General features: G+C 38.0%; 2 protein-coding genes across 4 annotated transcripts; one reads left to right on the top strand and one right to left on the bottom strand.

Moving 5' to 3' along the window:
• The first annotated feature begins 13,560 nt into the window (after nt 1–13,560).
• RBM12B (RNA binding motif protein 12B) lies at nt 13,561–23,769 on the top strand. 2 transcript variants are annotated; one of them, XM_068525845.1, is made up of 3 exons: nt 13,561–13,594; nt 16,975–17,021; nt 17,600–23,769. In XM_068525845.1, exon 3 carries the CDS (start codon nt 17,628–17,630, stop codon nt 20,610–20,612), a length of 2,985 nt encoding a protein of 994 aa, XP_068381946.1. In that variant the 5' UTR covers nt 13,561–13,594; nt 16,975–17,021; nt 17,600–17,627; the 3' UTR covers nt 20,613–23,769. The 2 variants fall into 2 exon arrangements, with proteins under 2 accessions (XP_068381946.1, XP_068381945.1); XM_068525844.1 differs by lacking the exon at nt 13,561–13,594 and adding an exon at nt 13,646–13,826.
• Nucleotides 23,770–24,183: 414 nt separating this feature from the next.
• CIBAR1 (CBY1 interacting BAR domain containing 1) lies at nt 24,184–56,752 on the bottom strand. Of its 2 annotated transcripts, XM_068525857.1 has the most exons (9): nt 56,610–56,722; nt 55,838–56,072; nt 53,528–53,596; nt 45,349–45,450; nt 42,450–42,455; nt 41,131–41,235; nt 32,206–32,319; nt 26,982–27,101; nt 24,184–25,286 (listed from the first exon to the last, which is right to left on the bottom strand). In XM_068525857.1, exons 1-9 carry the CDS (start codon nt 56,633–56,635, stop codon nt 25,197–25,199), a joined length of 867 nt encoding a protein of 288 aa, XP_068381958.1. In that variant the 5' UTR covers nt 56,636–56,722; the 3' UTR covers nt 24,184–25,196. The 2 variants fall into 2 exon arrangements, with proteins under 2 accessions (XP_068381958.1, XP_068381957.1); XM_068525856.1 differs by lacking the exons at nt 42,450–42,455; nt 45,349–45,450 and having other exon boundaries at nt 56,610–56,752.
• Nucleotides 56,753–62,738: the final 5,986 nt, after the last annotated feature.

The raw sequence follows: 62,738 nt of genomic DNA, 5'->3' as shown, positions 1-62,738 counted from the left end.
TACACAGACTAGGTCATTTTCGTGTTAAAGGAGACATTCCAACAATGTATTTGTCAAAATACATTGGTCAAAAAAGTAGGAAAAACACTGATTTGAAATATGCAATGTTGGAAGACTGGCTCAAGCACTAAAAACAGATCTTTCCTGACAGACCTTTCTTTGTGTTTTCATGTTCTGTGTTTTAAGCATAGACATCATGTTTATAAAATGAGATCTTTAGTCCAGTTGTGAATAAAAAAGGAACTTATTTTTTAAAATCAAATATACACATACATGATTGTTGTCTTTCAAAATGGGCACTCTTGGAAGCTGTTAGCCCCGAAACATTTCAGAATTACCTTCAAAGCCAGTTTCTGGGTCATAAAAGAAAAAGTTATTTCTTAATATTTAAATTTCACTTCTGCTTTTGTTGTATTTTGTTCTCCCCCCCAATAAAATCTGGCATATTTTGAAGCCACCTTATTCATCAGTGATATCTTGAAATGACTTTTGGCTTTCCCCAAAAAACCACAAACTTCATAATAAAAATGATGATTTATCACTATTAAGGAAAATACACACGTATAATGTTCTCAATATGTGTGGGAAAATGCATCTAAGGAAGTTAGATAACTTTAACTATTAGCCACCATTAGGCCTAGTATTTGTCATGTGACCTTCCCCAAAAGACCAGCATTCACTCTGTCGCTAATATCTATGACACAGAAGGTGTATGTTATGAAAACTGTTCCTTAAAGAGGCATTAAAAAAATGTTTTTTGAGTAATTACCATGTTGTTGGAGTGTCTAATTTGAAGTAGAAATCACTTATCTGAATATAATTTTTGAAAAACATATGACTCCATAAATGTTAATGGGGCCTCAGAAAGAGTATGGTCAGAATAGTTGAGATTAATCTGCAAAAGCTTCCTGTGGGTGAATTTTATAGTTTTTTTTTTTTGTTAAAGATTTATTGATTGATTGATTACTATGTTTGGTCTTCATTTCTGTGCTAGGGCTTTCTCTAGTTGCAGCAAGCAGGGGCCACTCTTCATCGCGGTGCGCGGGCCTCTCACTCTCGTGGCCTCTCTTGTTGCGGAGCACAGGCTCCAGACGCGCAGGCTCAGTAGTTGTGGCTCACGGGCCCAGTTGCTCCACGGCATGTGGGATCTTCCCAGACCAGGGCTCGAACCCGTGTCCCCTGCATTAGCAGGCAGATTCTCAACCACTGCGCCACCAGGGAAGCCCCCTGTGGGTGAATTTTAACTCTAGTCTTACTTAATGCTCTGTGGGAGTGGTCAGGGCAGTAAAATTTACTCACTGTCTACTGTATAATTGGAGCAATAAAAGAGCAGATTCTTTGTATTCCACACTGTGCACTATGCTAGGCACTTGACAGCATTAACCTTAACTCCTCATAATAACCCTTTGCAGGAATGCTATCCCCTTTTTTGGCTACTTTTACAATTAAAGAAACTGAGGATCAAAAAAGTTACATTTTAGGAAGTGGTGAAACTAGACTCTGTCTCCATCTGGCCAACTCCAAAATTGTTGTTATCTTTTCATACTCGTTATGTTGAACGAGTTGCTTTACTCAATTGTTATCTTCTCAATCTATTTAGTGGCTTCTTTGCAGAATAGGTAGAGAAAAAAAGGCATATTCTATATGTAGGACAAACCTATTGTCTTCAGTTAACAAGATGATACTGCCATTTTATACCACAGACAGTGGAACTATGTGGTTGTCTAAGACCTTTGGGCACTGCACCTAAAAAACTTCCCCAAAGAGCTAAATAGTTTATTTGTAGCACAAGGATTCAAAATAGATGTAGTTAAGTTGGAAATAACTGTAGATACTCTCGGTTCATCTTTATAAACTGCCTAGAAGGATAACAGAAAGACTGTTAGCTAAAACTGTTAAGCATAAATTGGGACTGTATCATTAGGAATATTTTCATTGCAAGTAATAGAAGATCAGGTAGTTTAAGCCAGTTCACAGTGGCTTAAACAAAAACAAACATGGGAATTCTGGAGGTAGGGGCTGCTGGTGTTCATTCAATGATATCAGATAATCATCTCTGCCGTTTTCTTGGCTTTTCCCTCCTACCTGCAATGTGATTGCCTTACACCAGATACCAACATTCAGATTTAAGACAGGAAGAAGAAAAGTTACTGAACCAGAGATGTTTCCTCTGTCTCTTTAGTCAGAAAAGCAAATGTTTTTTGTATGCCAGATATTGTGCTAAACTTAAACTTCTTACATGTATCTTTTCAATCTTTTTAAGAATAGGTAGTAATCTCCACTTATCAGGCTTAAAGACATGCCCAATATCACCCAGCAAAGAAGTGAAAGAGTTCTACATAGAAGTGGATGAGAAGAAGAACATGTTTTAATGTCAGCTTAGGAAGAACTTTACCCCCCAAAAGTGAAAGGATGGGTTCAAACACTATCGCAAATGCTTATTGAACACCTAGAATGAGATAGGCACTGCAACATGCCTTACCAAAATTATCATCCACTCAACAACCTTATGAAACCTATACTGCTATTATCATCTCTTTTTTTATAGATGATAAATGGAGACAGAGGATTTTTAAAACTTACCAAAATTCAAGGCTTGCAATTCACAGAAGCAACTTTAAATTATGGCAGTTTAACTTTTGGGGCTGCTTAACCACAATGCTGTGTATCCTAACAATATAAGTGCTACAAAAAGTCAAGGAGGCTGAGGATGGAGAAAATGTCTTTGGATTTGGAAATTAGGGGATCATTAGTTATCTTTTAGAGTGCAGTTTTGTTACAGTGATAGGGGTAGAAGCAAGTCATAGAACAGTACTGAGAAAGAGCAACCACCAGATGTAGACTATTTTGGCATTGAAAGGAAGGCAAAAGAAGGGACTGAGCTAAAAGAATTTTAATTTTTTCTTTAGGATAAAGAGAATATGTCTATAAGTGGAGAGTAAAGGAAAGGAGTAGTAAAAGAGAGATTTAAAATAAAGAGAGGAATAATTGACTCTCTCTTGAGCTCCCGGGAAGGGGTCAAGGACTTAAAGTAAGAGTGGGAGGAGGACCATCTAAGGGGAAGAAAGTCATTCTCGGATTAGAAGGAAAAAAGAAAGATGAATGAAGCCATCAATAAATCTTGGGCTAGGGATCAGAGAAATTGAGCAAGGTCAGTTTTCTAAGTAAAGAACATAGGTAAAAGTAAGAAATATTTTGAAAAGGTAGAGTGGATAATTGGAAGGGAAATCATTTAGAGTTGAAAATTGGCAGCAAGTCTAGATCTTACCTGCAAAAAGGCTAGATCACGTTGGAGTGGGAGCATCTAGAGGATAGGCTAGGAAAGTCCTAGGGTCAAAGTGAACAGTTTATGGAGAGGACAAGTATAGTTTGGTTATGTTGAATGAGTCGCTTACTCAGGTAGAGAGGTATAACAGAAATGGATGTGGAGGTCTAGGGCTTGATGAAGAGTTTGGAGCTGGAAATGGGAATCATCTTGAGTGTTCCAAAGACTATTGTGTTTTTGAATCCCTAAACTGAGTTAAGAGAGGCATAATCGCCAGGAAAGAGAGCCCTATGGGAAGTCAGAGGGTATCTCATCTTTGGTGGGGAGTTCAATCATTTTTCAAACATATATTGAGCACTTCTATGAGTAGACACTTGTTAGGGACAAGAGCTATCCCTGGCGCTTTCCCTCAGGGGCTTCATAGAAAGAAATACATAGAAACAAATCATTAAAATATTTTGAGATAACTGCTCTAATTGAGACAGTGCAACTTGAAGATGGGATTACCCCTGCCTTGGTGGGTAGGAGGGAGATCAATGAAGAAGTCACAGAGGAGACATTGTAGGACAGGACAGGTAGTGGGACCAGCAGAACAGACCCAGAAGCATGAGTGAGCAGGCACACCAGTGAATGACACATACTTCAGTATCCCTGAGGTGTGTGGTGTGTATGGTCAGTGGCAGGAAATGAGGCTGGAAAAGTAGGAAGAAATACAAATGAATGTTCTTGAATGCCTGTTATTTGCCTACCATTGTGAATCAGATTTGCATTTTAGAAAATATTCTAGAAAAGAGGTATATGGAAACCTCTAGAGGTAGAGACCACTTGGGAAGCTAAAGCAGAAATCTAGTGTCTAAATAGGGCAGGGGAAGAAGGGAGAGGCAGGAGAAGATAAATGAAAGAGCTGTTTAGGAGGAAGAATTGTGAGAATTTTATGACTTGGATAGAGGAAGTAAACAGGAATAAGGATCATTCCCAGGTTTTCTGATTTGGGTGGCTGGGTGGACTGTGACATTTAAGGAACATAGAAAATACTTGGGGCAGATAAAGGCTTCTTACTGAATAAAGAAAAACATTTAAAGGTAGAAATTCAACTTACAGGAATTATCTAATATGTTGGTGGGAGTTAAGACCATGGATAATAATTGAAATAATTGATATTAATTTCTTGCTTTCAATGTGTCAGGCACTGAAATATCTCATTTGATCCTAAATTGGGACCATTATCATCACCTTTACTTTACAGATGAGAAAACCAAGGCTCAGAAAGCATCTATGAATTCCTAGGGTCACACTTAGATCATGATTCTAACCCTGGCAATTTGAGAGGATTGTTGATTGTTTACTGGTGCTCTTGAATCCCTGGATGTGCTTTCCTGGGCATTAACAAATAAAAGGGAAAGGTAAGTGAGTCCATGAGGGGATTAATGAATTAAAATACTACAAAGAACATGAAGGCTAAATTCAAAGTGCAGAAATGGAGGTTGTGGTCAAAAGGGGAATTAGGTCAAAATCCTACAATTGGGGACTTTTGTGTGGTGAGTCTTGCACTCTTTCCCAATCTCCAGATTCTTAGATATAAACAACTAGATATAAACAACTGCTGCATTGTATTCAGTATGTTCCAAACTGAACTTGGCTTCCATGATGGAACACTCTCCTGGTTTTCCTCCAGGTTATTCCTAGAATAAACTTTCTAGTTATTCCTGTTCTCCGCCCTTTGTAGGCCCAGACTCCTTTACTTGGCTATTAAATGTGGAATCCCCGAGGGCTCACTCCTAGACTTTTGACTCTTCTCATTCTTTGGTTTTCCTCCTAGGGAAAGTCGTGTCCATGACTTCAATGACCACTTTTTGTAGATGACTCACATATATATGTATATCCAGGCCAAATAATTTTTCTGAGCTCTGAATCAGTATTTCCACTGTTTTCTTGAAAAACTCCATTTGGGTGGAATGGAGTATCTTTAAATCCAGGTGTCCAAAAACAGCTCATGATCTCCATCCCTTCTCCCACCCCCAAACTTGCTCTCTTCTAGTGTCCTCTATCTCAGTTAATGGCAACATCATCCAAACTGTAATAAAGGCCAAAACTCGAGGAGTAACTTTTGATGCTTTCCTTCCCTTCAACTTCCCATTTCAGTCCATTAGCAAGACTTCTTGATTTTTATCTTCTAAATATCTCTTTATTGCCCAAATATCCCTTGAATTCTTTTACTTTTCTTAATCTCTGCCATCACTGACACCCTAAATACAACCTCCCCCCCCCACCCCCTTAATTACTGCAATGGCCTGTTTTAAACTTAATTTTTCAGCTGTAGGCATTATCAGTTGTCTGCCTGCTATGGAAGATGAAGATTTGCTTTTTATCACATTTTCTGAACCTCTCCATCTTTTTAACATATTTATTTTAAATTTTCAGTTAGAGTAGTAATCACTTTTACTTTACTATGACTACTTAAATGCTGTTCACATTTGAGTCATGTCCTGTACCACAATTTTTATCTTTCTCTTATTTGAGTAAGTGTCTTCTTTGCTTCTTTAGTTATCATGTGCTATCATTAAAAAAAAATCCTCAATTCTTCCTCAGAACTATGACTCTCCTTTCAATATATATAACACATTTACTATGGGCCAGGTTCTCCTCCAAGTGGTTTTAATCCTCACAGTAGCCCTTTGAAGTAGATACTGTTATCCCCCATTTATAGATGAGGAAATTTAGGAACAGAGAGAGCCAATAAGAACTTGTATTAGGATCCAGGCATCTATGTTCTTTTTCTTTTCTTATTTTTTTAGGAAAATATTTTATTTTATCTATTTATTTTTATTGAGGCACAACCGACATGTAACATTAGTTTCAGGTGTACAACATAATGATTCAATATTTGTATATATTGCCAAATGATCACCACAATAAGTCTGGTCAACATCTGTCACCACACATAGTTAAAAATTCTTTTTCTTGTGATGAGAACTTTTAAGATCTGCTCTCTTAGCAACTTTCAAATATACAATACAGTATTATTAACTATATTCACAATGCTGTACATTACATCCCCATGAGTTATTTATTTTATAACTGGAAGTTTGTACCTTTTGACACCCTCCACCCATTTTGCTCACCCCCTGCCTCTGGCAACCACCAATCTGTTCTCTGTATCTATGAGTTTGGCTTTTTTTGTTTTTAAAGATTCCACACATAAGTGAGATCATATGATCATATGGTATTTGTCTTTCTCTGTCTGACTTATCACTTACTATAACGCCCTCAAGTTCCATCCATGTTATTGCAAATGGCAAGATTTCATTCTTTTTTGTGGCTGAATAATATTCCACTGTGTGTGAGTGTGTGTGTGTGTGTGTGTGTGTGTGTGTATCTTGCAACTTCTTTATCCATTCATCCATTGATGGATGCTTAGGTTGTTTTCATATCTTGGCTATTATAAATAATGCTACAGTGAACATGGGGGTGCATATATCTTTTTGAGTTAGTATTTTCATTTTCTTCAGATAAAACCCAGAAGTGGAATTGCTAGATCATATGATAGTTCTATTTTTAATTTTTTAGGAACCTTCATACTGTTTCCCATAATGGCTCACCAATTTACATTTCCACCAAGAGTGCACAAGGGTTCCCTTTTCTCTATATGCTGGCCAATACTTATTTCTTGTCTTTTTGATAATAACCATTCTAACAGGTGTGAGGTGTTATCCCATTGTGGTTTTGATTTGGATTTCCTGAGTGGTTAGTGATGTTGAGCTCCATTTCACATGCCTGTTGGCCATCTGTATGTCTTCTTTGGATAAATGTCTATTCAGATCTTATGCCCCTTTTAAAATTGGATTTTTGGGGGTTTTTGCTACTGAATTGTATGAGTGATTTATATATTTCAGATAGTTACTCTTATTAGATATATGATTTGCAAATATTTTCTCCTATTTGGTAGGTTGCCATTTTATTTTATTGATAGTTTCCTTTGCTGTGCAGAAGACTCTTTAGTTTGATGTAGTCCCACTGGTTTATTTTTGTTTTTGTTGCCTCAGGCATCCATGTTCTTAACCACTATATTATCTCTCCTCAAGGGAGTAAACCAAGATTGAAGAGAATATGCACTCTGTTAAGCTGGAAGAGGAAAAGAGAGATCTCAGGCTTAGTGGATTGTATATCCTCTTATTTCCTGGTTTACTTCTTTCTTTGGGCAGAGCACATACTTCAGCAGCTTCCTGAGAGGGTTCATAAGATGGAAATTTTAGAGACCTTGCATATCTGAAAATGTCTTTAGTCTTCCCCCACACTTACTTAGTAGTTTCCCCCCTGTTGTGCTGATCGAATTCCCCAGAAATAATCTTCTCCCTGAAGATTTAAGCTTGGTTACCAGTTTTAGTGGGGAAAGAGAGTGTGAGTTTCGTCATTCAATTTCATCATTCACATGATGCCCTTCTTTTCTATATAGAGCCTCTGATCTCATCTGTACCCATTGTCCCTAAGTCGTACTCTCTCCAGAGAATAAACCTTCAATCTTCTGCTATAGTGGGGGAGAGACAGGTTTCTTGTACTGGAAGGAAAGAGCCTTAAGTGCATGTCTTCAGTGCTTTATAAATTGATGTTCAATCAACTCTGTTTTCACTTCCTTCCCCAGCAGAAGATATTGAGGTCTCTTAAGCCTTTGAGGACTTATTTGGTGCATATCAGGTTTCTTAGCTTTTTCCACTGTCAATTCAGAATCCTCTTGGATTCACAAAATAAACGATCACCTATCCATCTGATTGCTGCTTGCAAAGTTTTATTGCTGTTGTCTCCTACCCTATCATCTTCATTCTTGTCAGAACTCCTTTGAAAGTTCCCTTTCTGATATTTTATTTGGATTTCTGAAAGGAGTGAAAATAACTACAGTTCAAACTGTCACCTTAAACTGGAAGTCAAAATAACCTGTTGACCTGTCTTCATGTGCATACTCTTGCCACAGTCTAATCCATTCTCCAGACCTCAGCTGGAGTAATCTTTTGAAATGCAAGTCTAGTATGTCACCTCTCTGCTGAAAATAGTTCATTGGTTTTCCACTAGAAAGCTCAAAGTCTTTAACGTGAACCGTAACCCCCAGCAGGGTCTGACTTCTTCCTGCAGCCTTTCATTGTCCTGTGCACTCTGCCCACACTGGTCTTCTTTCAGTTCTCTGATTGCCACTGAGCCTGTGCACTTCTCTGCCTGCACCACCTCTCCTCCCTTTCCCTTCCCAGCAATTTCCCTTTACCTTGTTAATTCTTCCTTTCCTTCCACCTCATCTGTCACTTCTCTTCCTGACTTCCATGAGCAGGCCAGGCCCTCCTATGAAATACTCTCAGAGGAACATGTATTTCACTTTTACAGCTCTTATCCCTGTCGTAAATTTACATTTAGTTGAATAATTCTTTCACTAGTTTTCTCTCTTCTCCTGAACTATAGTCTCCACGAGAGTAAATACCATGTCCATTTTTGTTCACCATTGTCTCCTGGAGTTGTGTGTAATACATTATAAGCATTTAATACACATTTGTTGAAATGGAAAAGATCAAAACTTGCTTCATTCCCTCATTCTCTAGTTTATTGTCATCTTCCAAACTCTAAGGGGAGCTCAATGCTCTCTTCCCTCATTTCATCCCTGGGAAGGGAGCAGAGGACCAATGTGGGTTAGACCTAGACCACGAGGCCTCTGGACATAGTCCTTACGGACAGAATGTTTTGGTGTCCACATGGCATGGTGTCAAGCAGAGTACAATGCACCAATTATCGATCCTGGGGAAAACTCCAAACACTTCTGCCCATTGCATCTTGGTATTGATTGGAGTTTCAAAAAAAAAAAAAAAATACAATGCAGTCAAGCCCTGGATGGGACAGCACTTTACTTACATAGAGAAGAGGCACAGCAAGCTCAGCTTCAATAGTGGGCATTGGCACCCCATAGCTAGCTGGTCTCTCCCTGCTGCTGACGCAGGGTAATTAGCCTAGGGGCTGCACCCATTCATGCTGCAGTGAAAGGAATCCTGTTCCCTCCCCTTAGAGGACAGTCATAAGAGTGGGGTTGGTCAGGTACCATATGATGCACATGCTTTAAGCAGAGACAAAAGAGTACTCATTGAGATTGAAACAAGGAAACATATTCCCACACAAGGTAATAAACCAGGCACAGTCTGTGTGGGCTCCTTAACCCTTGGTAAGGAAGTGTTCCAGACCCAAGGTCCATTCTTATGCAGCTGAGTTGGGGCTCCATGAGACTACCTTTTCCAATGCAAGGTCTTCTGGATTCTCTCTCTCTTTTTTTTTTTTTTTTCTCCGTTTGTTCTCTCTTCAGAATTTCTCTGTAGATTCTTAGGTCTTCCTCTTGCTTCTTCCTTTTGTTTTATGTTCCTGGGACTGGACGGAACACAGGGAAAGGAAGCCTAAGCAGAAGGAGACATCCTGTTTCACACATGGTCCTGCCTGTTCACTAGAAATAGGTTCTACAGTGAGATTTGGGGGTCAGAGCTTCATCACTGAAACCCAGAGATGTTATCCAGTACCCTTCCTGCATGCCTCCTTTTTGTTAACTATAGCATCCATAGAATATTCAGGATCTCAGTCTCCTCCATATTTCTACCATGGAGACAAGACTCTCATTTACATCAGGCAAGAAGTTATCCAAGTTAGAATGCTGGGGTCCTGTTCAATTCTAATTGACCACACATCATTCATTTGTTGATTCTGTTAAGTCTTTCGGATCTGACTTCTGTTACACACAACTGAGCAACTTCCTTTATTTAATTAGTAGTATCCATACAGTGCTCCAGTGATTCCTGGAGGTTTTGTAGATGAGCCCCTGAGAGCCACTGCAGGGGACAAACTGGAAAGGAGCATACAGGCCACCAGAGAGACATGTAGGATTTTCATGTTATATGCTTTTCCTGGTGCTTTACTATGGGTCTTTAATGTTTATATATATAAGACCATTTTATCTACACAACAACTCTACTATTGTCATCTTCATTTGATGGGTGAAGAAACTGAAGTTCAGCAACTAAAATGATACAGCTAGCAAGTGGCAGAATTAGGCTTGGAACTATGGTATTCTGATTTCTGAGCCTACCTTCTTGATTTCTAAGTTATACAGTTGGCCCTTCATATCCATGGGTTTCACATTTGTGGATTCAACCAACTGCAGTTTGAAAATATTTGGGAAAAAATTCCAGAAATTTCCAAAAAGCAAAACTTTAATTTGCCACATACTGGCAACTATTTACATAGCATTTATACTGTACGAGGTATTATAAGTAATCTAGAGATGATTTAAAGTATACAGAAGCATAGGTTATATGCAAAAACTATGACATTTTATATAAGGGACTTGAATATCCCTGTATTTTGGTATCTGAAGGGGTCCTGGAACTAATCCCCTGAGGATACCTAGGGACAACTGTAATGGAGTTTACTGTGTGCTAGGGACTGTTCTAAATGCTTTACAAGCATTATTTCATTTAGTCCTCATAATGGCCCTGCATGGTGGGTACTGTTAACTTCCTCTACAAATGGAGAAGTTTAAGGATAAGGAATTTGTCCATAGTCACGAAGTGGAAGAGCTGGGATTTATACTTGAATCTGGCTGATCCAAGAGCCCACGGTCTTAATCCCTATGCTCTACATGTCCTCCTGTATGTGATGACTGGCTGCACATGTGGGCTTGTCTCTTCTGCTACAGTATGAGCTTCTTGAGGAAAGAGGACCGTGATTTTTTCAGCTTTGTCTTTCAGGAGCCTTAGCAAGGTTCTGGACACACAGTCCATGCTCAATAAATACCAGTTGAATTGAATGGAAGTCAGGGTTTGCAAGAGGGTCCTTGGAGTTTAGAAGATGGAGGAACTCTGAGACCAAGTGATGAAAGGCTGTTCTTGTGGATGTTGAAGAGCTAGGAAGGACAGCTGAAAACTGTCTGATACCAAAATCATGCAGGAGGGTAAGTAGTGCTGTAGTTGTGGTAACATGCTTAGTAAAGTTGACTAATTGCCCAGGCAGAGCCAAAGAATGCTCATGGCTCAGTGTGGTTACCATGTTTCAGGGTATAGTCTTCTGTTTTGCTGATCCAGAAACTTTCTTTCTGTTTTCTAAAATGATTACATTTTCATGTTGACACACTAAAGGCTCAAGAAACTGTTCAATAACCAGAATACCATATAGGTAAACTCAATTACCTTGACTGGAATTTTCTTCTTTTGATTGTAATGGTGAACTCATCAGAGAAAGGCAGAAGGCAGACTAGAAAAAAACAGCCATTCACTATATTGCTCTGTTTGGAGAAAATCTATGTGAATAGAAGGGGGATGGTCATCTTCGAAAAACAAGGGCAGCTGGCAATATCTGTCTAAGCCTCTCCAAGGGAAGGAGTCTGATCTAAGCACACTTGTTCAGATGAGCCTTATAGTAAGTGCTCATTACATGACAGCTGTATTTTTGTTAAGATGGGTTAGATGGGTTTCTTAGGTACCCTTAACTGAAAAACAGTTTTTGACATTAGATAACTCATGTTCTATTTTCATGCTTAGCAAACAACCCTCTCATCATTTGACTTCATATAGAGAGTGTTTACAGCCAGTAAGGTGCTGGTCAGCCTGAGTTGACCTCAGTTTCACTTTACCGGTGTTTCTTCTTGTGAATTAATATTGACAATATTGACATTTTGGAGCATTGTTTCTGTGTGCTTGTTTAAAGGGAGTCTGCCTCAGAAGACAGCATACTCTCCCTGTATAATTCAGAGCAGTGTTCTCTGGAAGCAAACCACTAGGGTTCAATTCCTGGTTAATACTATCTCTGTAACCTTGGGCAAGCTATGCAATGGCTTTATGCCTCAGTTTCTCTTATTTGTAAAATAGGAAAAATAATAGTAACTACCTCTAAAAGTAGTTGTAAGAATAAAATGAGATAATACACAGGGGCTGGCACATAATAAACTCTCAATAGATGTTAGTTTTTAAGTTCAGGTTCTTGAGCTTGCTAGGCTAGGACCAAACCCTGGAGTTTTGGAAATAATCAAGGTAAATGCTGCCTAGTCATTGAGCCTAGCTCCCTGAGGTGACAATTTCTGCTTGTCTATGGGATCACCTTGACATTTGAAACAAGTCACTAATACTTATGTAGTCTCAGATATTTACATATATTTGCTCATTCAACATTTCTGGCAACCTTAAGAGGCAGGTACTAATATTATCCCCATTTTACAGATGAGGAAACTGAGGCATAGAGAGGCTAAGTAATTTGCCCAAGTGAGTAAATGGTGGCTCACTCAGAGAACCACCTTTTATTCACTTGTTAAACTACCTCTTCTTTCTCAAAGAGAATGGGTATTTTGCAGTGAGAGAGATATTGAAAACTCATTTTTTTCTCTCATATGTAACAATGCTTTAAAGTAATAGTTTCTTAGTGAGCTTTGAATCCACCCATAAATGTATCCTGTAATTATAAAACGTGGTGGGCTGCTTTGTTACTTGCAAATAATAAAATAAAACACAAGGTTGTTCACCAGTTCTTACAAAGCAGGCACCACAGAACGTGCCTGTAACTGTGCTTTTCGCTTCCCAATTTTCAAAATTGGCTTATGTGTTCCGTTTCAAAAAACCCAAAAGTAGGAAGAACTGTATAAAGACATTTACAGACTTCATAAATGTCTCTAAAGTTGAATATGCATGCACTTATTAAGCCCCTTGGGTGTTGGCACTGTACCTGGAACATCTAAGGCTGCAACACTAACATTTTTCTGGTCTTTTAAAAGTATTTACACAGAGGCTTTCGTTAGATGCTTAGAACACATAACTGCAGCGCTGAAAAGATGAAGAAATCGCAAAATTTTCTCCGCTTTTGCGTCTCTTTTCTTAACTCCTGGGAATCACGAACGTTTGTCCAGTGTATTTCGGCTGTTATTTACTGAAGTCTCTCACCGCAGCAACGGGTTAACTCCGAACTTTGTCTCAGAAGCTCTCTCCTACCCCTTGTTGAGGTTCCCGGCTTGGTTGGAATCTGAGCATGCGCAGGAGCTCAGCAACTTCAGGGCGAGCGAGCGCACTTGTGGGCGCCACCTCCCTTCCCTGGACGACGGGAAGTAGGTGAGCGTCTGGGCGCGTGCGCAAACGTGGCCGGGGCGCCGGGGTGGTGGGTTACGCCTGGAGAGCGCATGGGCAGACAAACTGTACGTCCGTTTGTCCGGACCAGAGGGGAGAGTGGGCGCCATCTTTTTCTGGGCTCACTGAGGGGTCTGCCTGTTTGGGGGAGGCTGCTGCGACGAGGAGTGCACCCCGCCCCCAGCCTTGTGGTTCCGACTCGGCAGCAGCGGTGTGTGTTTATTGCCAAGAGCGAAGCAGTTACCCCTGGGGCGCCGGGGGCTGGGAGGGGTTGGCGGCCGGGACGGAAGCACAGGGAAAGGCGGGGCCGCGCCAGGAACTAGCGTAGCTTCTGTCGTTAGGGCACCCTCTTTCCTTGCTAAATACCGACTGCCCCATCCATGTGGTGGTGTGTGTGCACTTGCCAGTCTGCTTGAGAGTGAAGATCTCGAAGGATTGCATAGGTATTTTTTTTCTTTGCTATGTCATCGTAGTCAGCGGTAGCAGAAAAGCGATGAAGGCCCGGCTCATTAGGCTTGAGGGGAGCTAAAGTGTTTCAGTTAGATTTGGGGACAGTTCACGCTTTGGCGAGTTAGGGCGGAATGTTTGCCCTTGGGACGGTGTAACGGAAAGGCACGGAGGTTGGGCGGTCCAGGTTAATATGAAGGCTGATTTTTGGCTGAAGGTCTGGCTACAGCATCGGATACCACGTAGCAACTTTGGCCTGGTGCGAAAGAAGGAAGCTCTGACCCCTGGGAGTATGGACAAAGGCTTTGGGCTATAGAAGCAATGCCTTCGGATGATCCGTTTGAGGATGATGGATGTTATGGGAATTCCTGTGCCGTGTGGATTCATCTTCATTTACGGTTCCTACTGGGGACTTGGCTCTGTGTCGTCATGCCTTTAGTGTTTTATTTTAACCATCTACATTTTAAAAGGATAAAAGGCAGATCGTCATAAAGAATCATTGTGGACTGGGGTAGATTATTTTCTGCAGGGGAAACTCTTGCGTTTGTGCTTCATCGTAACTTTAGGTTTTAAGAAATAGTGGCAGTGTTCTCTCTCTCACCATGTCTGGAAAATGACTTGCTATTCTCTAGTTAAAATAAATGGATCTGAAATAATACCATTTAAATTTAGCCTTCCTCCCTTTTCCCTTTCAGTCTTGATGAGAAGATGCACATATCGTGGGGTTTTTTTGTGATAATGATGATTAAGTGGGATGAATCGTTGGATAAAATTAGCAAAATTATTTAAAATGAGCTTGTTAATTTCAGCGGCTTGCCCTTAAATGAGCTCTTAAGGACCCACTTCCTTCTTTTCATAGGTTAGAAGTTCTAACAGATCACTGTCTTTAAACCAACACAGCCACAAAAATACTTTTGTTGCATTCATAAGTAGAAAAATTTTAAGTGTAGAGTATTTTAGGGTATTTTTGTGTTTTACTTTTTTGTGTAATGTTCTAAGAATAGAATTTCTGGGGAATTTGCTTAAGGAAATAACATGGGAACCACAGGAAAGATGCTCATTTTCAGAGCTGGTTTCTTATAGGTGGTCTCCTAGATGTGTTTTTTAGAGGGATAAATGATACATTACCTTTGTATCTCAAGGGCAGAAAAGTTTAAGCAATAGTTACATTTGTGGCAAATTAGAAGAAACATTTTATATATTCTACTTGAATTGCAATTCACGAATTTGTACTTGTGGAACTACTTAGAATATTGTTTACAAATTAGGGAGGATAAATTATAAGACATTTTTTGTATTTGGCATTATTCCGTGAAATGTTCTCAGCTTTTTCTGTAGATATATTTCTGTTCCCTTTTGAATTTTTAAAAAAGTTCAGAAGGGACAAAATGATGTTTATTACACTGCTTTCTAAAATATTTTAAAAGCAAAAAAGGAGCTAAGTCATTTTGCATAGGAAGGAGTCTTGGAACAGTAATGTGGACAACTATTCCAGAAGCCATTTGTAGTTTTTGTTAAATTGGTGTGGATGTTGGTTTGTTGAAGAAACTAAGCTTATACACATTTTTTGGTGGGGGAGGTGGGGGTGGGGTTGGGGAGACAGTGCAGATATTTTCTAATAGACTATTTTTTAGAACGGTTTTTTAGTTTCACAGTAATATTTAGTGGAAGGTACAAAGATTTCCCATATGTCCTCTGCCCTTCCCCCCACATACCATGCATATATTTTATAGTAAAACTCATTAATATTTTTAATATCAGTTTGGCATTGATAATTCAGATGTGTAAAATGTGCCAGTTAATTTCTTGCTATCCTTGTTAGTTTAGCTTGTAGTTTAAAAAGTAATCTATGGACATTTTTCAAAGGAAAATAAGCCTTGCAGACCTCAAAGAACATGTTTTCAGACACCACTTTTGTGGATGAGTGGTACTTAGGTGTAAGTACTGAATTAAAACAACCTTTATTTGCACACTAAAAACATAAACTTATAATCATTAATTTAATAGGTGTTAAAAACTTACTTGGTTAAGACTACTTTGTTTGGGTACCTCTGAAAGTATTAGATGTAATTTCCTTAAGCAATATTAAATTGAGATTTTTCAGTTGTTAATACTGATATCCCCAAACATTCCAAATTAATATATTCTTACTAATATAGTAAGAATACCTTTCTTACCTTTCTACATTGTCATTTGGGTTTCCTCGATAGAATGCAGGATAGATGTTTGAAATGGAATAAACTTATTAGCATAATAAGATTCTGTGTTTATCTGAACATTTTCTTTCTGGCTTAAGATGAATTTTAATAGTAGTTTTTTAGGAGTTTAAGATAAGGAGTAGCAATAGTTGAGTATAAGAGTAGTAGTAATTGAGACTTTAGATTTTAGGGATATTTTATTATTTGTCTTAATTATAGTGGAATCAGGAAATTTGGTTCCATGTTTAGAAATGTGAGGTGTATATGTAGAACGTAAAATTGTGTCCAAATGGTAGCCATTGGTTTTAGATTTATTGCTTTAAAAATTGGTTTTTGAATTTGAAACATTAGTGTTCATTGTATCATTTATTAATTTGATTTGGTCTTATGTTTTGAAAGGGAGGAGATTTGCAGGGGAGTTGGACATAATGAATTAGATGTTGGTCTTTTCATGGGTGGAAGTGAATAGAAGGTGTTTTAGGAATTTTGGGTGTTAAATTGTCATTTTACTTGTAGAACAGTTTTGTTTTTTTTTTTAAAGTGGATATAAAATTCATATACAGTGAAATGCACAGACCTTAAGGATAGAATTCATTTAGCCTTGATAAATTTATACAACCATATAACCAACACTGCAATCAAAATATATAACATGTCCATCACCTTTCCTTGTGTCACTTCCAATCAAGGACCGATTGTTAAATTTTCAGGTTTTTTGTTTCTAAATAATTTGCCGATGTCTACTTGGAATCTGTACCTTCTTTTTGTTGAAGGATGATTAATTTCCCCTCGGAACAAAGATAACCATTTTGTAATGCCCTTAGTTGTGCTTCCTTATATTGCTTCACTTTTAATAGGTAATTCTGAAGTGAATATCCTAATCTGGCGTTGTTTAAGATCAATTGCAGGGTCCAAGGATTAATTATATTTCATTTTCTTTCCACAGTTAAGTTGCTTTTACAGAATTAACAGGTCTCCAAGAAATAAAAAAAGGTAAGATATCCAGAGCTTAAGGCATTTCACAGAAGCTTGACAAAAAAAAAATGCAAAGTAGAATAGTGCATTAGGTACATATGGCTTCTGTACTTTATGTCTGGTCAGTGATGCACTAGTGGTAAGCAGTTTATTATCATGAGCAGCAATTATATACTGACCATAGATGTCTTTTCTAAGTATGTAAAATTCGTTGTGGTTGGTAAAATTCTTTAATCACCAAAGCTCTCTCCCATGTTTCAGTAGAAGATATGTCTGAAAATAGTTTGGTCTTGTTGTGAAGTAGCACTTGGCAGACTTACAAAGAAGATGTGATATTTTTGATGCTCATACTGTATAGGATAGGTGATAGGAAATGTTTCTTCAAAGTATCTGGTTTATTGTATGTTTAGTTGGGAGAAAGTTTATTCCTTTTTTTTTTTTTAAGAATTAGACACAGTCAATATCTTTGTGAACTCATGTCTTATTTTCATTTATAAATGCTGAAGAAGGTAGGAACCAAGTAACTATTAAGCTTAGTTTGGGATAAGGTACTTCAAAAATAAGACTTGCTATTATGTGTACCTTTCTGTCTGCAGGTCATTATTGCTGTGGTTTGAGCTCAGCATGGCTGTAGTCATCCGTTTACTGGGGCTTCCTTTTATTGCGGGGCCTGTGGATATTCGTCACTTCTTCACGGGATTGACTATTCCTGATGGAGGAGTGCATATAATTGGAGGGGAAGTTGGGGAGGCTTTTATTATTTTTGCAACAGATGAAGATGCAAGACGTGCCATAAGTCGTTCAGGAGGGTTTATCAAGGATTCATCTGTAGAGCTTTTTCTTAGTAGTAAGGCAGAAATGCAGAAGACTATAGAAATGAAAAGAACTGATCGCATGGGAAGAGAGAGACCAGGATCTGGGGCACCAGGGGTTGGCAGCTTATCTAATTTTGTTGAGGCTATTAAAGAAGAAGCAAGTAATTCTGGATATGGCTCTCCGATTAATCAAGATGCTGGGTTTCATACTAATGGTACAGGACAAGGTGATTTAAGGCCAAGAAAGACACGGCCATTGAAGGCAGAGAATCCTTACTTGTTTCTGCGAGGCTTGCCTTACTTAGTAAATGAAGATGATGTACGTGTCTTTTTCTCTGGTTTGTGTGTGGATGGAGTAATTTTCTTAAAGCATCATGATGGCCGAAATAATGGTGATGCCATAGTAAAATTTGCTTCATGTATCGATGCTTCAGGAGGTCTTAAATGTCATAGAAGTTTTATGGGCTCAAGATTTATTGAAGTAATGCAAGGCTCGGAACAACAGTGGATTGAGTTTGGAGGTAATGCAGTTAAGGAGGGTGACATTTCTATGAGGACTGAAGAACATTCTCCACCAAGAGGAATTAATGATAGACATTTTTGGAAACGATCTCATTCAAAATCTCCCAGAAGAACACGTTCTCGTTCTCCTCTTGGATTTTATGTTCACTTAAAAAACCTGTCCCTAAGTATTAACAAAAGAGATTTAAGAAATTTCTTTAGAGATACTGATCTGACTAATGAACAGATTAGATTTTTATATAAGGATGAAAGAAGAACAAGATATGCCTTTGTGATGTTCAAGACTCTGAAAGACTACAACACTGCTCTGGGTTTACATAAGACTGTTTTACAGTATCGTCCAGTTCATATTGATCCAGTTTCTAGAAAACAGATGCTGAAGTTCATTGAATGTTATGAAAAGAAAAGACCAGCGTCAACAGAGAAAGAGAGGCTTGGACACGTTTCACAAAAATACTCTCAAGAAGGCTATTCTGGCCAGAAACTGTGCATATATATAAGAAATTTTCCATTTGATGTTACAAAAGTTGAAGTGCAGAAGTTCTTTGCAGACTTTTCTCTTGCTGAGGATGACATTTACTTGCTTTATGATGACAAAGGAGTTGGTCTAGGAGAAGCATTGGTGAAATTCAGATCAGAAGAACAGGCCGTGAAAGCTGAACGTTTAAACCGACGAAGATTCTTGGGGACAGAGGTATTGTTAAGGCTCATATCTGAGGTACAAATGCGGGAGTTTGGTGTAAATTTTTCTTCAATGTCCAGTGAGAGGATGCATGACCATTCACAGTCATGTGATAGAGATGATCATTCCCATTCATTTGACTCAAATGATCTACCATTATACTCGGTTGGCCCTTCTGAAAACTTTAGGCATCAGCAAGAGGACTTGAGGCAGCTGGACAATTTCAAGCATCCCCAGGGGGATTTCCGACCTCCTGAAAGGCGCCCTCCAGAAGACTTTAGGCATTCCCCAGAGGATTTCAGGCACTCCCCTGAAGACTTCAGGCGCCTTCGGGAGGAACACTTCAGGCGGCCTCCTGAGGAGGACTTCAGGCGCCCTTGGGAAGAGGACTTCAGACACTCTCCGGAGGAGGATTTCAGGCGCTCTCGGGAGGAGGACTGGAGGCGGCCACCTGAGGAGGATTTCAGGCGGCCTCCCAAGGAAGACTTCAGGAGACCCCCTGAGGAGGACTGGAGGCGGCCCCCCCAGGGAGACTTCAGGAGGCCACCTGAGGAGGATTGGAGACGGCCTCCTGAGGAGGACTTCAGACGGCTTCCCCCGGGGGAATGGAGGCGACCACCTGAGGAAGACTTCCGGCGGCCCCCTGAGGAGGATTTTAGGCGACTTCCAGAGGAAGACTTCCGGCGACCTCCTGAGGAGGACTTCAGGCGGCCCCACGAGGAGGACTTCAGGCGGTCTCCTGAGGAGGATTTCCGGCGTTCTCCTGAGAAGGACTTCCGGCGGCCACCTGCGGAACACTTCCGGCGGCCGCCCCCAGAGCACTTCCGGCGGCCACCTGTGGAGCACTTCCGGCGGCCACCTCAGGATCATTTCCGGCGGCCGCCCCAGGAGCATTTCAGACGGCCGCCCCAGGAGCATTTCAGACGGCCGCCTCAGGAACATTTCAGGCGGCCATCCCAGGAGCATTTTAGGCGCCCCCGAGAGGAAGATTTTAGGCACCCACTGGATGAAGATTTCAGGGGCCCTCCAGATGAAGACTTTAGGCACCCTCCTGATGAGGACTTCAGGAGTCCCCAGGAGGAAGATTTTAGAAGCCCTTCTGATGAGGACTTCAGGCGGCTCCCGGAGGAAGACCTCAGGGAAGCTCCGGAGGAGGACCCTAGACTTACTGACAGTTTTAGACTTCCTGGTGAGGAGTTTAGGAGCCCCCCTGATGATTTTAGAAGTCATCGCCCTTTTGTGAATTTTGGTCGCCCAGAAGGTGGCAAGTTTGATTTTGGAAAGCGTAATATGGGAAGTTTTCCTGAGGGGAGATTTATGCCTGATCCAAAATTAAATTGTAATTCAGGTAGAGTAACGCCCATTAAGATAATGAATCTTCCATTTAAAGCTAATGTTAATGAAATTCTAGACTTTTTCCATGGTTACAGAATCATACCTGATTCAGTTTCAATACAGTATAACGAGCAAGGATTACCTACAGGGGAAGCCATTGTTGCCATGATAAACTACAATGAAGCTATGGCTGCTATTAAAGATCTGAATGATAGGCCAGTTGGCCCCCGCAAAGTTAAGTTAATTTTGCTCTAGAGAGCATTTCTAAATTCAGAATTACCTCCCCACAGTATTGATGCAGTAAAATGCATTTTTTTAAGTGTTTATTTTTAACTAATGAAAAGAAACATTTTAATTTTGACCTGTGAATAGAACAAATGTAAATAGTAGAATGTGAATCTGGTTTTCTTTTGCTTGCAAATTGTCATTCACTTTTTCTAACTTAAAAATATATATGCCTTTTTGTTTTTTTTTTTTTTTTTTGACCAGTGGGGGAGAGAACTAATTCCCTCAGTGCGTTAATTTTTGTTGATGTCATGGGTAAACGTCAAGACTTGTATAGTAGAACTGTATTTGGGGAAGATAAATTTTATATTCACTTTTGTTTCCATTCTGTAGTCTACATCTTTTTACTCAAACTGTATAAGGAAATGGTCAGTGACTGATTGTTCAGGGTTAGCATTTTCATTGCTAACTGCCTGCAGAATTAATGCCCTCTTCCTTGTCTGAGATATTACTGTGTTAAGCCTCCCCTTAATCATAAATAGTTCAAAATTGACAGACTGTGAACTTGAAGTTTACTTATGTAAAAAGCTTAGGAAATTCTTAAAACTTCGATGCTCATAACTTGCAAAATTTTATAAAAATAAAAAAATTGCAACTGAATAGACCAATTAACTTGTATTTGTATAAAGAGAAAAAAGAATTATAGCTTCTTTTGTGAAGGTTTCCAACAGCTGTATAAGGTAATATTTATGACAGGAGAGACCAAACATTCTGTAATAATAGTGTATTAGTGCTGTGTATAGTTCTGTGGTTTCTTCCAACATCTCACCAACCAAACTGATAAGATTTACTCAAAATACTTAAAGACAAAAAAATAAAAAGTAATTATAGGTACAAGGGGACTTTCAGGCTTATGCTGGGAAGAATCTGATAAATGGACATAGTTTGTGTTTCTAGGAAGAATTTACTGATGATTCATATAACTTGTATTTTTAAAATCAGGTTCTCATTTCTTAATTTCAAAACTTTTTATCCAAAGACTCAATGACTAAATATAACAAGACTTTTGTGAGATTGAATTTTGACTTTTTTGATATTTGACGTTTAGTGTAGACATTTTGCAAATACTGGATTTGATTTTCTATACCATCATAAAGTTAATGCTAACATTGGGCACTTACTGTGTGCTAGGCAGTATAAGTACTTTACATGCATAATGTCAATCTTAATTATTCCCTAAGAAGTTTAAGAGTATTTAGCTCTATCTCACAAATGAGATAATGAAATTCAGAGAGTTTAAGTTACTTGCCTAAAGTCATAGCTAGTAAATCATGGAGCCAGTTTCAACCCAGACAGACTACACACTCCAGTTCATGCTCTTAATACTTTTGCCTGCTAACTTTGTTAAATGCTGTTTTTAATTTTAGTAAGAAAGACCATGCTAAAAATATTTTCAAGAGTAAAGGATATTTTCTTACCTCCATTGTTGCTTTAAAAATAGCATTAAGAAAAGAAAAAATTAGTATGCCCAAACATTGTTAATAAAAGACAAAGTAACTAAAACATATCCAGGGTTTCTCTGGGAGACGAATATTATGTATTGGCTTCTAATTTAAAATTGTTCATCTTATGAAACATGATTTGACTTTGGTTGGCCTTTTATAGTTTACATAAAACAAAGTTAATTTTCCTCAATTCTGTGATTTAGGTATTTCCCACAGTGAGCAAATAAGAATAAAGTTTGAATTTATATCAGTAGTTTAGTCATTTAATAATAGGGTATGGCAGAAGTAGAATACTTTGTCAGTATTTAGCCAGTTAGTTAGTGCTATAAGTATTTTGGATTAATCTTTAGTGTTTTAAAGAAGTCTAAGAAAAACCAACCGAAGTTTCTGTGTGTTTTTAATTATGTTGAATGTCGTTCTTGCTAGTGGAATGAATAAAATGGTAAATTTGGTTCAAAAAAGCACATCAGTATGGCTCTTGAAACTAGTAAGCTTACAAGCAGTTAGGAAAATGACAATAGGAAGAAATGATATTTTTAACTGCTCAGAGGTTATATAGATGATTTATTTGAGGAGTATATGGGAAGACTTAAAAATGCTTCTTAAATATATATCAATAAAAGCTAAGATGAAGCTTAAAGTGCAGTTATCACTTAATATTGAACTGCTTCTCAATCTAGGCTGGGATGGTGGTGGTAGATAAGAGGCTATCACAATAGTAAACACAGGCTTTGTATTTTGATTGTAAAATAAATGGATTGATATGAATAGTTAATTTTACTCCATAATCTTTAATATATTTTTTAACTTTAAAAAGTTTATTACAGAAAGCTGGCTTCTACTGCTTGGGAGCCATTTTTGCATATCTGTTCCCAACTCTGCCTTCAGTGACATGTTGATAACTTAAACTGGCCATGGTAGGAGTATTTACACCATGGAAATTGGTAAATGCAGAAAATCAGGGCATTTTCCACCCCAGAGAGCCAATAACCAGCACCCCACCAATTTCAAACAGATAAAAGAGAATAGTGTACTAAATCCTCATATACCCATCGCCCAGCTTCAATAATTATCTCATAGCCAGGTTTGTTTCCTCTCCTAGATGTATCAGGTATACTAGTGGCATATTGGTTCTCTAGTTTAATACCCAGTGGCACTTTAATTATCTTAAAGCCAAACATTTTTGACTCGAGGTATTCTGAAAAATATAGATCATGCCTAGAAAGTAAACTTAATCCCAACCAAGAGATAGGTAAGAATCATTGTGTTAGAAGCACACACTTACCACTTACTGAAAACACTGTCAAGAGCATTGGCTCTTGGTCCATATATCACCTAATAAGCAGTGACCCTATCAATCACCTCCATCTTTGTATTAAATGTAAGCTAATATTTACTGAGCTATAATAGATACTGTGTATTTATGATCTTTAATTACATGTGAATTAACTATATCATTTAGTTCCAATAACCCTAATAAACCTATTTTGGAGATAAGAAATGGAAGCCTATAGCCTGTCTTTTTATAAGGAAGCTAAAAGCGGTTTTTACATTTTTAAGTAGGGTTACATAAGTACCTATGTAATGGCATTGATTTTGTCTCTCAGCTCAAAACTTGTAAAAATATTTACTGTGTAACCCTTTAAGGAGTTTGCCAACCTACGTCTGGTCTAAAATTTAATTTTACATCGAAAGTATTCTGTATAATATTTCTTTTGTCCTTAGAATATTTTTTTGAAGTAGCCAAAGCATACGTTTTATATCAGAATTATTTGCTGATTGCTTTATATATCAGGCACTATTTTAACTTTACAAATAGGGCAACTGATGCTCAAGAGAAGTGAATTGCTATCATAAGCAGCAAGAGCAATATTAGAACTGTGTTTTTTTTCTCCCAGCTACAAATACCAAGATTAAATACTGAGAAAATAAAAATGCAATGATATCCTCCGTTTTTTAAGAATATTAAATTATTTAGGATTTTAAAATGTTTTGAACATTTTACTTAAAAACTAAGTAAATTTATCACTTAGGGCTATTTTCATGAAGCAGTGCTTTGTTAAGAACAGAACCATGAATAACAAAGTCAAAAAAGCTTTCTGGAAAGTCTTTATTTTTCTGTTATCTTTTTGTGGTAATCCCAAATGATCATTTCCTAATTTTTATATGCCTGACTGGGATCTATGAAATAACAGAAGTACAATTCCCCATCCAAAGAATAAAAGCATCAGACATACTGAAAGGCTTTGATTAAATTGTTTTATATTTTCAGGAATAAGAGTGACTGTACACTCTTTTATTGACTAGATGGTAATTTGGTAAAAGTTTTATAGAATTTTTACTGAGTTATGGTTTTCCATGATGTTTTTTAGGGCAACATTCCACCAAATCATAGCTTTGCAAAAGTTGTAGTGCCATATATAGCGCTTTAGTATGACAGTGGCTTCGTTTTAAAACCAGAATCAAGCTGAACGTAGCTTTCTAAAGTTAAAATTTATGCTTTATGTATAGTTGTAAAACACCAATATCCTAGTGTCCTATTATTGTTAAGAGTGACTATAATACTCTCGTTGAAAAGTAAATTTATATATCGAATGATGAAACTTCAGGTTGTAATAGAAGTGAAAAAAAAGTAAAAAAAGAAAACTTGGCTTTTTGATTAAAGCTTTATGGAACAGAATTTGTATTTCATCAGAATGACTATCTAGGACCCTTTTCTGGTATTGAAAGCATGGTGTCTTAACCTAAAGGAAGCAAGTGGAATTGTTAGATTTTTTTGTTGTTGTTATCTATTTAACTAGTGTAACCTCAACTAGGTATAGTGCATTAATATGAAATACTTCTGAAATACACAATCTTTTTTAAAAAATGGAACCTATACAAAAAGATCACATGCTGCTAGACAGAATGTTGAAATGACTGGTGTGTAATATTTTTTAAAACCTTCATTTTTGGTCAGCATAAATTTCCTTTAATAATTTCTCTCTCCATTTCCAGTAGGATTTCATTTCATTTCATTTCAAGCCAGTATAAAGTTTTACAGTTTTAGTCATTATGGATTCCAAGTCATTTAAGATGAAAATGGAAATGCAAAGTTTACTTAAGAAATTTAATTTTCTTCTTCTGTAACATCTAAGTCTTCATCCTCTTCATCATCATCTTCTATTTGTTGATCCTTTCTTAGTCGACAGGTGGATACCTGTTAAAAGTTAAAACATTTTAAAAAATACTAACTAAAAAATATTTTTACATGCGCCCTGATAGAGAAGTGCACATAGAACAAATATTTCAGAAAAATGTCCATAAGTAATAACTTTTAGTAATGAAAATTCCCTATGAATTATTGTATTTTAAGGTTTGAAAACAGACGCAAATTTTTTTCATTCATGTTATTTTTTGAAGAAAAATGTGAAATTAGCCATTTGATTCCAGTTGGGTACAGGTACTTCAATAACCGACTTTCAGAGAAAAGTATAGTCTCCGTATATTATAAATGTCAAAAAATATTTTAAGTTAAACAATTCTTAGGTCACAAAAACAGGTATCTGAATGAGAGTCATTAAAGGGATGGCAAAAACACAAGGATGTTTCAACTAGGCAACTGAAATATTAAACTTTAAAAATAGTGTGATTTAAATGTAATGAGTTGAGAATCTGAATTCACTACTTGGGTTTAAGTCCTGACTGTTGCCACTTGGGTCATCCTGCTTCAAACTTTTCTGAGGGTGATTATACCTCCCAGGGGACATCTGGCAATGTCTGGAGACACTGTTGATTGTCAAAACTGGGGGTGTGTGTTTGTGTGTGTGTTACTGGCATCTTGTGGGTAGAGGCTAGGGATGCTGCGCAACATCTGTACAATGCACAGGACAGTACCCCTGCCTCCCTCCCCCCCTCCAGATTATCTGGCTCAAAGTTAATAGTGCTGAGGTTGAGAAACCCTGGGATTATGTATTCTAAAGTGCTACACAGATCTTGGCTAACTTAGGTGATATTATTAGCTCTGAAAGGTCAAAACTCTGCATGTACTATAATACTAGATTTATGGAATTTATGTGCAAGGCACTTAGTACTGGAATAATAATATAATTTGGTTAGGGGGAGAGATGCATAAATAAAAAGCAGTAAGTAAATGCTTAGAGAAGAATCAAATGAAAACAGAAGGTACTGGGTCACACTTACCTGAAAGTTATATTATGAAAATATTTTGCTCAATTTTAAATTCTGAAGGCTAGATATGAAAAAGGCCATAGCTTTCTAAATCAGGAGTTGGCAAGCTATAGCCCAGTTTGTGGCATTTCTGTAAATAAAGTTTTATTACAACTATTGATTTGTTCATGTATTGTTTATGGCTGCTCTTGATTAAGGCAGAGACCACATGGCCCACAAAACCTGCTATTTTCTGTGTGGCCCCTTAGAGAAAAAGGTGGTTGACCCCTCCCTGTTCTAGATACCAGGTACTTCAGGCTTTCTGGATATAGAAGAAAAGAAAATTGATTCTTTACCCTAAAGATATGTGCTTCTGGATCTATGATAATGTTCAACAAAAGCCCTTTTTAGGTATCATTTCCAGTAAGCTGTGATAGTGGGATTTAAACCCTAAATAGTTTGATTTCAGAATCTGTGCTCTTCATGCTATACCAGAGAACAAATGTAGATCAGCATTTTCCTGTCCCTTCCACCTCTCTCCCAAGTGTTCTGCTTCAGAGAGTAATATGTTACAGATGATACAAGAATTAAGAGCCGAACCTAGTGCAATCTTCTGTTATTTTACATAAGAGGGTAGGAGAGGGTAAGTTATTCGAAGTCCTGTGACTTAAGGGAAACATTTTTAGTATTGAACAATTCCAAAGGCAGGAGCTCACATTCCTTTAAATTATGGTTTCTAGCTCACCTGTCCTGTTCCAGATACACACTTAGCTGACAGTGATCTCTGAAGAGGTGACTTTGAATTTGCTCTTACGATATCTAAACGGGATGAATAATCTGGTGGATACAGAGAATTTCGGAAAACCTGTTGCAATGACAAAACGTTATAAAGTGATACTAAACAATGGAAATCTAGAAAATCATGTTAAGTTCCCCTTAGTTTATCATGTTAAGTTCCCCTTAGTTTAGAATTTTTTTAAGCAACTCCCCTCCCCACACTGGGGACAAAGTTTCATTTATTTATTGTAAATTTAAAACAAAAATCAAAAAAATCAAAAAATATTTTCAGTTGGAAAGATGTAAGCTAAAAAATTCTATTGAACCACCTAAGATGATGACGGGCCCTGAAACAATCACTTAAGAGCTTTTGCTGGTGAAACGTGAAAAGCTCCTACATTCAAAGAGTATGCAAGCCAGTGGGAAGACTAAGTCACACCATTGATTCTTTGGTTCTGCCTCTCCTCAGTATCAGTTTAAATTCACTGATGGCTTTCACAGTACATCACAGAAGAGTAAATGGATCCACTCTAATTTATGGATTCCAATCTCACTAGGATCTGGAATGCCATCGCTTGTCGGTTCTTTTTCCTTAAAGCAGTAGTTCCAAATCTTACTGTGGTCTTAAGCTTCCCTACCTGTAGCTTTTCCACCATTTCTGTAACATAAAGAAGGCAAGTCTGTCAGATGTGAATTTCTTCTTATTCCCTCTTTTTTTCCTCTTCACCCTATCCTTTTCCTTTTTTAAAGCAAATGTCATTCTGATTCTCTCCAAGGTGCACTTTCCCTTTAGCGAAACTTCAAACCAACAAACAAAAGCTCTCTTTCTCCAGTTTTCCTTCCCCGCAAACACGCAAGATCCGTTAAAAAAAAATTACTTCAAGGTATAACTTTACTTTTTAAAAAACTTCTCAAACATTATACTTCATTTGTCAGCAAACTACAATTAGGCTTTCCCCTTTCACTGAAATTGGTCTTGCTGTCAATCACCAAAGTTGTCTTTCTGTCTTCAACTGACCTTGTCCTGAAACTTCTTTTCCATGCATGCCATCACTAAACTCTTCATGTGCTAGCTGCTCTATTTCTTCACATCCCTTTTTCTACTGCATATACCTGAAATATTTTTAAAGGGTTTCCCTTAGGCCACTTTACCTTTTTTGACACCTTTCTCTGAAAGATCTACATAGTGTTTAATGGCTACCCTTCCACCAATTCTCTGTAGACTCTTCTGATAGCCATATTTATGCTCCCTAGTACCGTCTGTTCTAGACTAACACTGTCCAATAGAATCTTCTGAGATGATGGAAATGCTTGCTGTTCAGTGCTGTCCAAAAAGGCCACATATGGCTACTAAGCCCTGGAAATGTTTACGTGACTGACGAACTGAATTTTTAAGTATAATTTAATCTTAAATAGCCACATATGCCTAATGGCTACTATTCTGGACAGTGTAGCTCTGGATTCACCTTTACAGTGAAAGACATTACCAAAACCTCAGACCAAGCTAGAAGCCTGGGCATTCTCCCTAAATTTCTCACCTGAGGTAGTTCTATTTTAATTTATTGACTCTATACATCTTTAGCTTACTTAGAATTAGCATACTACAGACCAAAATATGATTTCTCTACTAGAAAACTTTGGCTCCTGACTATTGAGAGTCTAAATGCCTTAGGTGACATTCAAGGCTTACAATCACCCAAACGTACCCATGATACTTCACTTGTAGCATGTATACCTATATGCAGAACACGTAATACTACTGTGACTTTGCAGTGCTGGTTCCTCAGCCTGGAATTTCAGCGCACTTACTCATCCTTCAGGAGCCAAGTCAAATGCCATCTTTTTTCTGCTTTCCCCTGTTCTCTAGTCAGCAGCTCCTATTGTTTATACCCTCAGTACAGCTTTTATCTCACTGTTTTGTAATTACATGTCTGTTTCTACAACTAGTTTTAAGTTCCTCCAGAGCAAGAAGCCTTCTTTTATCTTTGCAGTTCCTTCCAGCTTAAGACAGCAGCCTGGTAAACGGATGATGTTAACATGAACTTAATCTGGGTGTTTTGAGAAAAAACGACCCAAACTAGGGGATGTCTCTACACATTTCTTTAAACCTTAAAGAAGTGCAGGACACAAAAGGAATCAAGGGATGAAACTTAACGCAAGAGGTATGACTTGGTTTAAGGGCAATTCAGGCATGCTAATAATTAGGTTATTGAACAGTTTACTGAGGACCCAATTATATTTTGGTGCCAGACATGGAACCTGGCATCCTGGTATGATATCAAAACTGGATGACTCAATCCACTGGTATTTGGAAGAAATATATTTTTGTTAGAACAACATTCCTTATTTTAGCTTTTCTAGCAAAGATAAAAGTGGGAAATGGAAGATAATTTACAACCCTTGGGGTAAAAGTCTAAACCAGTTGAATATTAGTCTCCTACTGCAAAACAACAGATTAACAGGAATATTAATTTATTGGCAATAATGCATTTTCCAATATGGTCCAAGATCTCTTCTAGGAGTGAGTCTCAAGATCTGAATATGCTCTGAACTGAATGTACAGAGGTGATCTTTTGAAGGGGAATATGGGCCTGACAATACTTTTTATGTGAAGAACAAATCAGGTAAGATGGTTTCTGATAACTAGATGCAAAAAATTAGCTGCTGCCTGAATAAGTCAGGACTGCTATCTAAGAACAGCAAATTATTTCTCTGTTCCTCTCCGCATATTTTCTCTACTTGTTTCCGAGAAACTTGTATTTAAAGGGTCCTTCCTCATCTTGGTAGCTGTTTGATGTAATTTTACTTCGACTTGTCTCACACAACTTTCCCCAGACTGCTGTCTTCTCCTTTCCACAATTTCTGTATGGCATCGTAGTGATAGCTTAGGCCTATAGTTCATTACATCTCAGGACCTTTGTATATCTATCTGAGCTCTCTGCCTGAAAGCTGTTGCCACGTATCCTACTTATCCCTCAAACTTCTGATTAAGAAATTATTCTTTGATTCTCTAGACTATTTAGAATCCTCCATCACATACATTTGCAGCACACTCTATTTTTTTCTTTATTTTTTCTTTCTATATTTTTTTCTTCTTTACATTATAAAACGTAAATAGTTACACAGTATATTTTTTAAATGTCTGAACTCCTTTTAAGTTTCTGCTTTTTGACAACTTGGACCAATTCTTGTAATGCTAAATCCTCAGCACTTAGAATGGTGTCTGGCATATAACAGGTGCTCAATAAACAGTTGATGAATGTACTTTTTATGAATGTACTTTTTATTATACTATAAGTATCTCCATTTTAGAGATAAGGAAGATGAAGCATGAAGAAGTTAACTTGCTCAATACTGCCCCATTAGAAAAAGTGGGGAAGTTCATACTCAAAAACACATCTATCACACAGCCCTGAGATCTTGAATTTTTTTTAATGAATCCTACAAGCTACCTAGCTAGCTGATGAAGAACAGTGGTAAGAGAAGTGGTAAAGGAAGTGGTGTGATAAAAAATATCTAGGCCCTCTAGAATGAGAAAGAAAATCTCGGGGTCCAAAGGGCTTGAAGGAACTTTTAGTGACAAGTGTATTGGGTCAAGGGTATTAGAAAAAGGAGAATGAAAATACTTGTAAAGGGAACTTATGTCTTGTAGGAAAAGTGGGGGATCAATTTTGAACCTGCCACTCAATATATTGTTGTTTCTTGTAGGAAATGGTTCATGTCACTCATCAAGAACCACGCTTCTGGCAGTACAGACAGGAATAAAAACACAATGTCTATAGTCAAACTTCTGGGTTTGGCTCCCAGCTTTGTTACTTACTAGCTATGGGATCCTCTGGGAGGTTCCTTAACCTCACCGTGCCTCAGTTTTCTCATCCACAGAAGTGAGGATAATAAATACTTTTATTAAAGTTGATGGTAGGGTTAAAATAATACAATGAAAATGCATAGATCAGTAGCTGGTTCAAAGTAATCACTATATAAACATTTGCTACTTTTACAAATTACAGATAAAAGCTTGATCTATTTTTTAAAAAATAGGATACAAAAAGGAGTAAACATTTAGAAACCTTAGCTTTAGTATTTGGAGGAAATAGACACTTAAGAAGCCATCTATTAACAGTAATAGAAATACGATCGTGTATGCTTAGCTGAGGTAAAACTGCGATCAGATTTTGACACTGTAAAATGTATATACACATACTAAAACATGTACTTTTCTTCATTTTGGCCAAGCTATAATCTGATTTTACTGAATTCAAGTTTCTTGGAACCAGTAGAGTAGTGGGAAGTGAAGGCCCAGGGGATCTCTTTATAGATACTTTAGTTAAAAAAAAAATGGAATCTTCAAAATTATGAAATGCCAGACACTCTCAAATTCTATCACTTATTAATATAAAATTCTGGTTATATCTTGAGACTACGTGGCCTTTTTCACTTCTACTGTAGACAGAGTATATCTCGAATATTTTATCTATTTCAGCAAAAATACTTTGCCTTTTTTTCCCCTTTTGGAAGGTAAGATTGTAGGACATTAACTCTTCAGGTGAGCTTGCTGAAACCAGGCTTTGATATTTAAATGCTCTAATGTTAGCTGGCCAGTAAGATTTATTTGCATTTAACTATAAGTAAAAAGCAAACCTACATTTATTTCACAGCTTACTGATTAAGTCCCGCAAAACTAGTTAGAAGCCAGATTCTGCTATTTACTAGCTAAGTGGCCAAAGGCAAGTTAAGTTACTTAAAACCTCTACACCTGTTTCTTTAGTTGTAAAATGAGAATGATAACAGTACCTGCATCACAGGAGTGAGTGAGAAAATGCATGTAAAGCTTTGGGTGTTGTGGCATAAACACTCAAATGTTAGCTTAAATCAATAAATGCTATTTTTAGCACATGTGACATATCACTAGTCAAAATGATACGTTATTTCATGTAATGGCTTTATTTCTATGTTTTACTAGATATTAATCCTTGGATTAATCCTTGGAACTCTACCAGGGTTAATTTGAAAAGTTAAAAAATAAATAGAAATAAATAGAAAGTCATACAGGTTCAGCTATTTGGAACTGCATACAATAACATCTAAACCATGTAGTGTTCTAATTTAAGATATTTTTACCCAAACTAATGCTTTCTTTTAAACATTTCCATATCAATAGAAGAACTGAGCTTAGATGGACATAGTCTTACCTCTAAATCTTCTTCTTCATCAATCTTTTGTATATTTTGGTAGGCAGCAGTGTAGACCTCTAAAGCTTTGCCGTGAAATAACATTTCGATAGTGATAAATTCTGAAAATATAGTCTAAAAAAACAAGGATTTGAATTTAAACAATCATATAAATTGCTTCATGAATTTAGTAAATTTATTCCTTACTATATAGTCTTGGCATTTTATGAGATACAGAGGTATCTGTTTTTCCACAGGGCAGATGAAGTACAAAAGATAACTGGAATAAAAATAGTTGCAAAGACCTTCTGCAGCAAAACTTTCAAATTACACAAAATATTTCCTATCTTATTATTTACTTCCCTTTTTTAGTCAGTTCTTCTATTAGTTATTTATGATTTAAAAAAAGATTTGACTAAAATGTATGTCATTATGTACTCTGTTGCTGAGTGCCTATAAGTATTAGCTAAAGCAGTTTAGTTCTGAAGCTGTTTTTTTTAGCAACTCCAACTGATGTTTGAAAGAATGTTTTTAGGCAAGAATTCTATACCATCATATTTATATGATACTTGTATTCTCTAACCACAAAGGGATCACTTGGTAATAATGACATTCCTACTACTGATAGTAGCACCATACATTTGCATAGAGCTTTCCAGTTTACAAATATATGACTTGTCCAGTGTTGCTCACAGCTATAATGTTAAGACTTGGATCTGATTCTTCAAAGTTATAGCTCTTGCTCATTGTACTGTGCTGTTCTCGCTGGAATCAATCATTTCCTTCGCAAATAAACTACAGGTAAACTCTGAGCATGATGATGACAACTTACGGTAGGGAAGGTCACGAGCAAAGAGAATGAATAAAGATGTGCATGTTGATCTAAGCAGAGGTGAGATAATTGGTAGGTAGGGAAAGTATACAAGCCAGACAAGTTTGCAATAAAATAGGATCTATCCTTTTGTTATCTTGTCCCTTATCAAAATAAAAAATCAGAGCATTAATGTAAAGAGAAGTGGGCAGAATAAGAATAGGATAGAAAATACTCAAGCATTGTCCTTTAAGGGGCAATATAGATGAGATGGGTCAGGCTAGAAGGCAATAGTCAAATACTCATTTTCCTTCATTTCTGCTCTCCTGTGTTAACCACCCAGATAGGAGTAGTCCTGCACCTTGGAAAGTAGCCATACAGATATCCCTTCGTGTCCTGTGATTTTTTTTTTTTTCCCTCTCCATCTCCATTCTTAAGGATTAGAAAAATATTTAAGGGAGAACTAACAGGCTTCTGATTGCTACTCAGTGGAAATAGATCTGTAGTTGAAAGTAACCCTTCTGAGCTGCCCTACATATGTAGGGCTAAATGCAAAGATTGGGCTCTGGGATAAATGACTTATAACTATAACTGACAATGACCTTTACTGTCACTTCATATAGGTCACAAAGTGCTCTGGTATACTGGACTGGCAACTGACTAATAAACAGCATTATGCCAAGGTGCAACTTCGGATTCCACACCAAGAATCTCCAGATACCTAGGAATACCTTAGAGGGAGAATAGCTTTTGACTAGGGCTGGTACTTCTCTTGTCAGTCTTCCTAAGATAGTTGACTAGCTAGAAAGTAAGGGGTTAAGCTTAAATCACTCAAGTAAGTTGGGTATTACTCCTATTTTTAAATAGTTCTACAAATGAACATTCTAAATCTTTAATAGACTGGCACGCTATTTAATAACTAATGAAATCCAAACATTTACAGCCTTATTACACCTAAATCTGTAGGTTTAGGCTTAATTCAAGTCTATTTCACTGTGGTAACTTTGAGGAATATGGAAAAAATTCAAAATAATTTAAAATATTTTTTGAATATTTGAATATAGTTATTAAATCCCTGATGCCAAAATCTCTGAATGTGATGTCATCTCTGAACTAACAATTTCTTAATAATAGCATTTTATAGGAGTTATATTCCCCTTAGCTCATAAGTAAGCCCTGAAAATATGTTGATATGTCTGTCACTGAAGAATGATACATTATTTTGGTTTATCCATATCCTCTGATAAGAGAATCTATTACACTCTCATTTTAAAAGACAGAGCTCAACTTTGAGTCTGTTAGCATTTTGCAGTCTCAAAATTTAGTTTCAATTAGTGATAAAAAACATTTTAAGAAGTAGCTTTAATTAGTAAATGGCTATTATTTACTACTTGGAACATGAGGGAAAAGTCACTCTCAAGTTTTGTGATACTTCGGTTTAATCCTTTATAGTTTGACCTTTTATTTCTTGACAAAACATATACTATATATCTATTTAAGATGGGAATAGCCCTGTTAACTCTTCTGTCAAAAACAGTGATGGAGAATCAGTGGCATTGCTAAGGTAGTATTCCAGACTTGGAATTTTTGACCCAAGAACCATGAAGCCTTAAGATTATCACAGAGGACAGCTATATCCCTGAGTATAGTAAGGAGGAAAAACTACCAGTTATACTTTTTTTTTCCTAGCTATTGATAGAATTTCATAAAACATGGGAAAATGGGCAGAAAGGAGGAGGATAATAGCAAGGAAGAATTAGATGACAACTGGTATAAGAAAGAACATAAAAACATTGTGTTTTTAAAATAAAATAATTTCAGTGAGTCACTAGAAAGGTGGTGCAACTTTGAAAGATCCATTCATATTTAGAGAAAATTTTCCTCAAATAAACATAGCTTTCAGTGATCTCATGTAATCTGCTAATCTGGAATGGGTCAGTATGGTCAGGGACAGGCATTCTTCACGCATTACTTTTTTTCCTCCTTTTCAATTTTGTGTGACTAGAAGGCCATTTGGGTACGTACTTAATTTTTATTGGTGGGGGGGTGGGGGAGCTAATATGAAATTCTCTACCCATTGGCAAGTATTTTGCAAAGCAGGTAGCCTAGTAGTTTAAAATAGGGGCTCTGGAGTAAGATAAACCTGGGTTCAAATCAAGATGGAAACAAACCAGCTGTGTAATATTAAACAGTTTGTTCTTTTTCCTTATTTTCAACATCTTAGGTTTTGCCTTAAGGATTAAATGTAATCCAAGAAAAGGTATAGTATGGTAACTGGCTTAGAGTAAGTGCTCAGCACAAGTTTGCTATTTTTATTGCCCAAGGAGTAAACCAGCTAAATTAGAAACTGTTCCTTATCATAACATTAAAGCCTCTATCTGGTTTAATTAGAAAGCAGCATATTTAACAAAAAAGTCATAAAAGGTCTTGTTAATAATTTTGGCAAATAAAGGGGAAATGACAGCTCTCCAGAGTAGAGGCTATTTAATAAATGTCAGGAGAACTTTCTATCCATTTGAAAATAATAAAGTTAGACATCTACCTCATACCATATGCAAAACACAACTGCATAAAATAAAATATTTAAAATATTAAAAAAATCATACAAATACTAGAAGAAAATATGAGCAAATAATTATATAATCTTGGGGATGAAAACTCCTTTCTAAGCATGACACCAAGGCAGAAATCAAAAAGGAGAAGATCAATAGATCTGGCAGCAAAAATAAGACTTTAAGGTGGTAAAAACATAACATAAGCAACAAAATGGGAAAATATATTTGCAACATATCTTCTCTGTAATATAATGAGTTAATTTCTCAATATAAAGAATTTTTACAAATTAATAAGAAAAATGCCAACACAATAAAAATATAGGCTAAGGTCAAATGTGAGTAATTTACTAAAGAAATAAAATGTGTCATTAAATATATGAAAGAATACTCTGCCTCAACAGTAGTAACTGTAGCAAATTAAGATGATACTGATTTTTCAACTATTAGATTGGCTATTATTAAAAATACTACTACTCATCATTGTTACATTGGTGTGCTCATGTAAGGTTCTGCAGAAATGTTAACTAGTTAAAGCTTTGTGGACAGAAGTTAAAAACAGCTATCCAAATTGAAAGTGTGTATGCTCTTTGAATGAGAATGCCACTTCTAGTAATTTATCCCAAAAGAATAACTGGACCAGAAAAAAGGCTGATGTTTAATGATGCAATGAGATCTATAATTGCAAAAATAAGCTAGATGTCCATCAATGAAGGCTGGTTAAATAAATTGATATATCCATACAGCAAAATACTATATGAGGATGCCATAACGGACAATATGGACCTTTGTTTCCTCAGCACAAATATATCCATGATATATTAAATTTTAAAAAGAGATGCTACATATAGTGTGGTCCCATTTAAACAAAACTGTATAGTGGTAATAATATTACCTTTCTCATAGGACACTGTGAGGAGGAAATGAGTTTATCCATATAAAATGCTTAGAATGTGTGACATAGTTAATGTCTAAGAAATATTTGTTGTTGTTATTATTCTTATTAGTATATTTCTTGTGTATATTTCATAGAAAGAAAGTCTGGAAGGATATAAACTAAAATGCTAACTGCTTATTTCTGAGCAGTGGAATTATTACCTTTTTCTCAATAATTTTATGAAAAAAAGTCATGGTGATTTCATATTTATTTATAAGCAAAATAAAGTTACTAAAAATTAAGTTTTGAAGCTACTTCTTGCTCACGTCAGCTACTTTACCAATACTGAATTCCTGTCCCTATCTGTTCCAGGAGTGACCCCTGGTCAAGATCGTTTTCATAGGTCAGAAATTCCCTTGACACCATATTACTGATGACTTTTCCCATTACGTGGGAAACAAATAGGATTGTGAGTTTTCTTCCACATTCTATACAACTAAGTTCATACCAGCTTTTCTCAGAAAGACAGATTCTCTGCAAGGTTCCTATGAAAAGTCTTTTCCTAAAAATTGTGCTACCTTACTAATTAACACTGCTGCTAAAATTCAGATGGACTTGTCAATTAACCCCCACCTCAAACATAGTTAATACAGTTATGAGCAGTGCTCACTACTGCCAATCATTTCTACCCCCAGGGAGGTTAAAGAAAGACCCAGAAGCTCTGCCTCCATCTGAAGCAGTAGCCTGATAACAGGTACAATAAGAATGTTCATAACAACAAAAAAAGAATGTTCTGTGTCTGCTTCTCCCAAAACATGAGCGGGATCAACAGTTTTGACTTTTCCAAGAATTTATCTCACAAACAGAAGTGTTTGTCAGACATGGTAAAATCAACGTGGCAATATCTGAATATCGTTTTTGTTAGAAATAAGGGGGTGGTAAAGTAACCCTTCTGATTGATTTTCGAGGCTTTTGGGTATAGGATCTGTGCATCCCTCTTTATCATAAAACATCTCAAATGAGGCCTAACTTGGAAAAGGAACAATTTGACAGTAAGGAGGAAAGACATAGAGAACAGAGATTCATAACCTTAACAGACTCTAGTATTAATCTCTGGAACTCATATTTCTGGGAGTTTGCTAGAGTCATGGGGGTCTGTATTAAAAGTGTACACTTTCACAGATGACATGATCTTGTATGTAGAAAATCTTGAGGAATCTGCAAAAAACTATCAGACCTAATAAATGAGTTCTGCAAGATTGCAAGATATAAGATCAGTACACAAAAATCAACTGTATTTCTGTGCACTTGCAATGAACAATTGAAATGAAATCAAGTAAACAATTCCATTTACAGTAGCATCAATAATCATAAAATACTTCGGAAAAAGTTTGAGAAAAGCACAAAACCTACACTTTGAAAATTATAAACATTGTTAAAAGCAATTAAGGATGATTTAAATAAATGGAAAAACAGCCCATGTTCATGGATTTCAATAATTAATCTTAAGATGGCAGTACTCCTCAAATTGACCTACAGATTTGATGCAATCCCTGTCAGAATCCCAGCTGCCTTGTAGAAACTGACAAGCTGATTCTAAAATTCATACCGAATTACAACAGATCCAGAATAGCGAAAACTATCTTAAAAAGGAACAAAATAGAACTCACACACCCTGATTTTAAAAGTTACTACAAAGCACTGTTAATTAATCAGGACAGTGTGGTACTGGCATAAGGATAGACATAGATCAATAAGAATGGGAGTTCAGAAACAAAACCACGTCAACTGATTTTCAACAAGACTGCCTAGACTTCAATGAGAAAAGAACAGTCTCTTCAACAAATGGTGCTGGAACAACTGGGTAGTCAGTCACATGCAAAAGAATGGGGTTTAACACCTTCAGTTCACATGATACACAAAAATTAACTCAAATGCATCAAAGAAAACTATAAAAGTGTTAGAAGAAAACATAGGGATAAATCTTCATAATCTCAGATTGGCAATGGATCCTTAGATATGACACTAAAAGCACAAGCAACAAAAGAAAAAGATAAATTGGACTTCATCAAATTTAAAAAGCTTTGTGCTTCAAGGGACACCATCAAGATAGTGAAAAGAACTCACAGAATGGAAGAAAATAAATGCAAAACATATATCTGATAAGGGATCTGTATCCAGAATATATAAAGAACTCTTAAAATGCAATAAAAAAAAGATAACCCAATTAAAAGATCTGAATAGTCTTTTTTCAAGAAAGATATACAAATGGCCATAAGCATCAGCAGGAAAATGCAAATCAAAACCACAATAAGATACCACTCTATACCCACTAGGATGGCTATAATGAAAAAGTCTGATGAACAACAAGTATTGGTGAGGATGCAGAGAAATTGGAACCCTCATATACTACTGGTGGGAAAATACAATGGCACAGCCACTTTGGAAAACAGTCCGGCAGTTTCTCACATAATTAAAGATAGAGTTACCATATGAACCAGCAATTCAGCAGGTTATATGGTTGAACTGAAATGAAATGTCCAAGAGAAATGAAAATGTGTCTATACAAAAACTTGTCCATGAATGTTTATATCATTAATCATAATAGCCAAAAGGTAGAAACAATCCAAAAGTCCATCAACTGATGAAAAGATAAACAAAATGTGGTTAATATCCATACAATGGAATATTATTCCACCATAAAAAGGAATGAGATACTGATACATGCTACACTATGGATAAACCTTGAAAGCATGCTAAGTGAATGAAGCCAGTTACAAAAGCCATGTATTTTATGATTCCATTCATATGAAATGTATGTTCAGAATAGCCAAATCCAAAGAGACATGAGATTAGTGATGGTTGCTTAGGCTGGGGGAGCAGGAAGGTAAAAGTTAGAGTGTACTAGGCCTCACTTTGAGATGATAAAAATGTTCTAAAATTGAGTGATGATGGTTGTACATGTCTGAACACACTAAAAACCACTGAGCTGTACATTTTAAATAGAATTGTATGGTATATGAATTATCTCTCTATTTTTAAAAAAGTAGGTTTTTTCCTGTCTTCTTTTATTTTTGGGACCACCACAAGACTTCCCTCTTCCAGGGTCATGATATAGCAGGCCAAGAGAGAAGCTTGGAAGCCCTTTTCTTCTCTGTGCACCCTCCACTGTGCAGTCCCTTACTCCATGTCCTACTGCTTCAGGAAATCCCAGGTCGTAGGAATTGTAGTTGGGAATTCTGCACTCACTGTCTCTGCCCGTTTTGTAATTGGTGATGCTCATGGGATTAAAAACACCTGTAGAGTTGGCCAGCATGCAGATGGAACACTGAAGTGAGCCTAAAGATCAGAGACACAGATTGCCACGTGTAAAAGAGAAGTTAGTAGGCATGAAGAACAGTGGTAGCGTGAGGAATCAGGCTCCCAAGTCACTAAAGAAGCCCTTAGGTGGCAATGAATCAGACAAGTCTCCAATCTCCTTTTTCAGATTAAAGCTAATTATTTTAATCTTCCTTCCCTTCTCCCTCAATTTAAGAGAGGATGTCAGCAGTTGTAAAATGTTATGCCCTGCCCACACTCTCCTACATCGGTAAGAGGGTTTTTCTCAGGGCAGCTCCTAAGGTGCTCTTCCTGAGTAGCAATCTACACAGCAGAGTGCGGAGTAAATTGAAAGGCTTACTTTTTTTTTTTTTTTTTTTTTTAATCTTCAGGACCAAAGTAGAGACGTTTGATCCTGGCTATCAGAAAAATCAAAGCTCTGAAATCCTATGAAATTATGATAGGAAATTTAAAAAAAATAAAAGGGCAAATGAATGTTGTTTCATGGATTGTAGAGAGGAATGATACAATTGAGTGGCAGATAATGCCTATTTTATTGATAAGAACATAACTTTTGAAAGCAGGATATTTTCTTTGTTAATAAGTTATTAAAATGACAAAAAATACTTTTCTTTAAAAGCTGTTCCAGGAAAATTTGCAGTGAGCCAAAAGGCATCCTTAGATGACTTGTTTTAAAGGACATAAAGTGATCGTAAGTAATCCTCCAAATCTTTCCAAGATGCCTATGAGAAAGTCACTGAAGACCTTCTCAAGTCCATGATCCTGAATGTCTACTGATGTGTTATAATAAGTCAATTCTTATTGGCGGATGCAAGTTTATGTGGTTAGCTACTCTTATTTATTTGATAGTATGTAGGTATTAGAAACCTATAAGCTATTAAAATTAGTGACAGTGTATCATAATGGAAAGCACCGATTTTTAAAATACATAATTGGTTTATAGTTCAGACTTTTGGCTATGATACTTCAGAAAAGTTACTTTATATCTCTGCTTAATTTTTTTTTTTTTTTTTTACATAATATATGATAACACCACCTCACTTTCATGGGGTTGCTGTAAAGATTAAAAGATAATTTATGTAAAGTGCCTGGAGCCGTACCTGATACATAAAAGCATAATAAATGTCATTTTTCTGTGATTAACACTATTTGTAATAACATTTGAATATCTGGCCTCTGGTTGGGAATGGAGCCCCTTTAAATACCATTGTTTCCATAAGAAAATAATATTTGATATATTTTTGTTTACATCTTTTTCACACAGACTATTTATGGACTAAAAAAATCAGTAATTTAAATTTGTCATAAATTTAAATAAAAAATAAGGTTAGAAAACATATTTTGAACTTTAACAGTTACTTTGTTACCTTTATATCCTTTATTTTCTGCTTTTCAAAGCTGTCAATAGTCTCCTCCAGATGGCGAGTTGTTCGAGCAGCATCCATTGTGGCCCTTTGTAATTCAGTTTCTGCCTACAAAAGTGTCCCCGCCAAAGAACAGGAAAAACTCAAGTCAGAATCCATTCGACTGAGTCTTTTTGTAAACGCTACCGCTGCGGTACTGGCTTTTTGCCATAACAGTGTCAATCATTCAAAATATGTTTTACCACATAAAATAAAACGATCTATACGATAAACACATGCAGAATAAAGAACTTTAAATCTATCAGGTGACATGATTCATGATCTCAAACAAAAGAAAACAAAATTCCTTCCCTTTCTGCATACAAAATCATTTTTTTTCCTATATCACCCTTGCATGATTTACTGTAAAATAATTTTCTATATTTTCTACTGCTTTCACATATTTCACTGTCTCTGCCATTTATCATACTCTCCTTTTCTCCTCACTATCTCTCTCCCCTTTAGCCCTTTCTCCCCCCAAATACTTAAGTATTTTCAATCTTCTAGTTCTCCAAATGCATGAAATGTTTCTACTTCTGTAATATCCTAATCAGGTAGAATAGAGTATACACTACAAATATTTATTTCAGCATGGATTTTCTATTTGTATATTCTTCTTATAAGCTAACAATATTACACTATTACTACTTAGTTAATGCTTATTACAAAAAATATATACCAGCAACTAATAAATTAGATGGAAAATCTAATGCTTTCCTTCAAAGTACTCATACTATCTAGATCCATGTTGTACAATCAATATGGTGGCCACTAGCAACATGTAGCTATTTACATTTAAATTAATTAAAATGAAATGTAAATTAAAAAACTGGTTACTCTAGTTGCCATTTCAAGAGCTCAATAGCCATATATATAGCTAGTGGCTACAGTGCTGTAAAGTGCAGAACATTTCCAATCTAGTCATGTATTTCTCTTTAAAAGAATCATCTCTTCCTTAAGGACAACAGTTTGCCCCGAAATATTTAAAATTTTTTGTTAAACAATAACATATTTTTAAAAACATGGCCCTATTTTCTGATTAAATTCTTTCTAATAATGTTCTGTTTCCTATGTTAGTACCATGTTTACTCAAAAGTATCACATATCATCATCTTAATAGTTACTCCATAGGAAAAATTTGCAGTTGTGAATCAAAGTTTTGTGACACATAATATTATGACATTTAAGCCCTTGCTTTCTTTTGCAAGAAAATGTATAAATTGAAATAAGTAAAAAGGTTTACTATAGGGGTCCATCTCTTCACACATCACTTTACTACCCACCTGTGACTGAAATTTTTCATAAAGGAAAAAAATACATTTCAAATAGAACAATTTCTTCCAATAAATTAAAATCATATGCTATTATAGAATTATATCTTCTTGCAATTAGATTATACATTAATCATAACTTTATATTGATTATATACTCTTACAACTAGGTTAATTCAGATATACAATTTCAAGAAACTAAGCATTTAAAACATATGTATATATATCTGTGTGTGTACGTTTGATATATAGGGTGTAAAGTTTTCTTAAAACCATGCAAACTTTTATGCTTTTAATCATAACCAGTAATCAAAAACAATTCTATTACTGATCTTCAGATTTTTAAAAATGTAACTATCACAGGATTATAAAAAAATTTCTAACAGTTATGATGCATGTTAACCTTTTACTAATGAGAATATTCAAGCAGACTATTTTTCTAATACTGTTCAGTACACGACTTGTGAAATTTTTTACCGTTACTTACTTTTGACTTAACGTCTTTTCCCTCCCCATTTATTGACGGTTTCATTTGAAAATCTGGAAGGGTAGGTAGAGTTGGCTAAACTAGCAAAGAGCAGGGAAGCAGAAGCCACAGCTGGGACATGGGTATCTTAACTTTCTACCACACTCCAGCAACTACGATTCATTTCTTAGTCTCAAATCCTTTTACTCCAGCATAGCCACATGCCCAAAATCGCACAGCTATTTTTAGCCAAGTGGATACAGATTTCTATTTCTTCCTTTTGTTGAAAATTCTTCAAAATCCTATAACATACCAATTTGGGTAGGAGATACTTTTGATTAAAATACTGATACAACTTTATGAATAAGGATATCAGTATATTTAATGAAATTAGTCATGAGTGCAAAATGGCTTATAAAAGAGTGAGCCAGATTGGTGTTTTTCAAACTGTTGCAAGAAGCTTTTTCAGAAGCCACCAGGGGCCTTAGGGGGTCCAGGCAGAGCACTGGGATTCTTCTTTACCCAATCCTCTTATATTAGAACTACTCTTTTATTTTATATACTGAACTTTAATGTGCTTCTTTTGAAGATCAGATGAATTTTAAGGGCCTATCCTGGTAAATATTCTATGATGCTATTATAGAATATCTTTATGTTTATAGTGGATGCATTTATATGTAGACTGTCCTTTATTTTCTGGTTTCAGGTTGTCAAATTCCAGTGGAGTCCTACACCTTTCCCACTGAGTGTGGCAATTCATTTACAGCCATAATCTATTCAGTTGCTGCTTTATCTCCCCCTGTGTGAACTCCTGACCTGCTTTGTCTATGGTGTAAGACAGCCTCCTCCACAGCAGTGTTTACAGCAAAGCACCAAAGTCAGAGGCGTCTCTGTCTTAGGAAGACATTTATTTCCACATCGAGTGTCCACAGCAATACCCCTGAATCAATCTTACCACCTCCTCAAGATTCCAGATGTGACATTTTTTCTGCCCTTATGTACTCTCCCCTCCTCCAAACAAAGCAGCAAAATTTTGACCTCTGGCTTGATTCTTAAAAACTGGTGATATTCCCTAGTCTCTGCCTTAGTCCACAGTTGTCAGTCATAGATTTTCCAGCATTCTCTACTTTGTCTGACTTGCTTGAAACCCAAACTCTATAATCTCCTGTTTGTAGATCCCAGCCATGTGGCTGCACATTTTTATTACAAGGTTGGGCATATGTATCTTTGGTCCAAAGGAAGGAGGACCAGGCTGTCGGTGCAGCCCAAAATCACTAATCAAGGGATTCCCCTCAGAAATGGAGATGTTCTGGAACCTCAAATGTCCCCAGAGAGTCAATCCTCATGTGGTTTCTGGCAAAGGTGGGCTGTAAAAAACCTTAAGGAGGTAGGGAGAAGACATAAGGAATGGGAAAAAGAGGCAGTGGGATAAGTTAGTACTTTATATACAACTGCACCTATCCCAGTTGCTGGCAATTAGCCAGGTGCTGTTTTCTTTATTTAGTTTATTTATTTATCTATTTATTTATTTATGGCTGCATTGGGTCTTCGTTGCTGCATGTGGGCTTTCTCTAGTTACAGTGAGCAGGGGCTACTCTTCCTTGTGGTGCACCGGCTTCTCATTGCGGTGGCTTCTCTTGTTGTGGAGCACGGGCTCTAGGCGCGCGGGCTTCAGTAGTTGTGGCTCGCGGGCTCTATAGCGCAGGCTCAGTAGCTGTGGTGCACGGGCTTAGTTGCTCCGCAGCATGTGGGATCTTCCAGGACCAGGGCTCGAACCCGTGTCCCATGCACTGGCAGGCGGATTCTTAACCACTGCACCACCAGGGAAGTCCCTGTTTAGTTCTGAACAAGGCACATTCTAGTTTAACAAATAATCATTCTGAACATAAGAACCTTGTTACAGTAGACACTCCTATTTAGATCTGTGTCCAGCTGTGGACCTCAGTTATACTCTTGAATCTCCTGAGGGTCTTTGGCTGGAAGTCATAATTGTGGTTTCACATAGCTGTTGTTTTTTAAGATGAAGGGAATTTTACTGGGAAAAAAATTATTGTTCCTTCCTTTTCTCAAATGCAGGGCTGAGAGGGCATTGATATATTAGGATTAATGATAGATCTTTACCTTTATAATTAATAGTCATCATTTATGTAAAAAATCTTAGAATTTTGTATTTATTCTTTATAAAAACATCTACACTTCTGAGTGTTTTATATTTTGAATGTCTATTGTGGAAAACAACATAAGAGGACTGAATTAAGTTGTGTATTCTCTTTAAAATTAGCTAATTTCCATAGTGAGAATTTGTAAATGCATGTGTTTCTTTTCAAACTTTACATTCATATTCTTTGCACATTTAAAGTAGAAATGCATAATTTCCATATATATTTACTTCTGTACTGCATACCTTACAAAATATTTTTTTAAAGACCCAAATTCAAAGGATACAATAACATGTCGATCAGATGGGTTTCTCTGACGTGTTCTTTCTAACTGAGTTAACTGTTTAGCTTCTCGATTCCTTGCTGTTAATGTTGCTTTGAGGTCATCCTGCAAACAGGCATTTTTTTTGTTAATAAAAATCTCTTATTTAAGAAGTAAAATACATACTTCTCTGTTTTAAGAATGGAAGAACACTCCCTATTTGATCCAGGCATCATTACCACAGGATTTATTACTACTGCATAATCAGTGTGTGTCTTTTTGTGTGACACTGTGTGCATGTGTGTAGTTTAATATCCTCTCAAATAATGACACAATTTCAATGCAAAACTATTTATATATTTATATATATGAATATACACACATATAAAATTTTGATTGTGGTGGTAGTTACAGATGTATGCACATTTATTAAAACTCAGTGTACATTTAAAACAAGAGAATTTTATTGCATGTAAATTATACCTCAGTAAAGTTGATTTAAAAAATAGAACTTTGGGGAAGGAGAGAAGATGGCGGAAGAGTAAGACGCGGAGATCACCTTCCTTCCCACAGATACAGTAGAAATACATCTACACGTGGAACTGCTCCTACAGAACACCCACTGAGCGCTGACAGAAAACGTCCGACCTCTAAACAGGCAAGAAACTCCCCCCGTACTTGGGTAGGGCAAAAGAAAAAAGAAATAACAGAGACAAAAGAATAGGGACGGCACCTGCACCAGTGGGAGGGAGCTGTGAAGGAGGAAAGATTTCCACGCACTAGGAAGCCCCTTCGCGGGCAGAGACTGCGGGTGGCAGAGGGGGGAAGCCTCGGAGCCACGGAAGAGAGCGCAGCCACAGGGGTGCGGAGGGCAAAGCGGAGAGATTCCTGCACAGAGGCTCGGCGCCGAGCAGCACTCACCAGCCCGAGAGGCTTGTCTGCTCACCCGCCGGGGCGGGCGGGGCTGGGAGCTGAGGCTCAGGTTCGGTAGGATCGCAGGGAGAGGACTGGGGTTGGCGGCGTGAACACAGCCTGAAGGGGTTAGCGCACCACAGCTGGCTGGTAGGGAGTCCGGGAAAAAGTCTGCAGCTGCCGAAGAGGCAAGAGACTTTTTCTTGCCTCTTTGTTTCACGGCGCGCAGGGAGAGGGGATTCAGAGCGCCGCCTAAACAAGCTCCACAGACTGGCTCGAGCCGCAGCGATCAGCGCGGGCCCCAGAGACGGGCGTGAGATGCTGGGGCTGCTGCTGCCGCCTCCAAAAAGCCTGTGTGTGAGCACAGGTCACTCTCCACACCGCCCCTCCCGGGAGCCTGTGCAGCCTGCCACCGCCAGGCTCCCGTGATCCGGGGACAAGTTCCCCGGGAGAACACACGGCGCACCTCAGGCTGCTGCAACGTCACGCCGGCCTCTGACGCCGCAGGCTCGCCCCGCCTCCTCTGTACCCCTCCCTCCCCGCGGCCTGGGTGAGCCAGAGCCCCCGAAGCAGCTGCTCCTTTAACCCCGTCCTGTCTGGGCGGGGAACAGACGCCCTCAGGTGACCTACACACAGAGGCGGGTCCAAATCCAAAGTTGATCCCCAGGAGCTGTGCGAACAGAGAAGAGAAGGGGAAATCTCTCCCAGCAGCCTCAGAAGCAGCGGATTAAAACTCCACAAACAACTTGATGTGCCTGCATCTGTTGAATACCTGAATAGACAACGAATCATCCCAAATTCAGGAGGTGGACTTTCGGAGCAGGATATATTAATTTTTCCCCTTTTCCTTTTTTTTTTGTGAGTGTATATGTATATGCTTCTGGGTGAGATTTTGTCTGTATAGCTCTGCTTTATAATAGCTTTATTTTACTTCACTATATTATAGCCTCTTTCTTTCTTTCTTTCTATTTTTTCTCCCTTTTACTCTGAGCCGTGTGGACGAAAGGCTCTTGGTGCTCCAGCCAGGCATCAGGGCCGTGCCTCTGAGGTGGGAGAGCCAACTTCAGGACACTGGTCCACAAGAGACCTCCCAACTCCACGTAATACCAAACGGCGAAAATCTCTCAGAGATCTCCATCTCAACATCAAGACCCAGCTTCACTCAACGACCAGCAAACTACAGTGCTGGACACCCTATGCCAAACAACTAGCAAGACAGGAACACAGCCCCATCCACTAGCAGAGAGGCTGCCTAAAATCATAATAAGGCCACAGACACCCCAAAATACACCACCAGACGTGGATGTGCCCACCAGAAAGACAAGATCCAGCCTCATCCACCAGAAACCAGGCACTAGTTCCCTCCACCAGGAAGCCTACACAACCCACTGAACCAACCTTAGCCACTGGGGACAGATACCAAAAACAACGGGAACTACGAACCTGCAGCCTGTGAAAAGGAGACCCCAAACACAGTAAGATAAGCAAAATGAGATGACAGAAAAACACACAGCAGATGAAGGAGCAGGGTCAAAACACGCCAGATTTAACAAATGAAGAGGAAATAGGTAGTCTACCTGAAAAAGAATTCAGAATAATGATAGTAAGGATGATCCAAAATCTTGGAAATAGAATAGACAAAATGCAAGAAACATTTAACAAGAACCTAGAAGAACTAAAGAGGAACCAAGCAATGATGAAAAACACAATAAATGAAATTAAAAATACTCTAGATGGGATCAATAGCAGAATAACTGAGGCAGAAGAAAGGATAAGTGACCTGGAAGATAAAATGGTGGAAATAACTACTACAGAGCAGGATAAAGAAAAAAGAATGAAAAGAACTGAGGACAGTCTCAGAGACCTCTGGGACAACATTAAACGCACCAACATTCGAATTATAGGGGTCCCAGAAGAAGAAGAGAAAAAGAAAGGGACTGAGAAAATATTTGAAGAGATTATAGTTGAAAACTTCCCTAATATGGGAAAGGAAATAGTTAATCAAGTCCTGGAAGCACAGAGAGTCCCATACAGGATAAACCCAAGGAGAAACATGCCAAGACACATATTAATCAAACTGTCAAAAATTAAATATAAGGAAAACATATTAAAGGCAGCAAGGGAAAAACAGCAAATAACACACAAGGGAATCCTCATAAGGTTAACATCTGATCTTTCAGCAGAAACTCTGCAAGCCAGAAGGGAGTGGCAGGATATACTTAAAGTGATGAAGGAGAAAAACCTACAACCAAGATTACTCTACCCAGCAAGGATCTCATTCAGATGTGATGGAGAAATTAAAACCTTTACAGACAAGCAAAAGCTGAGAGAGTTCAGCACCACCAAACCAGCTTTACAACAAATGCTAAGGGAACTTCTCTAGGCAAGAAACACAACAGAAGGAAAACACCTACAATAACAAACCCAAAACAATTAAGAAAATGGGAATAGGAACATACATATCGATAATTACCTTGAATGTAAATGGATTAAATGCTCCCACCAAAAGACACAGGCTGGCTGAATGGATACAAAAACAAGACCCATATATATGCTGTCTACAAGAGACCCACTTCAGACCTAGAGACACATATAGACTGAAAGTGAGGGGATGGAAAAAGATATTCCATGCAAATGGAAATCAAAAGAAAGCTGGAGTAGCAATTCTTATATCAGACAAAATAGACTTTAAAATAAAAACTATTACAAGAGACAAAGAAGGACACTATATAATGATCAAGGGATCGATCCAAGAGGAAGGTATAACAATTGTAAATATTTATGCACCCATCATAGGAGCACCTCAATACATAAGGCAAATACTAACAGCCATAAAAGGGGAAATCGGCAGCAACACAATCATAGTAGGGGACTTTAACACCCCACTTTCACCAATGGACAGATCATCCAAAATGAAAATAAATAAGGAAACACAAGCTTTAAATGATACATTAAACAAGATGGACTTAATTGATATTTATAGGACATTCCACCCAAAAACAACAGAATACACATTTTTCTCAAGTGCTCATGGAACATTCTCCAGGATAGATCATATCTTGGGTCACAAATCAAGCCTTGGTAAATTTAAGAAAATTGAAATCGTATCAAGTATCTTTTCCGACCACAACGCTATGAGACTAGATATCAATTACAGGAAAAGATCTGTAAAAAATACAAACACCTGGAGGCTACACAATACACTGCTTAATAACGAATTGATCACTGAAGAAATCAAAGGGGAAATCAAAAAATACCTAGAAACAAATGACAATGGAGATACGACGACCCAAAACCTATGGGACACAGCAAAAGCAGTGCTAAGAGGGAAGTTTATAGCAATACAAGCCTACCTCAAGAAACAGGAAACATCTCGAATAAACAACCTAACCTTGCACCTAAAGCAATTAGAGAAAGAAGAACAAAAAAACCCCAAAGCCAGCAGAAGGAAAGAAATTATAAAGATCAGGTCAGAAATAAATGAAAAAGAAATGAAGGAAATAATAGCAAAAATCAATGAAACTAAAAGCTGGTTCTTTGAGAAGATAAACAAAATTGATAAACCATTACCCAGACTCATCAAGAGAAAAAGGGAGAAGACTCAGATCAATAGAATTAGAAATGAAACAGGAGAAGTAACCACTGACACTGCAGAAATACAAAAGATCATGAGAGATTACTACAAGCAACTCTATGCCAATAAAATGGACAACCTGGAAGAAATGGACAGATTCTTAGAAATGCACAAACTGCCAAGACTGAACCAGGAAGAAATAGAAAATATGAACAGACCAATCACAAGCACTGAAATTGAAACTGTGATTAAAAACCTTCCAACAAACAAAAGCCCAGGACCAGATGGCTTCACAGGTGAATTCTATCAAACATTTAGAGAAGAGCTAACACCTATCCTTCTCAAACTCTTCCAAAATATTGCAGAGGGAGGAACACTCCCAAACTCATTCTACGAGGCCACCATCACCCTGATACCAAAACCAGACAAAGATGTCACAAAGAAAGAAAACTACAGGCCAATATCACTGATGAACATAGATGCAAAAATCCTCAACAAAATACTAGCAAACAGAATCCAACAGCACATTAAAAGGATCACACACCATGATAAAGTGGGTTTATCCTAGGAATGCAAGGATTCTTCAATATATGCAAATCAATCAACGTGATACACCATAATAACAAATTGAAGGAGAAAAACCATATGATCATCTCAATAGATGCAGAGAAAGCTTTCGACAAAATTCAACACCCATTTATGATAAAAGCCCTGCAGAAAGTAGGCATAGAGGGAACTTTCCTCAACATAATAAAGGCCATATATGACAAACCCACAGCCAACATTGTCCTCAATGGTGAAAAACTGAAACCATTTCCACTAAGATCAGGAACAAGACAAGGTTGCCCACTCTCACCACTATTATTCAACATAGTTTTGGAAGTGTTAGCCACAGCAATCAGAGAAGACAAAGAAATAAAAGGAATCCAAATCGGAAAAGAAGAAGTAAAGCTGTCACTATTTACAGATGACATGATACTATACATAGAGAATCCTAAAGATGCTACCAGAAAACTCCTAGAGCTAATCAATGAATTTGGTAAAGTAGCAGGATACAAAATTAATGCACAGAAATCTCTTGCATTTCTATACACTAATGACGAAAAATCTGAAAGTGAAATTAAGAAAACACTCCCGTTTACCATTGCAACAAAAAGAATAAAATATCTAGGAATAAACCTACCTAAGGAGACAAAAGACCTGTATGCAGAAAATTATAAGACACTGATGAAAGAAATTAAAGATGATACAAATAGATGGAGAGATATACCATGTTCCTGGATTGGAAGAATCAACATTGTGAAAATGACTCTACTACCCAAAGCAATCTACAGATTCAATGCAATCCCTATCAAACTACCACTGGCATTTTTCACAGAACTAGAACAAAAAATTTCACAATTTGTATGGAAACACAAAAGACCCCGAATAGCCAAAGCAATCTTGAGAACGAAAAATGGAGCTGGGGGAATCAGGCTCCCTGACTTCAGACTGTATTACAAAGCTACAGTAATCAAGACAGTTTGGTACTGGCACAAAAACAGAAATATAGATCAATGGAACAGGAGAGAAAGCCCAGAGATAAACCCATGCACATATGGTCACCTTATCTTTGATAAAGGAGGCAAGACTATACAGTGGAGAAAAGACAGCCTCTTCAATAAGTGGTGCTGGGAAAATTGGACAGGTACATGTAAAGGTATGAAATTAGAACACTCCCTGACACCATGCACAAAAATAAACTCAAAATGGACTAAAGACCTAAATGTAAGGCCAGACACTATCAAACTCTTAGAGGAAAACATAGGCAGAACACTCTATGACATACATCACAGCAAGATTCTTTTTGACCCAACTCCCAGAGAAATGGAAATAAGAACACAAATAAACAAATGGGACCTAATGAAACTTAAAAGCTTTTGCACAGCACAGGAAACCATACACAAGACAAAAAGACAACCCTCAGAATGGGAGAAAATATTTGCAAATGAAGCAACTGATAAAGGATTAATCTCCAAGATTTACAAGCAGCTCATGCAGCTCAATAACAAAAAAACGAACAACCCAATCCAAAAATGGGCAGAAGACCTAAATAGACATTTCTCCAAAGAAGATATACAGATTGCCAACAGACACATGAAAGAATGCTCAACATCATTAATCATTAGAGAAATGCAAATCAAAACTACAATGAGATATCATCTCACACCGGTCAGAATGGCCATCATCAAAAAATCTAGAAACAATAAATGCTGGAGAGGGTGTGGAGGAAAGGGAACACTGTTGCCCTGTTGGTGGGAATGTAAATTGATACAGCCACTATGGAGAACAGTATGGAGGTTCCTTAAAAAACTAAAAATATATCTACCATACAACCCAGCAATCCCACTACTGGGCATATACCCTGAGAAAACCATAATTCAAAAAGAGTCATGTACCAAAATGTTCATTGCAGCTCTATTTACAATAGCCAGGACATGGAAGCAACCTAAATGTCCATCGACAGATGAATGGATAAAGAAGATGTGGCACATATATACAATGGAATATTACTCAGCCATAAAAAGAAATGAAATGGAGGTATTTGTAATGAGGTGGATGGAGTTAGAGTCTGTCATACAGAGTGAAGTAAGTCAGAAAGAGAAAAACAAATACAGTATGCTAACACATATATACGGAATCTAAGGAAAAAAAAAAAAAAAAAAAAGGACATGAAGAACCTAGTGGCAAGACGGGAATAAAGACACAGACCTACTAGAGAATGGACTTGAGGATATGGGGAGGGGGTGGGGTGAGATGTGACAGGCTAAGAGAGTGTCATGGACATATATACACTACCAAATGTAAAATAGATAGCTAGTGGGAAGCAGCCACATAGCACAGGGAGATCAGCTCGGTGCTTTGTGACCACCTAGAGGGGTGGGATGGGGAGGGTGGGAGGGAGGGAGATGCAAGAGGGAAGAGATATGGGAACATATTGTATGTGTATAACTGATTCACTTTGTTATAAAGCAGAAGCTAACACACCATTGTAAGGCAATTATACTTCAATAAAGATGTTTAAAAAAAAGAGATCTGAAAAATTAAACTACTTAAAAAATTAAACTAAAAAAAAAAAAAAAAAAAAAAATAGAACTTTGGGAATGTAATGTATACCCTGGTGACTAGAATTAATAATAATGTACTGAATTTTGAAAGTTGCTAGGAGACTAGATCTTAAAAGTTCTCATCACAAGAAAAAAAAATTTGTAACTATGTATCGTGACAGATGTTAACTAGACTTATTGTGATCATTTCATAATATATACAAACATCAAATCGTTATGTTGTACACTTGAAACTAATATATGTCAATTATACCTCAATAAAAAAATTAAGAAAAAAAGTCACATTCATTTTTAGTTTACATGTTATTGCCTGCTTTAAAACAAAAATATAAACAAATTCATTTAGTAAAATAATTTCTGTCCATGACTGTCTTCATGACTATAAATACTAAATATTTTAAAGTTTCCATAATAAACAAAACAATGCTTTATGATACTACAGTAGTATATAAAAATACTTCCTTATTCTCAAAGTTCTAAGAACGCTTCAGAGTGTGTAAAAAGAATGACTAAACACTACTCTGTACCTTTTATTAAAAGGACAGTTATTGGAAACCTCATATATTTTGCCAGAATACCTAATAATAGTAGAAAAAATGAATTTACTTACTCGTTTCATTTTTACAATGGTTCCATAAGCTTTCAAAGGTTCAACTACTTTGGCTTCAAGTCTTTCAACCTATTGAAAATTATTATAAAATATAACTGAAAAGAAACATAGACATATCAAAATTTAAATTCTGAAATAGAACCTGTGCTGTCGAACCTGAACATAATTACTACACCGATTAATATTTGAAATTTTTAAAATTAAAATGTCAGTTACCTTTATAAATAAAATAACCACCAGAAATTGATAAGACTCGGAATCTAAACTCAAATACACTAAAAACTGTTAAGCTGTGCAGTAGCAATAAAAGCTTTTGGTAAGTTTTAAGACATCTCAAATTTTATTACAGCTACCACTTTCAGTGTGTTTAATACTTGGATGGATACTTTACATACATTATATCCGAAATGTAAAAGCCCAACCTTCCAGATAAGAAAATCAAAGCTGAAAAATATAGCATATTGGAAACATTTAAAACAACACAATCCTCAAAAGCAAAAAAGCCTACAGACCACTTAGAGAACAAGATAAATGGTGTTTCTGAGCTGTTATACTGTATGGTCGATCTCTCTTTTATTTAGAATTAAACAGTTTTTCTTAAACATTACAATATTTATCAAATTTTGAGTAATTTCTCCTTTTACTAATAGCACTAGTGGAAGGCACTAAAGAAACGGATTTTTTTTTAAAGGCAAGTGTATAACTATAGCATAAGAAAAATAACTCCTGGACATTAAAATTTTCTTTTTCAGGATAGCTAATACAAGATGACATGTATTTAATTGTTTAAAATGAACATGTATTACTTTTGTAGCAGAAAAAAGGCTTTTTTTTTGATGATACACGTTTATATAATCAGTGAGTGTATACCACTTCATATTCATTTTTGTTTAGTTTCTATAAACAGAATGTATACGAATATTTCATTTTAAAAAATTTTAGGAAAATGGAGAAGATCAAGTTCTCATTGAGCATTTAAATATTAGGAATCCTAAAATCAAATCCATGAATACTCAGGATTATTTATTCCATTTCAAATAATCCATACACTGATTACTCAGTGTAAAGATTAGCCAAGTCTTTTTTTCTGTTCTCCTTTTTGTAGCCTACCTTTTGTTCATTGTTCTTTAGCACCTCCACCATTTGGTAAGCAAGTGAAATAAAAAGAACAAATGTAAATCAATTCAGTTTGCTATTTGATAAATAGCATAAAGGTTTTCTAGAAAGGGGCACTAAAATTATTGGCTAACATAGGGTTCTAGTATTATCTGTGAGTATAAACTACTTTTGAAACATTAAGTTCCTAGTTACACATAACTGAGAGTTGCTTGTTTATTACAGAATAAATATCATATGACAAAAATGAAACATTTTCCCCCAAAGTACCCCCAAAATTACTACTCAAATTTCTGTATGATTAGCAGTTATAGGTTCAAAGATCATTATCTTCTTTTTGATTTTGAGGGTTTTTTGATAATTGAAATTTCTGTTTTAGGCTTTTAAAAAGGAAGAAAAGCATTGATGAGAAAAGTACAAAAGAAGCAATGCAGCTCTAATTGGGCAACTTCTGACAAGTTAAAAGTTAAAGTGAAAATTTCTGACCTGTATCTTGAATCCTGAAGTAAATATAAGTGAAAGTGCTGATGAGGTATGAAAGTAAATGGGCTTTAACAATTTAAACAATTACAATACCACCTTCTTCCCTCCCCCCACCCCAAAGCAAAGAAAAACCAAACAAACCCACAAAAACCCAAAAAACTCCACAAAATTTCACTACTGGTTTGTATGCATAATACCATGGTGACTAGAATTAATAATACTGTACTTCCTCCGCCCCCCCACCCCTCCTTTCAATGACACATTGGTCAACTTTCCAGAGCATGGAAGCAGCAACAAAAATCTCTTGTTCATTTACTACTTATTCACTCACATTACCACTTCCAACATCTTCCATCTCCAGATATACTTTAAAATATACCCACTTGCACACAAGACACAAGTCATGCTCCTTTTCTTCCCTGGGGTACTACGTTTACTACACCCTGCAAATAGCCACCCCATGGCCAAAAGTTGGCAAGTAAGGTGGGGAAATTCAGGACTTCAAGACACCCTAGAGTTTAGTTTGAAAACGGTAAAATCACAGGAAGCGTCCCTTTAATAGACTTACACAATGTTACCGACATGAAAAGGTACGTTTATCATCAAGAGTGTGTTCGCCACTGCAGTTAGGTAGATTACAAGTCTTCAGGGCTCCTCCGTCCACTACGTCAGGGCTCATTCATAACATGACGGTGTGACTTCACTCCATACCTCTGCTTGTCGATAATCCTGAAGTTTGGAAAACTCGTCAGCAAAGGTTTTCAGGCCCTGCTTTAACTTCGGGGTCTCTGTAGAGGCATACACGTTGATTTCATTCACCAGGAGGTCGGCTTTGTCTCGCAGTCTGGCAGTTTTCCGCACATAAGCAGCAAAGATTTGGCACAGCTCTCCAAAGTGCTTCTCCACATTTGTGACAGCATCTTGCAGTTGTCTGGTTTGAGCATCCCTAGAGAAAAAAGGTGACAAAAAAAGCAAATCACTCTCATCTGAGATGAGATGGCTTCATCTTCACGGTAATTTGATTATGCCAACATTCCCGGGGTATTTTGCAGCTTCGACGGCGCAAACCTTCAAAGATCCCACCATCTCCCAAGGCCGATCCTCCTCCTCTAGGTCCCCATTCGGGGCCTGGCCTCCACATCCCACAGTGCAGGCGCACGAAGAGGCCTGGCTCCGGCCGGCGGCGCCGCTGCGGAGTGGCGGCTCCCGGGGCAGCTCCGCGCTGCGCTGCCCGGGCGCCCGGCTGCCACCCGGCGTCTGCACGGCCCGCGGCAGTGCGGGGGCCGGCGCCTGGGGAGCGTGAGGGGCGGCCACCAGGGCTCGCCGCAGCCCAGGGAGATAGGCCCCAGAGCGCGGCGGCGACTGTCCAGCCCCCGACCCAGCGCCGGAGCTCGGCGCGGAGGCCCACAGAGGAAGGCTCCACTCCCCCACCCGAGCCCTCGCGTGTGGCGGCCCTGGGCAGCTGCGGCCCCGGGGCTGTTACCGGTTTTCCAAGCTGCGCCTCAACATCTTGCCTCGCGCACGGTCGGAGACCCCGTTCTGGGGGCCCAACGCCAGGGGCTCCGCAACGCCCGGGCGTGCGCGGGGGCGCGAGAGCCTGAGAGCCCGCCCCGCGCGCCGCCGCGGCGGCCCCGGCGTTTCCACGGCAACGCGGCGCGCGCCCGCGCGGTCGGCGCCGGCGTCCCGGAGCGCGGCGAGGGCTCCGGCAGGGCCAGGGTGCGGAAGCGAGAGAGGTGCCCCCGCGCCCACCCGCGCCCGCCGGCCGGCGCGTCCACCTGCGCGCTCCTGCCCGCGCGAGCGTCTGGAACGCGGCGGAAGGCGGGCGGCTGCCGGGCCTCTCCGCGTCCTGCGGCGCGCCGCCACCAAACTCCCGCCTCCGTCCCTACATGCTGGACTGTGAGCAAAGCAGGAGAAAAGCGGGTCAACCGGTAACGAGGAGGGAGGGAAAACTGGAGGCCAGTGGGGCCAGTCTCTGCTTATGCGACGCTGAGTCTTAGAAACGGTGCTCGTCTTGTCCACTTCTCTGTGTTGAAGCCGAAAGTGGGGGCTCTTGGAAGGAGCGGTGCTTTCCGCCTTATTCATTTATTCAGCAAATATTTACCGAGTTCCCATTTTGTGGAAAAAATAACGTTCGACACTGGGAATAATACAAAGATAAGAATCCCCTCCCCACCCCTAACCTTCCCGGCCCTGAGGGCCTTAGAGTTTGATGAGGAGACACTTAAACCTTTGCGATATAACCCGAGATAAGTAACAAACAAAACCCCCTATCCTTGGCCTTCGCTTCTGCTGCTCTTCCAAGTAAACACCATCAGGACTAAATCTAGGCTTTATTTCTTTCAAGAACCCTCCCCGTGACAACTTGCACCCTTCCCTCTTCCAGACAGCGTTAGGGCCCCCTTCCAAAGTCGTGTATTCTGTTGATTTTGTATTGTGTCCCGTAGTCTATACTTTTGAGCTCTTGGAGGCAGAGGCAATGTAATCTTGGCCTTGTATTCCTCAGCACTTGGTGCTGATAAAAGTTTATTTTGGACAAACGGATGTCCCCAGTCCTATGTTACCTCTCTTACAGAACTTTTATTCTCTCATGTTACAGTGTATGCCTCTCTTCTCCCCTTGCATTCATTCAGGAAGTTATCCATTGACTGCCTGGTGTGTTCCAGATGTTATGCCGAGCTCTGAGCATGGAGTGATAACTTAAAACCAGAATAGTCTTTGCTCTTACAGAGCCCACTTGGAGGGATAGACACTAATCAAACAAATATTGATACATGTAAGATTGTAACTGAGTTGTGCGCTATTGTATCAGTTTTTGCTGTGTAGCAAACCACCACAAAACCTAGTGGCTTACAGCAATCCTTTAGCTAACTCAGGATTCTGTGAGTGAGCTGGGTGGTTCGTCTACTTTGGGTCTGCTCAGCTGGGCTCTTTCATACATTCCTGGTCAGCTGGGGGGTCTGCTGGTGGCTGGATGATCTAGGATGGTCTCGCTACCAAGTCTTCTGGTGGGAAGGCTGTCAGCAGGGGCAAAAAAGGCAACATGTTAGTAGCCACTTTTGCAATGCGGCACAAGTACTAAGGAAAAATACATGATACCAGGAGAGCATATACTGAATATAGACGTTTGTTTTGAACTATTTGGGGAAAGGACTAAAGTGACGTTTGAGCTGAGATCCAAAAATTGGGAAGGGGGTAACTAGGTGAAGAGGGAAGGAAAAACAGTCCAAAGAGAGGGATAATACAGGCAAATTGCCCTCCCCCCTCCACCCCGCTCCCATCTATACCTCAACTTCCATGTTTCAGAAAATGGTACCAACCTCCAGCTGATTGTTCTAGTCAGAAACCTAGCAGTCATCCTTTCTTTTCCCCAGGCATGCTGGCAGTTCTCACCTGTTCTACCTCCAAAACGTATCCTGAACCATTCCTTCTTCATTTCTACATCACCATAATCCAAACTACTGGCATCATTCACTTTACTGCAAACCCTTCTTACTGGTCTCTTCATGTCCATAGTTACACACTGCAATGCAAAATAAAAGATATGGGTCAGATCGTGCCAACCTTTCAGAGCCTCTGCGGGATGGGTCTGAATGTTTGTGTGTCCCCAAAATTCATATGTTGAAATCCTACCCACTAAGGTGATGGTATTAGGATGTGGGGCCTTTGGAAGGTGCTTAGGTCATGAGGGCAGAGACCTCATGAATGGGATTAGTGATCTTATACAAGAGACTCCGGAGAGCTCCCTAGCTCCTTCTGACATCGTATACTGAGCAGACGGTCTCAGCAGGCACTGAATTGGCCAGTGCCATGATCTTGGATCATGAATTGTGAGAAGTTAATTTCTGTTTTTTTTTCTATGCTACCCAGTTTGTGGCATTTTTGCTATAGCAGCTCAATGGACTAAGACACACTCCCAGTGTACTTAAAATAAAATTTTAAATTCTTACTCTGGCTATTAAGGCTGTACCTCACTCTTGCCTACCCATCTACCTTCTCTCACTGCCCCAATGTGCTATAGCTAATATCTTTCTTTCTGTCTCTAGCATATATCTAGCTCATTTCAGAGTCAGTTTTGTGTTTGTTTTCTCTGCCTAGAACACTCCTTTCTCATATCTCCACATGCCTGGCCCCTTTTCATCATATAGAATTCTACTTAAAAGAGACCTACAGAGCGAGGCTTTCTCTGATCACCTAGCTATTACCATCTCACCCTTTGTTTCCTTTGAAGCACATGCTACTCTCTATTTGTTTATATGCTGTTTGCCTCTCATGACTAGAATATATTCTCCATGAAACCAAGCACTTTGCTGTCATGTTCATGTTATATTTCCCATACCACCACAGTCCTTGACTCATAGTAGGAACTCAGTAATTAGCTGAGTTTGTCAGTGAATGAGTAAGTGAAAACCCCATGACAGAGGGAGCATGGTGTGTGTGAGGAAATGGAAGAAAACCAATGAGGCTGGAGTGTAGAGGAAGTGGGCATGATGATATGTGTTGCAGTGGGAGGGTAGGTAGGGCCCTTGTAGGGCATCTTGTAGGGCATCTTGGCCATGCTAAGGAGTTTGGTCCTTGTATTAGGGTTCTCCAGAGAGAACCATATATATGGTTTTATTATAAAGAATTGGCTCATATAATTATGGAGGCCAAGTCCCAAGATTTGTAGTCAGCAAGCTGGAAACCCAGAAGAGCTAATGGCATGAATTCCAGTATGAAAGCTGGCAGGCTCAAGACCCAAGAAGAGCTGATGTTTCTGGCGGGGTCTGAAGACTGGAAAAAACCAAAATCTCAGCTCACACAGTCAGGCAGGAAGAAATCCCTCTTCCTCAGCCTTTTTGTTCTTGTCAGGTCTTAAATTGGTTGGATGAGGCCCACCCACATTAGGGAGGGCAATCCCTTTTACTCAGTCTACCAATTCGAATGTTGAGCGCATCCAGAAACACCCTTACAAACACACCCAGAGTAATGTTTGGCCTAATGTCTAGGCATCCTGTGGCCTAGTCAAGGTGACACAGATTAACCATCAAAGTCCTTATCTTGGTATCTATGAGAAGATATTGATGTGCTACAGCAAGGACTATCTTATTCATCATGTAACTCAAATCTTTTAGCAGATACCTCATATATGGTATAGTAATTGTTGAATAAATATATATTGAAGTGCACTCTTTCAGTCTCCACCCAACGTATGGGCTGAATGTGTTCTAGGAACCCTTCTCCTGAGATTTAGGCTCTTTGATCTTATTATCCTGTCAACAGACATTTCAAAACATGCATCAGTACAATTGTTCTCAAGTCTTTGCACTGCTTAGAGAAACTTTCTTTCTTATAGGCTATACTTTCTCCTAGGACACCTCTCATAGAAGAGGAGCTGGGGGCCTGGGGAGGCCAAGTGCCATGGCCAAGGTCACATGATGAGATAGTAGGGGAGCTGGAATTAAATCCTTTGTCTTCCCTCTCTCTCCAGTGCTCTTTCCACTGTACCAGGATCCACTCCCCCCCCATTATGCTTTTTTGCAAAGTTATTAAACAAATGTAAACATAAATAAAGTACTAAGTAGTCAATGAATGTCATTTCATGTTTGGAATAAGGAGAGGGTGTGCCCATCATTGATTGTAGCATTCCAAAATCTCTCGGGATTATTGTTCCAGGTTACAAGCAGTGTAACCTGACTTTTCTTAAACTACAACTGCCTTTTCATAAACCACTGTATGATATTTGTATATTTATTGTGAAAAACAGCACAATCTTATTTTGTATAAAACTGAATAAATTCCAATGCGGGATGGCTTAAGAAAGGTCCAGTGGAGGCAAAGAGTTACATTAACTTCATTCACTCATCTATTCAGCCCTACTTACTGAGAACTCATCATGTACCAGATGCTGGATTTACCAATCTTTAATCCAAGTGCTCTGAATAATGTGGAAAGAGACAGCTATACACATAACTGGATCATTAAAAATTTTTTTCTATTCTTATTTCTTTGGAACTTTAGAGGTGATGATGTTTAAATTAGATTATTTTATTTAAATTATGTTATTATTTTGTTAATCTTTCTCCTCCCCTACCCTTTTGTCCCATTTTATTTTTTAAAAAATATTTATTTATTTTCCTTATGTTTTTCTTTTGGCTGCATCGGGTCTTAGTTGTGGCACACAGGATCTTTGTTGAGGCGTGCAGGATCTTTTCGTTATGGCACACTGTCTGCTCGGGTTTTCTCTCTAGGTGCAGCGTATGGGCTTCTTTCTAGCTGAGGCGTCTCGTTGAGGTGCGCGAGCTCAATAGTTGTGGTGCGTGGGCTTAGTTGCCCCACAGCATGTGGGATCTTAGTTCCCTGATCAGGGATGGAACCTGCATCCCCTGCATTGGAAGGCGGATTATTTACCACTGGACCACCAGGGAAGTCGCTGCCCCATTTTAGAAATGAAGAAAGATGTTAAGTGACCAACCATGATATATTGTATTTATTTGCTAGTGTTTATGCCTAAACAATGTAACTTCAGATGCAGCTGTCCCATGTTAAGAAGCTTAAGCAAATTGTTTTAATGCTGATGCACAGAAATAAGACGTCTCTCCAGTAAAATTTTAGGCTTTTTTTGGTTTTGTATGATTTTATTTTTTGCTTTAAAGATTCAATACTTGAGGGGATACAGGGGCTCCTTCTAGTGGTGAATTTAGTATTTAAAATTACTTGGTCAAGCACTAGAAGCCAAGAGTATAGAATGAAACTACCCCAGAATCCTATCTCATTTAACACCAGTTTTTAAGTAGAGATCACCTGTATTCTTTTTAGTAATTAAGGCGGGGGGAGCATTATTAAGTGATAAAGCACATGGGCTTTGATGGACTCTGAGGTCTCACACCTGGAATTAAATTCTGGCTCCATCATTTTCTCAGCTGTTAACATGCCTCAGAACCACCTGGAGGGCATGTTAAAACACAACCTTCTAAGCCCCACCCCAGAGTTTCTGATTTGGGAGGTCTGGAGTGAGAGCCAAGAATATGCATTTATAACAAATTCTCAGGTGATACTGGTGCTGCTGGTCCAGGGGCCACACTTTGAGAAGCACCATCCTTGACTCCTAGAGTGATGAAACTAAACCTTATATTCCTCTAGGTGTAGCCATAGGGTTATTGTGAGGGTTAAATGGAACAGTAGACGTTAAGCGCTTAGCATGGTACCCGACATAGTAAGTGCTCCACAGAGGTTAACTCCTAGTAATAGATCTATCAGTGTTTTCCAATGTGAAAAATTCAAAAAATAACGTAGAACTTTTTAATAATATTGTTGTTGAGCTACTATTGTTAGCTAAGTTATATCAGTAATTTTACTTATGATTGAGTGTGCTTGACAGTGTACTAAGCATTATTAATATATCTATTAGCATCTCTCTCATTAATACATTAATCTTTATGCATATTGCTTTGAAAAATTGATACAAAACAAAACAAAAACGACACACTGAGGGGGCTATGTCAAAGAGACAGAGGGGCCAATTGAAAGGGATCCCAATGGCCAAAGTTGGGACAATTTGAGCAATAAAATAAAGTGGTAATTGGTTATAACCCACATTAAAAAGTAAATATCCCTGAGTTCATGCTGAGATAAA

The sequence above is a fragment of the Eschrichtius robustus genome, chromosome 17 (genome assembly GCF_028021215.1).
Source record: "Eschrichtius robustus isolate mEscRob2 chromosome 17, mEscRob2.pri, whole genome shotgun sequence".
Taxonomy (NCBI): Eukaryota; Metazoa; Chordata; class Mammalia; order Artiodactyla; family Eschrichtiidae; genus Eschrichtius; species Eschrichtius robustus.
This window is presented reverse-complemented; position numbering and strand designations above follow the sequence as displayed.

Coding starts and splice junctions, on each gene's coding strand:
- CIBAR1 (XM_068525857.1), bottom strand. CDS start 56,635: ATGTTGAGGCGCAGCTTGGAAAACCG. Junction 56,073..56,609: donor AGGCGCAGCTTGGAAAACCG/GTAACAGCCCCG, acceptor TTTTTTCTCTAG/GGATGCTCAAACCAGACAAC. Junction 27,102..32,205: donor ATGAAGAAGAAGATTTAGAG/GTAAGACTATGT, acceptor TCATTGCAACAG/GTTTTCCGAAATTCTCTGTA.
- RBM12B (XM_068525845.1), top strand. CDS start 17,628: ATGGCTGTAGTCATCCGTTTACTGGGGCTTCCTTTTATTGCGGGGCCT.